Source organism: Sabethes cyaneus, chromosome 3 (assembly GCF_943734655.1).
Source record: "Sabethes cyaneus chromosome 3, idSabCyanKW18_F2, whole genome shotgun sequence".
In the NCBI taxonomy this organism is placed as follows: domain Eukaryota; kingdom Metazoa; phylum Arthropoda; class Insecta; order Diptera; family Culicidae; genus Sabethes; species Sabethes cyaneus.
The window spans coordinates 158,694,712-158,763,992 of record NC_071355.1 but is presented as its reverse complement, the minus strand read 5'-3'; the positions used below and the strand labels follow the sequence as shown (position 1 = coordinate 158,763,992).

Sequence of the window (69,281 nt, the reverse complement as noted above, 5' to 3'; positions counted from 1 at the left end):
AACGATATAATTTCACAACGTATAAATTTCGAAAAAAAATCGGAAAATTTTAACTACTATTCGCCCATTTGTTAATTAAGAACGCATAATCTCTTTATGTTAATCCCCTATATGATTATGCCAGAAACACCAACTAACCAACTAATTTTGGACGCCCAATTCGAAAATCCGTCGTGGCACGATGGCCAAAAACGAGCTCGGAATCGCAATAATTAGAAGCTGATAGTTTGGAATCTTACAAGGTACCTATTTTTATATAAAAAATAAACAATGAACCTATTGGTGATAATTTCAACCTGCGCAGACTTTACGAAGATGCCCATTTTGCCCTATTATCCACAAAATTCATGATAAAAGCTAATTAAATTGTATAAAAACTTATTTGCCGCCCGTGAAATGAACTCAAATAGCTTCCAAATGTTGTCAAAACATCAGAAGAATCAAGCCCCATCCATTCCATACTGTGCGAAATGCAATATAGTCCGTTTTGCCCAATACGCCCCTAAACATATAATAAAACCAAATTAAAGCGATTAAAACTAACTCAAAGGCCGGCGTCTTCTGGAAAAATGTGTATTTTATTATACTGAATAACTTTGGAGAACAGTAGAAAGCAATAAATAAATTGCAGAATTGATTTTTAAGCGTCATTTTTAAATAAATTATTATATCTCGCAATTGGTAAAAATATATAGTTACTATATTAAGCAAAGTTGCCCATTTTAGTATGTTTTACAATTATTCTGAAGAAAAAGTTTTTTTTGGACGTATTCAAAAAAACAAATGTTTGTATCACCCTAATAACGAAAAATCACGCATTTTCTTTGCAATAGCAAATGAACGTGTTTTTGTGGATGTAGGGGAGAATCAGGCAAAATGGGCCTTTCGTGAATTTATCACGGTTTAAATCGGGGTTTAAATCGATGACATTCAACTCTCCTGATACCGTCAAACGGGGTAACTTGCAACAATTCTTAACTATGATTGCAAGTAAAAACTTATCTGCAGTACATTTGAGGATATTTAATTAATATAAAGTTATTAGGTCTAGGATAGAACAATTTCACATATTGAGAAAAAATATGCGATCAATATTGGCTGTTGCAGAATTTTTTAACTAATTTGTTACTAGTAACCCCTCAAACGGGGTAACTTGCAACAATCAATATTTTTTGGATATTAAACGAATTTAATGATTTGTATGAGTTTCTTTGGACTTGAATATGCAAATGATAATCCGACTTGCGATTTTTAATGCTTTTACTATGAATATACGCATAAATGTCCTATGTCACGTTGGTGAAAATAATTTATGAGGGGAACGAGAGTTGTGTAACAATGCATTACACGTCGTATATCCACTATGCAAAATCGCGTCACGAATTGGAGCAGGGGAGTTAAAAATCTTCGATATCTTGGTATCGTAATATTTGAATGTTCATTACGTTACGAGTTACCGTAATTAGACTCTGTCATATTGCTGGTGAGGATATTTTCTTTTTGGCCTCTTCTATGGCCATTTTCAGTATATCCAGAGAAAAACTGGCATATTTCTGACTTACCGAAAGTAGCTTACACTCTTCAGGTGTGCTTTAATATTGTTTGATGCAAAATTAAATGATAACTTGCTTCGTGAAGTTAACGGAACACAGCTGTTTATATCTACCAGCTGTTGCAAGTTACCCCGTTTAAGTACTTGTTTTACGAATAATGTAATAACAAGCAGGATGAACAGAACTAGTCATCATAAATCAATTATTTTGTTTCCCTATTATTCATTTTACTATAAAAAATGTTTGTTAGGCTTCCTTTATTTGAAGTGCTTGTGGGCGACACAAACGTTTTACAGACGAAAAATTGGCGATAAATTTGAAACCATCTTGTATGATTTTTTAAAAATCATCAGAACAGCAGAAAATCAACTAAACAACATCTAAGGCTTCTTTGAACTGTTAACAACAAGATTCAGTGACTGATATAGATTAAAAATTGAAGTAACAGATCAAAAAGGACAATAAATTGGATCGATATAGCGTTGTTGCATGTTACCCCGCTGTTGCAAGTTACCCCGTTTGACGGTATTTTTAAAAATGAATTGGTCCTATTCTAGCTTATTCCTAGACCTTTCCCAAGTAACAATTTCAAGGTTTATTACGTTTCACTAGTGGTTTTCAAATGACCAATTCCATGAAACCGCTGATAAAACTATGAGCACCGCCAGAACTTTCTGCTGATCGCTATAAAACTTCCTTCCGACCAAGTGGCCAACTCTTCAGAAGGTTTTCATAACCTTTATAAGAATCATAAGCTGAAGTAGTTTTATCACGCTCTGCTGAAGCAGCGATAAAACCGATTATGCTTTTCGCTGCTGGATAGCTACCGCTATCTATACCTATAAAAATGGATTTCTGTCTGTCTGTCCCTATGTTCCTTAAAGAATCGAAAACTACTGAACGGATCGGCGTGAAAATTTGCATGAAGAGGTTTTTGGTGCCAGGGAAAGTTCCTATGACGGTTAGAGATCCCTCCCCCCACTAAGAGGGGGCGCTCCATACAAATCTATATCTATAAAAATGGATTTCTGTCTGTCTGCCCGAATGTTCCTTATAGAATTGAAAACTACTGAACCGATCGGTATGAAAATTTGCATATAGGGGGTTTTGGGGCCAGGGAAGGTTCTTATGATGGTTAGAGACCCCTCCCCTACTAAGAGGGGGGGCTCCCATACAAATGAAACACAAATTTTTGCATAACTCGAGAACTAATCAAGCAAATGGAACAAAATTTTACATGTGGGTGTTTTTGGAGACAAGAATTTTTTCTATGGTGAATTGAGACTCCTTCCCACTTTAGGAGGGGGGGGCTCCTATACAAATGAAATACAAATTTCCTCAACTCGAAAACTAATTAATTAAATGGAACCATATTTGACATGTGGGTGTTTAAGCAGGCAATTTTTTATCTATGGTGAATTGAGACCCCTCCCCCCTCCCTTTTAAGAGGAGCTTCCATTTAAATGAAATACAAATTTCCTCATAACTCGAGAACTAATCAAGCAAATTGAACAAAATTTGGCATGTGGGGGGTTTTGGAGGCAGGATTTTTTTAATGATGGTTTGAGACCCCTCATCCCTGTGGTAGGACTCTCATACAAATAAAACAGAAGTTTTTGCGTAACTCAAAAACTAATCGAACTCGAGAAATTTTATACTCTTTCATAAAACATTAATCAATACCAAGACCTCCAAAAACAATCAATATTAACATTAGATATTTCAGCGCGAGACCGCGCCACAGGCCACGAGTGTCTGCCGTCTGAAGCGTCGGTCACTGCGGGGGGCAGCCCCCCGTAGAGATCACCTCTATCTAGGTTTATTTATTTTCCTAGATCTACTAACCTGTATTACTTTCCTGCAGTTTAGTCACCCCTGCGAAATGGTACTTTCTACGAAAAGATTTTCCGTAAAATGGTACATCCCGCGTAAGGTTTTTCGCGAAATGGTATTCTGCGAAACTCTATATTCCGCGTTATGGTCAACCGAGAATTGGTGTTCCGCAAAATGGTATTCGGCGAAATGGTTTGTAATGATGGCGAATATTTAAATACTATCCGCTTTATTTTATCAGGCTAAGCAATGGAGGGAGTTGTTTTCTACTTTACTGTGAGGAAAATTTGTATATTAAAACACCCATGAACTCCCCAGAAACTTGCAAAACTCGAGATTGTGACAAATTTCATCCGAGATTCACGATTTATGTACAACACAGTTTAATTTGTGGCAATACGAAGTTTGTCGGGTCAGCTAGTAATTTAATAAAGCTTTTCGATACAAAGCTCTGCAGAATAGCTAAATCCGTACACCAACTTTGTTGACTTCCAAATATATCCGTGAGTTAAAAGTTAAACAAGTTAAAATTTTACTGTCAGATCATCCTGAACCTGATCGATTTAGTTTGCAGCCACCATAATAAAATATCCCATAGAATAATTAATAAATTTTAGCAGTTTATATTGGTTTTCAAACATGCGCATGAAATTTCATCGTGCATATTGACATGATAGGTGGATAAAATCAACGCGCCATCGAAATTATGCAATTTTCGAAAACTGGTCGTTCTAACAAAATAAATATTTCAATCTTAATTTCTAGCAAAATCCATTTTGTTGCTTCCTGTGACAAGAAAACCGAGTGATAATAACTTTCTTTCTGCAAAACACTTTGTTTAGATACATTTTTCTTTGCGAGCTAAAACAGAACACTAGAATATGGCAATATGGCCTTGCATAAAAAATGATTTCGGTGTTGAACTCTAATATTTTTCACAATAGCAGCAATAAATCTGACTGGTCATGGTGTTACCGTTTTATTAGCTCTATATAACTAATAGATTTTTTGCGGTTTGACAAGGAACCGTAATAAGATCAATTTCGGTTGGTGCGTCATATTGTATTGATACGCCACACGTATGGTAAGTTTATAAGAGACGTGGCGCAGCCAACAAGTTTTAACGTGGTAATATAAGCAACCACAATAAGTTTGCTTTATTAACAGTTTTATTATGGTTTTATAGCTAGCTGCAAGTGTATTTTGACTTGTATCCTCTTGGTATTACGTAATACCATAATAAAGTCAGAGGTAATGATTAATACCGCAATAAAGCCCATATAAAATTTAAGTAAAACCAAGTGGCTTTAGAATTGTTACTTGGGTTGAGTTAGTTTTAATCGTTTTAATTAAATTTTACTCTGTATTTTGTGGTGAATTGGACAAAATGGACTATTCTTGCATTTCGCATAGCATGGAGTAGATGGTATTTGATTCTTCTGACGTTTTGACAATATTTGGAGGCTATTTGAGTTCATTTCACGGGCGGTAAATAAGCTTTTATACGATTTAATTAGCCTTTACCATGAATTTTGGGAAAAACAGGGTGAAATGGGCATCTTTTCGAAGTCTACCCATCGCTTTGTTGCATTTTTTACATAGAAATAGGTATCTCGTAGGACTCTAAACTAGCGGCTTCTAATCTAAAGCGGCGAGTCAAATAACCAGCTACCCATAGTAGCGCACTCGCACTGGGATACAGATTTTGCATCACTTTTTCTTTTCTTCTACATCTTAGCTCTCGATTCTACTCACGGGTCACGGGCGAGAATGCGAGACCTCGCGAGTAATCGGTATCTGCAGCTTGGGCTGCAATAACGAAAGAGAGCGTCAACCGTAGTTGTTAGCTAAATACACACTCGCAAAAACTCGTCGTAGGTACATGAATAAATAAGAGCGAGGTCCGAAAGGGATGCAAGGGATGCGGCGTGTTCGTTAGAATGAGTAGGCATGTGCGAGAATATTAGACCACACGAGCGAGGTCTTCACAACACTGGCAGGAACTAGTGGCCAGAAGTTGTACTATGGAATTTTTACGGCGTACGAAAGATGCATCCTCATGGACGACGAAATGTACATAAAGTTGGTTTATGGGTAGCTTCCTGGACAAAAGTTCTATAAAACCACTGCTTGAGGGGACGCCCTAGCATGTTCAAGTTCGCTTTTGGTGATAAATTCCCAAGAAAACTTGTAATCTGGCAATGTATTTGCAACTGCGAACAAAAACCCAGGTTTTCGTGACTAACAAGACTATGGATCCTAAAATGTACAAGCCTGAGTACCTAAAAGAACGTATTCTTCCGTACATTAAACCTCACAATAAACCTGTTAAATTTGATTGATTTGGAGGGATGCGATATTTTATCTATACCGGGTTTCACTTGATATTACAGGTATCGAAAGCCGCAAAAAGGCCAGCTCTTCATGCATAAATTTTTACGAACTTTTGGCGTCATCTCAAGCCTGTGACGGAACTGTTAGAAAACTGTATATATGGAGGGCTCCGTAGCCGCAAGGTTATCGAGTCTACTTTGACAAGCGAGTGGTCGTGGGTTCGAATCTTAGTAGAATCAAGCCATTCCTTGTCAAGTGACTTTAGCATGGGCTTATTCTCAGGCCCCTCCATATACCCTTCCTTCATGCTGAATTCTATATATTTACCCACTGAAGCCTCCTGACAGTGCAAATGTCCCTCCTATAGTTAAGTGTACTGGTCAGAGGTACGAATGAGTCCTCGCCAGGGACGGCTATAATATGGGATAGTACTGGCAGCGAGTAATAAGTGGGTAAAGCAGATCAAACTTTGAAGGAAGGGTAAACCCAAGTACACACAAGCTCGCATAAAATTTAATAAGCATATCGCTCATTCAATAGCGATTATGGCAAAAAAGAAATGCAGTGCAGGTCATACAGCAAACACCCGGGCGATATCGCAATAGATCAACTATACTGGTCGCAGTGATGAGTCCACACATGAAAAAAAAACTTTATAAATATTTCCGGTTCCAATATCGGTGAATGTCAAAGTATCGATATTTTGGCTGCGACATACTCATTACTCCGCATCGGATCGGTCCTATATTTTGCGATACCAAATATCGATACTTTGGCTTTCGATTCCCATCCCTAGAGCACTTATACTCATGCACACAAACACATACACCTTCGTATACGAATTTACGTATAATACAGGCACATTTCAGCCTCAACGTGTATAACACTGTTCCACATTTCTGTCACATGTGGTGGTCACCTATTTTTGCCGAAACAGCACTTTCTTTGAATCTAAAAAGGAATTTTATGATGAAGAACGTTTTTTAAGTCGAAGTCTTGTTTTTAGGAATTTAAAATTCCGTCAAGCGTCTAGCTCACTGAAACGCTTCTTAAACCGATTTCGACAATAAAAATATCTGGCAAAAATTGAATTTTTAACAACCTTGTGAAGATCGCTCCAATGTTCAACAGTCGTAATCCAACGTACTCGTCAATATACGCACAAGGAACCTAAATGCACAAGCAAACCTAAATTAAACACCAAAATATCTATAAAACGGTAATTTTTTCAGCCGAATAACAATACGCAAATGTCTATATTGTACCAATGTTGATACCGTGATCAGCATTCACTTTCAAATTTAAGACGCATTTCCTTGGACTTAAATGAAAACTCTGTTCTTGACAATACACCTACTTCATGTCACGGACACATTTTTAACGTAATAGTTATTTCAAGCAAAAAACTGCTCATGAATTCCTAAAATTCAATGACAACTGGCTTTCTTAGATTATTCCAGCGCTAGCTCTTTTTTACATTTAATTAAGAAAAAAGTGTGGTCTGAATTAATAATAAATGAACTTATGCAATTTTTATATTATAGGAAACCGTTAAGCTATTGAGTCACGAAATTAACTAACGGTCATTCTAATTCAATTTTTCATTTCTCGTAGTGCGCATCACATGTCGAGGGATTAAAATGGCGGCCGTCTTGGTGGCAGCGACATTATCATCTTCTTCAAATATTATTCCCACTAGCACTTCATCCGGTGACACACAGTTTATATAAGCTTCACCTATCCAGAACAATTAATCCACTCAGAACACTATGTGGCTGATCCTTTGATTTCACCAAGTTATCCTAACAGGAAGCAGATTAAACGTAAGAGTTCCGTGCCCTGCTGGATCTAGCGAATCGAAGACGGATTACAGCTCGAAACCGTACTTCTCGACTCAACCGCGGCCACAAAGGAACTGAATTATATACGATTCGATTAGCTAAATTGTACCTCCGAGGCCTAGCGCAAGATCTGGATTCGAGCGGTAGATCTGAACGGTGGATGCTGACTGATAACGAAACCGGGAGCATTATTTACTGCCCTGCCCTGTCACGGTTTCTGGTGAGTGTTCCACCACGACTGTCCCGGCCCTGCTACCGTATTTGATGAAACATCCTCGCATGAATTATGAGTATATTTTGCCTACCTAATTTGAACCATTACAATGAGCGACTATTTTAAGATGCTTTATTTGACAATGGTTCGTCGTAAATAAATCTGTTACCGTTGGAGGACATTTACGTCAGTGCCAGTAGCCCTCAGTGCGAATTTTTCTGAACCTCTGCTAGGGAAAAAAATCGCAATTTTTGTTTTCAGGACAATTCTTACTCCGCAAGATTTCCCACCGTGTTGCATACATGCAAATAACGCAATTGATCCAGTCTGTGCAATTTCGCATTTGTCAACTGATCTTGCTTATCTGTTTTCTTGTTCTGATCTTCCATTCGTTGGCGCACTATCAGTTCGACTTTATATGTATGTACGTAAGTACACCTTGTGCTACACGTTCGCTTAATCTTCTTTGAATAGCAATACCCACTTTGGTTGGTAGTGAAAGGCGATAAAAATTATTCTTGCTAGTTTACCCAATATCAGTAGGTACAGCTCACTGCCCGAAAATATTCATTTTAGAGACAATATAGAAAGCCGAATGTTAATACGATATTATTATAATTTATGCAAACATACGATCTAACCGCTGATTCTATTATTACTTGCTGCGTTACACCCGCATGAGGAAGAGCGCTAATATTTTTTTATTGCAGACTCTTTAATTTCTAATGTTGATTTTCTAATATACTTTTCAACAAAAATCCGTTTTGGGGGGACAAAGTAATTTTTTTTGCAATCATTTCCAAGTGGTTTTCAACAACAAAATACATATTAAATTTAAATTAAAATCACTGCATGGCATCACATAGTAATAAGAGTTAATGTTTGAAAAGAATGTGAATTTGGAGCTATCGACTATTTAAGGTTCACGAATTTTATTTTTTCGGCTGGACAGTCAAACCGATCGATGTCAAATACATCGAAACGTCAAGCATAGAAGAAATAATGTGTCGTTTTGCTTTGCCGATTGACTGTCCAGCCGAAAAAATAAAATTCGTTGAAAAATATGACAATCGAATTGTTTGCAAACTCCGCTAGTTCACTATTTTTCATAAAACATGAGTGGGTGGCACTAAGACATAGTTTTGTGGCCATGCAAATTTTTTTGTAATTTTTTTTTGTGTTCAGTTGCAAATCAATCCATAGGGTTTGACTGTAAATGAATTCTTAAGTGTAAATTACAAGCCAGGTGTGCAGTATTTGTCCTTTATAAGCGTATAAATGTATTTGAGTAAATAACCGCAATTTTAATTCATACTAAGCATAGTAAACAGCAAGACATCTTTATAACCAAAAAATATAGTTTAAATTTGACTCAAATAGGTATCTCAATACTCGTTGTCTTACTCTTCCCACCTATTGGTTAACAATGAGAAAAAAATACACCTTCACATTTTTGGCTGTAACTAATTTAGCTTATAACCAAAATGACTGAATTTTTTTTCAGAAAACTAGAATGATATACCTTTCAAATGGATTAACCCATTATGACCCGGGTATACCTAAATTTGGACCAAATGAAGTGAAACTCAAAATTGTCATTTGGAATTCAAGGCCAAAATATCGCAGGTTTTATATTTCATACGCTCAGTTTCAAACAAACAAATTACAAAGTTATTTACATATTTCTTATCGAATTTTGTGATACACTTTACATATAAATACCATTTTACATTTCAGGTAATTTTTCATCAGAAAATATAGACTTTTTCATGCGTTTTGGAGGTAAAGTTTTATCGCCATTTTTTCAATTTTTTTCCGTCATTCATCACAACTTTGCACTGTTGAAAATATAGATGAAATGACAAAAATTAACAGATTATCTCACACACACATCAGATTGATGTCTTATCTCTTGTAGTGATATATTAACAATGCCAACTATTGAAATTCAGCAGTAAACAGGTTTTGAAGACGGGGTATGATATATCATACGCTAGGACATAATGGGTTAAAGAGTTTGTAGGTGCCTATCACCAACAAATTTTTAAAATTTTTGGAAAAAAGTGTCTCACTGTAGATGTCTCTCCCCTACACTATATCGTAATTTAATAACTGAAGTTTTTGGAGGGTCTTATAAGAATGCGTAACCTGGAAATTACTGGCTGGTAAACGGCTGAATAATGCGTACCGTCGGAGCCTTGTGCACGTGTAGGCATAAAATACACCCTACAGTGGTCCATAGCCTCTTATTCAGCAACTCCTATTCCTACTTCCTCATGGTACCAGCCGGGATACGAGCAACTTTGGTGGAGATCGGGTAACCAACCCTGGTGGAAGCCAAGGTCGTATGCTGACAGGAAAGGAGGGCTCTTTCGAGCTTCGTTGGCCTCCGGCGAAACAGAGGGTTGGTGTAGCAGGCTTTGCAAGCCGTCACCACGAAAAATACTAAAGCACGGAACGAAGAACAAATATATTCTTACTGGAACAATCGGAATAGACCCACGCGACGAAAAAGGACTATGGATTGGAAACTCGAGACCATAGATGCCATTTTCACAGATTTTTTCACACGCATAAATTTGGGGCCCCATCATTTCCTCCTTTTTTGTGTAACATACATAGTTTATAAAGTACTTTAATGATCAGACACGTTGGTAGAACTAGAACTCACAGGAACTGACATAATTGGTCGGTCCCAAATTTATGCGTGTGAAAAAATCTGTGATTCTGGCATCGGGACGTGGAACTGCCGATCTCTCAACTTCCAAGGGAGCACTCGAGTACTCTCCGACGTATTGAAGAGCCGCAAGTTCGACGTCGTAGCGCTGCAGGAGGTGTGCTGGAAGAGCTCAACGGTACGTACGTTCAGAGAGGGACATACCATCTACCAGAGCTGCGGCAACACACACGAGCTGGGTACAGCTTTCATAGTGATGGGCGAGATGCGGAAACGGGTGATTGGGTGGTGGCCAATCAATCCTCAAATGTGCAGGTTGAGAATCAAGGGCCGATTCTTCAACATAAGCATTATCAACGTGCACAGTCCTCACCTCAGAAGTACCGATGACGACAAGGATGAATTCTACGCGCAGTTGGAGAGTGAATACGACCGCTGCCCAAAACATGATATCAAGATCGTCATCGAGGATTTCAATGCTCAGGTCGGCCAGGAGGAGGAATACAAACCGGTGATTGGAAGGTTCAGTGCACACCAGCGAACCAAAGAAATGGGCCTAAGACTTATCGACTTTGCCGCCTCCAAGAATATGGCCGTACGTAGTACCTTTTTCCAGCACAAAATCCATCACAAGTACACCTGGAGGCAGGGCTGTCATTCGCTCACACTATGCGCCCAATGTTCCAATATTATGCCTTGTCGCACAGAGCGATTCGGCAACACACCTCTACAGCTAATATGCACACAGCGTACGAGCGAAAGCGGAGTGGGAGCGAACGACAGCACTCGGTGAAAATCGCCCAGTGAGTGATCATCCAAACAGCACTTGGTGCTGCCCTTTGCCGCACTCCGTGCGGAATTAACGCAAAAAAAATTGTTTTGTATTTACAAATTTTCTGCCCTTTTAAAAGTGAAAATACACGCTGCACTGAACAACTAATATGGTCTATGTTAAGTTAGTACGGATCAGGCGACGCAACAGTAAAAATGTTTTTTTCAATCACACCACTTCAACTGACCCAGCGCAGGGTGTACAATCCAGCCGCGCAGAGTGCGGCTCTTGGTGTGGTAAAGCCGAGGGGATGCGCTGTGCTATCCCTCGCTATGTATTTGACAGAGGATAACATCGCGCTTCCAAAACTGTCAACGCTTCCAAAAGTGTCAAATTTCAATGGCAGTAACATAGCGAGAAAAAAAAAGCAAAACATCGATTTTCATTGTTCGATGTTGTACTCGCTGCTCTTGTTAATGGCGCATTCCCTTGGGTAAAGCACGCAGCAAATTTATCACACTGCGTTTGCGACTGCCTTTTGTTGGTGCGCGTAAAACACGAAAGAGCGTGTTTAGCAAAAGAGACACTGAAGGGAATTTGTGGGCGAACACACACCGCATGGCGAGTGTTGTGTTGTTTAAGAATGTGTGTCTTTTGGTCTGCGCTGCGGTTTATGCCACCTCTGCCTTGAGGTCACCAAATCAGACAGAATCACAGATCGACCACGTTTTGATCGACAGTTGGCACTTCTCAGACATTATCGACGTCAGATCCTATCGAAGCGCTAACGTTGACTCGGACCACTACCTGGTGATGGTTAAGATGCGCCCAAGACTCTCCGTTGTGAACAACATTCGATACCGACGCCAGCCTCGGTTAGATCTCGCGCGGTTGAAGCAGCCAGACGTCGCCGCAAACTACGCGCATTCACTCGAAGCTGCGCTGCCGGAAGAGGACGAGCTGGACGAAGCCCCTCTTGAGGACTGTTGGAACACTATCAAAACAGCCATCAGCAGTGTAGCGGAGAGCTCCATCGGGCATGTGGCCCGGAATCAGCGGTACGATTGGTTTGACGATGAATGTAGGAGGGTGATGGATGAGGAGAACGCTGCGCGGGCGGCCAAGATACGCAGTGCCACACGTCAGAACGTGGAAAGACACAAACAGAAGAAGATGCAACGAAACCAAATCTTTCGGGAGAAAAAGCGCAACCTGGAAGAGCAGGAATATGCAGAGTTGGAGCGGCTGCATCGTTCTCAGGAAACGCGGAAGTTCTACCAGAAACTGAACGGATCCCGCAAAGGCTTTGTGCCGCGAGCCGAAATGTGTCGGGATAAGACTGGCAGTATTCTGACGGACGATCGTGAGGTGACGGATAGGTGGAAGCAGCACTTCGACGAACACCTGAATGGCGCCCAGGCGGAAAACCATGGCGGCGGGCAAGGCGATTTCGACGGTGCAGCAAACGGGGAAGAGGTGCCAGCCCCAACGATAGGCGAAGTTAAGTAGGCCATCATGCAGTTAAAGAACAACAAGTCAGCTGGAAAAGATGGCATCGGAGCGGAGCTTATTGAAATGGGACCAGAAAAACTGGCCGTTTGTCTGCACCGACTAATTGTTAGAATTTGGGATACGGAACAGCTACCGGAGGAGTGGAAAGATGGGGTTATCTGCCCGATCAAGGGCGACAAGTTGGACTGTGAGAACTATCGAGCGATCACCGTTCTCAATGCCGCTTATAAAGTGCTGTCCCAAATCATTTTCCGCCGTCTATCACCAATTGCGAATAGATTTGTAGGAACTTATCAAGCCGGCTTCGTCGAAGGTCGGTCTACAACGGATCAAATATTTACACTGCGGCAAATCCTCCAAAAGGGCCGTGAATACAGAGTTCCCACGCATCATTTATTCTTTGACTTTAAAGCCGCATATGATACCATCGACCTGAAAGAGCTATGGAAAATCATGGACGAGAACAGCTTCCCCAGGAAGCTCATCAAACTGATTAAATCTACGATGGATGGTACACAGTGCTGTGTTCGGATTTCGGGTGGATTATTAAGTTCATTTGCATCACACAGAGGGCTTCGTCAAGGTGATGGTCTTTCATGCCTGCTGTTCAACATAGCGCTACAAGGTGTTATGAACCGAGCGGATATTAACACGCGGGACACGATATTCAACAAATTTAGTCAATTCGTCTGCTTTGCCGATGGCATGGATATTATCGGCAGAACATCTATAGCGGTGGCTGAACAGTACACCAGACTAAAGCGCGAAGGAGAATAGATTGGGTTAAAGGTAAATACGTCTAAAACAAAGTACATGCTGGCCAGCGGAACCGAGGCCGAACGACACCGCTTGGGCAGTAGTATATTGATCGACGGCGATGATTTTGAGGTAGTCGATGAATTTGTCTACCTTGGCTTACTGGTAACGGCGGACAATGATACCAGCCGTGAGATTCGGAGGCGTATTATCAGCGGAAGTCGTGCTTACTATGGGCTCCACAAGTAATTGCGGTCGAGCAGACTAAGTCCCCGTACAAAGTGCACCCTGTACAAGACGCTTATTAGACCGGTTGTTCTCTACGGGCATGAAACATGGACAATGCTCGAGGAGGACCTGCGAGTGCTCGGAGTTTTCGAACGACGAGTGCTAAGAACGATTTTCGGCGGCGTACATGAGAACGGAGTATGGAGCGGGGGATGAACCATGAACTCGCACAGCTCTATGGCGAACCCAGTATCCAGAAGATGGCTAAAGCTGGACGGATACGATGGGCAGGGCATGTTGCCGAATGCAGAATGCCGGATAACTACCCTGCAAAGATGGTGTTCGCCTCAAATCCGGTAGGAACAAGACGACCAGGAGCGCAGCGAGCAAGATGGTTAGACCAGGTGGAGCGAGATCTGGCGGAGAGTACTCAGTGTCCGAGGAATTGGAGAGCGGTAGCCCTCAACCGAGTTACATGGAGAAACTTTGTTCAACAGACTTTGTCTTAGGACGGCAAGGCACCTAAGTAAGTAAGTAACCCGGAAATTAAATAAAAACCCGATTTAATCCACCTAGTGGTGAAAGGAACCTTTGTTATACCATTTTATATGTCATTTGATATGGGCATTTCTAGCTCAAATATTATTTTTGATTTGTATTTGAATTTGTAATTTTTATAAAACTGACAGAGACAAATTCTACACGCATCACTTTTAACTAAATTCTTATATAAACTGTTTCTTAGGTCCAACCGTTCTCAAGCTATTCAGATGTGAAATCTAAAAATGATCTATTACAGTCAACTCATGCAAAATATCCGATAACCGTGTAATCGACCTTCACGGATCTGAACCAAATTTTGTCAGATTGTTCATTTTTGGTCATAAAGCAAAAGTCTTAAATTTGGTGCCGATTGATACAATTAGTGGTAGTAGATCCTTTTTAAAAAGAAAGACCCGTTTTGTCAAACCTTGTTATTTTCATTTACTTAGTCCTTTCCAATTATTTTATAAAGTTTTTGGTGTATATAGAAGGGGGGAGGGGGGGAGGGGCTTAAACTTTAATCCTGAAAACCAAATCAATTCCTTCTTTTCACATATAGACTTTACGTGCTCTCATCCTCGACCATCACACTTCCTAGATGGCTACAACTGCTCAACTTCCGCAGCTCTCTGGTTTTACTTCATGAGTTCGCCTAGGTTTGATCGATTATGCCAGTGGTGCCCAGGCATAGGCATGGTGCGGGCCAAATCAGATCGCCCATGAATGCCGCGGGCCGCAATAATCTCTGGCCATTCTTATGCAGAACAAAATGTAAAATATGCGACAGCAAAAAACATTTTCTAGGAATCGCCACAAGATTTTCAACCGGAAAGCATTCAGATTCATAACATGCACGAGGCATTATAACGAAACTCAGGGACTCCTATATCACCAAACAATTTCTCATAAGTCTACCATCTTACGCGGGCCGCACGGGTCATCTCGAAGGGCCACATGCGGCCCGCGGGCCGCAGTTTGGCCATCACTGGATTATGCCTTGCCATGTATTTCCAGGATGCCACAAGAAATACGAATGGACACTATTGTAGTGACGATGCCATCTACGTTGAGGCGAACCAACTATCGGTTGAAAGCCCCATTAAAAAGTAAATAAACAAAATAAAAGTGCCATCTACAACGGAAGAATTAGCTAGCATAGTAGAAAGCTACCACAGAGATTGATTTTTTCATATCTCATACCCTGGTTACACCACGAGGAGGTTAACATAGGTTATAGTATATGGGATGGTACTCTACATAATAGAGATTTGAGTTAGATGTTTGAACTTATTTGCCGACTAGGAGGAAGATTGAAATTAATTGATCGTGGGGAAAATAAGTTATAAATTGTATTATTCAAACAGGGAAAAATCCTAAGAATTTCGGGCTGCGCAAAGATTGTCGTAAAATCTATGGAAACGAATTTCTGCAGCGATTTACTTTTTTTAAGGACATTATCATGACTTCCAGTATATTGATGTATTGTGATACCGTCCAGGTGTTTTTCTGTAATCCGCACTTCATTCTACTTTCATTCTCTATTAATTATTCGTACTTGCGTGCTCTATTCATCATGCTCAACACCGTTGGATGCAGTTTTAGATACTTAGTTCCACTACGATGCTTGCTATGATCCTACCGATCGATAGTATGTTTCTCACGGAAATGGTTGCGAACGCTGCACACAGTCGATTTAGCTGATTACAACAACTTCACGATGTTTGAACCGGTCCAAAATAATTTTCGGCTCGCGACTTCCATTAAGTATTATTTTTTCAAAACAAAATTAATCATGACGAACTTTTTAGCACTGAAAGAGGAAAATTCAAAATAAACTACTGTCAAAATATTCCATATCCGGCCACTAATAGAATACAAGTGTATTCTCACTGACTATCTCTGTCTGCAAATATACTCTTTCACGACATCTTTACAATGAAACTGACTCAACCGAATCGAAAATGTTTTTATTGTTTTCTGTTTCGATCAATAAGTTAGTGTTATATATACCATCAAATCGCTATCGCCAAACTGGACAAGCTTGGAATTGGAGGCCCGTTGCAACGATGGTTTAATTCATACCTTTCCGACCGCCACCTAGAAATAAGCATCGACCATTTTACCTTCAGATCTTTCACTACTAACTCTGGAATTCCACAAGGTAACCATCTTAGACCTTTGGTCTTCCTCGTCTATTTCAACGATGTTAACTTCCTGCTTAAATACCCGCGACTCTCTTTTGCTGACGATCTGAAGCTGTATGCTAAAGTTGACAGTCCGTCCGATGCCGCGGTCCTGCAAGAGCAGCTATCGGTTTTTGCGAAATGGTACACAGATAACCGCATGTTGCTTAACTCGGACAACTCGGAAGTAATTACATCCTCCAGGAAATTAAACCCTGTCGTTTTCAACTACATGCTATCAGACGTGCCTTTACGCCCCGAAATCTGTGTCAAGGTCTTGGGAATATTACTCGACTCTAAGCTTGACTTTCAACAGCATATTGCAGTTATTGTCGACAAGGCCTGCTGAACCTGGGATTTATCATTCGGATCGCCAAAAACTTCTACGACATCTACTGTCTCAAAGCTCTCTACTGCGCACTGATCCGGATCAATCTTGAGAGCTGCGCTCCCCTGTGGAGTCCTTATTACCAAAATGGAGTTGACCGAAACGAGTCAGTGCAGCACAGTACGTTTCGCACTTCGAAGATTGCCCTGGAACGACCCCTTACAGCTGCCCTGCTATGAACAAAGCTGAAGACTCATCGATCTTGACCTTTTGAACACTCGTCGCGATGCGATCAGAGCAATGGCTGTCGCTGATCTCGAGAGTGGATTGCCTATGTCTACTCGCGAACCTCAACATATACGCTCAAAGTCGTGTTCTACGTAATAGTCCATTTCTGCGTGTACCGCATCGGCGAACCAACTACAGCACCTTTAGCACAATCACCGGTCTGTAACGCCATTTCAATCGCTTAATGCCTAGCTTCGACTTAAACGTTAGCCTCGCGGTACTGAAAACTCGATTCCTGGCACTAGCACGTGGAACCTAGGTTAAGTGTATCAGTAGGGCCAAAAGTCCTGTTGATATTTTATACAAATAAACAATATTGAATCCAGATGATATTACCATTAACATTTTAAAATTAATGCGGTGTATTTAAATACAAAATCGCTTGAAATTAAATAGAGAAGAAAACTTTGCCAATTAAATTCTACTATTTATATTTATTCGCAACAGTTACGTATTTCGCTTACGACTTGCAGGCTTCATCAGTATCTTTTTCCGAACTCCAAATACTTCAGACAAAATCGCTTGTTTCATGTATGGTCTATTACCCGATCACTATAGTAGAAAGATTTCCGGTATCATATATTGGATTTATGCGATTTTAGCAGTAAGAGTATTGATAAGGCCATTGCAAATCATATTTTAGTTTTTGTCGCCCCCCCCCCCTTGGAAATTGGCTTGCAAAATCGGGGGGCAAAAAATAATTTGTAGGATAAGAATCAAATTTCTTTTTATAAAATCAACTAGCTGACCCGACAAACTTCGTATTGCCACAAATTAACCTGTGTTGTACATAAATCATGAATCTCGGATGATCTTTGTCACAATCTCGAGTTTTGCAAGCCCCCCAGTGGGCGGTGCTTCCGACGACGGGTCACCGGAAACACTCGCGACCGTCTCGTCCTGAATGATCTAGTGTTACTATAGATAGTTTTTGTGGTCTTGTATTGACTAATGTTTTATGGAAGAGTCTCGAATTTCTCGAGTTCGATTAGCTTTTGAGTTTCGCAAAAATTTCTGCTTTATTTGTATGAGAGTCCATATCCCCGTACCACAGGGGTGAGAGGTCTCTAACTATCGTAAAATAAATTCAAAACTCCAAAATCTCCCACATGCCAAATTTGGTTGCATTTGATTGATTAGTTCTCGAGATAAGAGGAAATTTGCATTTCATTTGTATGGAAGCCCACCATCTTAAAGGGGAGATGGGCCATAACTCGCTTTCTAAAGAAAAGAGGGGTCTCAATTCACCATAGAAAAAAATCTTGCGTCCAAAACCACTTACATGTCAAATTTGGTTCCATTTGCTTGATTAATTCTCGAGTTATGAGGAAATTTGTTTTTCATTTGTATATGAGCCCCCCCCCCTCTTAAAGTGGGGAAATCCATAGAAAATATACCATAGAAAATATTCTTGCCTACAAAAACACTCACATGATAAATTTGGTTCCATTTGCTTGATTAGTTCTAGAGTTATGAAGAAATTTGTATTTCGTTTGTATGAGAGCCCCCCTCTTAAAAAGGTAAGGGGTCCTAATTCATCATAGAAAAAATGGTTGCCTCCAAAAACACCCACATGCCAAATATGGTTCCATTTGCTTGATTAGTTCTCGAATTATGAGGAAATTTGTATTTCATTTGTGTAGAAGCACCCCCTCTTAAAGTTGGGAGGGGTCCTAATTCACCATAGAAAATATTTTTGCCTCCAGAAACCTCCACATGCCAAATTTGGTTCCATTTGCTTGATTAGTTCTCGAGTTATGAGGAAATTTGAATATCATTTTTATAGGAGCCCCCCCTCCTAAAGTGGGTAGGGGTCCCAATTTATCATAGAAAAAAATTTTGTCTCCAAAAACACCCACGTGCCAAATTTGGTTCCATTTGCTTGATTAGTTCTCGAGTTATGAGGAAATTTGGATTTCGCTTGTATAGGAGCCCCCCCTCTTAAAGTTGGGAGGGGTCCTAATTCACCATAGAAAATATTCTTGCCCTCGAAAACTTTCACATGCCAAATTTGGTTTCATTTGCTTGATTAGCTCTCGAGTTATGAGGAAATTTGTATTTCATTTGTATAGGAGCCCCCCCTCCTAAAGTGAGGAGGAGTCCCAGTTCATCATAGAAAAAATTTTTGTCTCCAAAAACACCCACGTGTCAAATTTGGTTCCATTTGCTTGATTAGTTCTCGAGTTATGAGGAAATTTGTATTTCGTTTGTATAGGAACCCCCCCCCCCCTTTTAAAGTGGGGAGGGGTCCTTATTTACCATAGAAAATATTCTTGCCCTCGAAAACTTTCACATGCCAAATTTTATTGCATTTGCTTGATTAGTTCTTCAGTTATGAGGAAATTTGTATTTCATGTGTATAGAATCCCCCCTCCTAAAACGGGGAGGGGTCCCAATTCATCATAGAAAAAATTTTTGTCTCCAAAAACACCCAAATGCCAAATTTGGTTCCATTTGCTTAATTACTTATGTTATGAGTCGAGTTATGAGGAAAATTGTGTTTCTTTGATACAGGAGACCCCCCTCTTAAAGTGGGGAGGGGTCCTAATTTCCTATAGAAAATATTCTTGCCCTCGAAAACTTTCACATGCCAAATTTGGTTTCATTTGCTTGATTAGTTCTCGAGTTATGAGGAAATTTGTATTTCGTTTGTATAGGAGCCCCCCCCCCCTCTTAAAGTGGGGAGGGGTCCTTATTCACCATAGAAAATATTCTTGCCCTCGAAAACTTTCACATGCCAAATTTTATTCCATTTGCTTGATTAGTTCTTCAGTTATGAGGAAATTTGTATTTCATGTGTATAGGATCCCCCCTCCTAAAACGGGGAGAGGTCCCAATTCATCATAGAAAAAAATTTTGTCTCCAAAAACACCCAAATGCCAAATTTGGTTCCATTTGCTTAATTACTTATGTTATGAGTCGAGTTATGAGGAAAATTGTGTTTCTTTGATACAGGAGACCCCCCTCTTAAAGTGAGGAGGGGTCCTAATTTCCTATAGAAAATATTCTTGCCCTCGAAAACCTTCACATGCCAAATTTGATTCCACTTGCTTGATTAGTTCTCGAGTTATGAGGAAATTTGTATGGAAGCCCCCCCTTTTAAAGAGGAGAGGAGTTATAATTCCCCTTATAAAGAGGGGAGGGGTCTCAATTTACCATAGAATAAATTCTTGTCACCGAAAACACCCACATGCCAAATTTTGTTCTATTTGCTTGATTAGTTGTCGAGTTAATCAGAAATTTGTGTTTCATTTGTATGGGAGCCCCCCCTCTTAGTGGGGGGAGGGGTTTCTAACCATCACTAAAACCTTTCCTGGCCCCAGAAAACCTCTACATGCATATTTTCATGCCGATTGGTTCAGCAGTTTTCGATTCTATAAGGAACATACGGACAGACAGACAGATAGACAGAAATCCTTCTTTATAGGTATAGATTGTCTGTGGGCTCTACAGTCTGAAAAACTCAAAATATGAGTCTCCGAGTTGAATTAACGCTTCTAGCACGAAACAGAAATGCAAATTCGAACAATGGAATTTCCGAAAATCGTCCAAAAAAATTTTCCTTCGTTTTTGTCTTTTTTCGTATATTTTTGCATAGCAAATAACAACGTATATATTATAAACAAGAATAGATTCGGTTTTCACGTTTAAAACTTAAGTAAAAATTCTTAAAATCCATGTTTTTTTTGCGCGATTAAAAAATTCACTTTGTTTTTTTTCGCCCCCCCCCCTTTAGTGGCCGAACACCGGAAAGACAAAAACTTTATAAAATATTTGTAATGGCCTAAGTTTTATTTTTTTATATAGAATACAGTTACATATAACGCAATGATGTACGTGCATTTGCGAGAAGAATCTTTTGTGAATGGGACACCAGACAAACTGTTGCTTTCTAAGAGATGGCGCTGTTCTAGTGGTAGTAAAATCAAAATTTCTCAGTTACCTATGCTTACCTACTTAAAAAGCAATCACTCAGGTGATAATTTTGTAGGTAGATAAGCATAGATAACACATATTGTTTGTGGTACAGTTTCTCTGTTACGCTTAATTTTCATAACTTTTAAACATTTTTGCGACATTTCAATCAATGATTAATTTCCATAACTATTAAATATTTTTGCGACATTTCAATCCGAAGAAATTAAATTTCATGACGTGGACGTGATAAATAATATAAATAATGATAAAAAATTTGTTGGTTTATTTGTAAAACGTTACATTGCGATTAGTGCTAAACACAAAAAAAAATGAAATGCGCGAGTAAATCGCGCTGAATAAATTTATTGTCGCGCAAAATTAAATTGTTTTCAATATGCACAATATGCGTTACCATTTAACGACATCTGTTGTATTCAACAGGCAAACATTAATGGTTTCAACTGTACGCTCACGCTTGGCGCATAATGAACCACTAGTGCCAGCTTTTGATTATTATCAGAAACTAAAGACAGTTAAACAACACGCTCAACTAGAGATTGGGAGCTGTGAGTTCGACTCTCACCTTCGCTAAGTCTATATTTTTGGCCTAATATAAAGAATTTTCAGTTTGCCTGAATCTTCATTTCTCGCATTAAGCATTTATTCTTCCCCAACAGAAAACTAAAGACAGTGTCCCATTCCAAAGTAATAGAATTAAACGGAATAGAACAATTAATTGAATATGCATCAGTTTTGTGCGAAAATCAAGCAAAAACAATTTTTTCATCTAATTGTAAAGCTGTAATGAACGATAATTAATAAACAGTATTACTTAACAGTATTAATAAACGCATTTTACAACGTACATACAACGGACATTTCAAACAAACTGCAATAATACAGCGCAGGTCCATTTTCGTGCACCTTAGGCATACCCCTCGTCTGAAGTGCACGAAAGCGAATGACAGGTAACATCGAACAAAGGCCACAGTTGATCATATGTCTACCTTGCTTTCTGCCCACCGATTTGACAGATATACGTCAACGGTATCGGTAACTGCGTTGTTTTCGGCTTTCTGGAAAAGTTTTGATCGGCGTGCATAATCTTGATAACAAATCAACAGTTTTAAAGTGATTATAAATGCAATAAAAAGTGAACGCGAACGGTAAATATTGTGCTTTTGGGTGAGGATTAAAACTTGGATAGCAGTCATGATGATGGAAAACTTAGATCACGTATATTGCAATACCGCGTCCACCGATGTCAGCGGTAAAGATTCTCCGGAACAAATCAGTCTTTTCAAAGAGGTGAAGCAATTGCAATCGATTCTGTTGCTCCACCTGGATCTGATTCAGGAGCAAAGTGATCAGATTCTTGCCAAAGATAAGCTGATAATAAAACTGAAGGACGAAAATGAGCTTCTCAAGCATCAGCTAGAACTGGTTAACAAACGATTGCAGCAAATGAAGCACAAGGAACTTGTTTCGCTTACCATTCCAGTTAGAAATGTCCCTGTTGATAAAGTGTATGACTTTAACCATCGCGTAATTCCACGCATCGCAACAGAACCAACGCCTAATGATAATATTTTGGAAGTGTCCAGCACCGTAACAAACATAAAGAAGGAAGTGATATCACACGAGTATGATAATTTTGACGCAATTTGTCACGATTTCGGAGGAGAGCTTGAGTCCGATATTAAAATTGAAAACAATGAAATTGAGGAGGAAATTTTTCTCAATTACTCAAAGTCGGACGATGAATCGGGGCCTTCTAACGACGGACCAGTGACAGAAATCGACTCGGCGACAGAAGAGCGTCCTCCCAGCAGCAGTACACCGATTAGTTACGGCGTCAGCATTGCATCGTTTGAAAACATAACCAATACTCTCGAATCCACTAGTGTCAACAGCAACAGCAATAACAACAACAACAGTGGTAACGTAAATAGTCAAGTGCAAGCTGCTGCACAGCCATCAGCAAAAGATGTTACAATCAGCAGCGATGAGAAAACTAACAGCTATAACTTGATTTGCTCTTCGGGAAATTCTTCCGATGGAAGTTTAATGAAAAAATCTTGCCGAACATCATATATGATTACACAAAAGCCGTATATAACGTGCAATTGGAAGGACGAAGCAATTACTAATGAATTAGAGCGGTTACTGGAGAATGAAGCAGCTGAGCTGGAAATTCCCTGCTGGACAATTGTTGAAGAAAACTACGGCAGTAATATCGAACAAACCTCGGAAAATATAAGTGACGAAGCATACATGAAGCGTCATTCAAAATTTGAATTAGACGAAAGACGCCGCAAGAAGTGGGACGTTCAACGAATTCGAGAGCAAAAAACTATCGAACGGCTTAAGAAAAGGCACTTAAAAACGGACGCGGACAGTGAGCAGAAAAACATTGGATCATTCTACCCGTCAATCGAAACCGTTAAATACATTCACATTACCGAAGAGCTCCCCGTGCAAGCGTTTGGTGAACCAATTCCGATGCTTTCGCCCAGTACCTTCAGCCTACCCTGGATGACGAGAGGCTTGGATACGACCGAAAGTGTAACGCCGTCAGAGTTTGGTCCCGGGCCGCTGTTTAGTGCTTCGACAATTTCTTCTCCTGTGCTGACTACAGCAGCATCAACCTCATCAGCACCGGCAACACTCAGTACCACCACCACGCAGGACAGCAAAACTAAGTTTCAGCACCGCCTGGCACCGAATCTACACACACAGAAGCAACGGTTTACTAAACGTATAAAGAAGGAAACTTAAGCGGTTCGGATTATTTGAGAGGTCAAGTGCTTTAACAAGGATCTACTTGCAGTGATTAAGAGCTGATATGATTAAGGTGAAACCAATAAGAACGTTTGATTTTCTAATAGGATTAGGGATAAAACAGTGTACAGATTGTGTCGTAATAAAAGAAGCATGTCCAGTTCGAATGTTGTTCTTTCTGGTGGAACTTCGAAACTCACAACTGAACATCTAATGTGCGCGAGTTTGTTTGATTGACCGTTGATATTTTTCAAAATTGGATTTGCGTCGCAGTATTTAACCTGCATCTCACATTTTAAGTTCATTTTTTAGATTTGGTTTGGGTCCATGCTACTGTCGTTGTCGTGTCGTGTTTTCGCTGTCACTCTCAATTTTATTTTGTTTCTATTGCAACGGCAGCTCCATTGTAATCAGAGTCAAAACCAGCTCAATTTTATGTAGGCTTTCATGAAGTTTACTTTATATTTTTCACATAAAAAGTTAATATTTACATTTATTTATTTACTAGAAAGCAACAACATCAAACAAAATACCGTAGCCGAACAAACGAAATCAAACGTTCCCCGTTACAAATTTGGAATATCGTTTCTTCCCAGCGTTGCGACAGTTACTCGCAATGGCTTTCACCTGTCGCCAGGATAGGTTTTCGTCAACAGCCTGACTATCGTTGGCTAAGATGCGGCGCCATGAGCCTCTGGGTCTGCCGCTTCTTTGTTGTCCTTGCAGGTTTCACTCAAATGCTTCTCTGCAGATCTGGTACGCTCCGCCCCTCAAGCTGGGCTCGATCCACTTCCACCTACGCTCACAAAATTCTGTTGTTATCGGTCATTGTTGACATCGACGATAGAGTTCCTCGTTGGTTATCCAGTTGTCAGGCCACCAGACACGAAAGATATATATATCGCAAACGGCGATAAATAAATACCTGCCGCTTTTGCGTTGCCTCCACCGTGATGCAAATTTAACGTTTGAGTTGAAAATTTTAGTCGGGGAATTTAATCTGGTTTTGAGCGCCATCTGTTTCGAAAACGTGTAAGAGCACCTCTGGACTCCGGAGACTCGAGACACCCAAATTGGTAAGATAATCGGCCAGCATATGATTAAATTTGCCGCTACCAGACAATAGCGTCGATCTTCTACTGGATTCGATAGAGAATTATCTTACAAACTACTTTAAGAGTAATACAGAGCAACGTGATGCCACGCCAGTTACCATATTCAGTTAGGTCTCATTTTTCAAGGACTTTGACCAATATGGTAGGTAACCATATACCAGAAATCATATTCAAATAAAAGTAGAAAATATATGTCTTTCCAATAAAACCAAATTCATAGCAATTAACACCATATACCTACGTTTTATTCCAATTTAATTTGCTACAGTTCTATAGAAAACCACCCTTAATCATCATACAGGGGAAGGTGGTATAATGTGCCCCTTGATAATAAATCGATATATCTTTATCGTGCTTCACAAAATTAACGCTGCAACTACAAGTTGTGTTAGTATTTGTATTGAAAATCAATTACAATTACAGTAATGACCCGATTTTGTCACCCCCATGATTAATTTATGGGTGACAAAAACGGGACAGTGACAAAATCGGGTATTTTTTCAATTTTTATTTTTTTGCAGATAACTTAGAACGAACTACATATATTTCATTCTGATCACTTTTAGGACATTTCGCACTTACATCTACCTCTCTGTGGACATTTGTCACCTGTTCACAGCAGCCCCACAGGTATGAAAACACGCGTTTTTTAATTTCACCGAAATGGTTGATTATACTGGTTAACTATGTTCATAGAAATTTCATAGCGTAAAAAGCTCTTTCTTATGGTGTGAAAGATTCTTTGATGAACTCCCCTAAAAGTAAGATAGAAAATTTATTTTTCAAGCAGTAAGAGATAGAGCAAAACAATGTTCTACAACATTTTTGAGAAGATTATTAAAAAGAACTTTGCCAAAGAAAGTGACCTTCTAGCTATTATAGTTGTGGAGATAAGAAACAACTTTTGTGAAAACTCCATGATAATCGACACAGTTCTTTTCACAGTGTTTTAACACATTTGACATGTTTCAAAATGATTTTCAAACCAAGTTTTTGATAAATCAAAAGCGTGACAAAATCGGGTAAAAAACGTGACAAAATCGGGTCAAAAACGTGACAAAATAGGGGGTGACAAAATCGGGTTACCACTGTATTGGTTTCAAGTAGAATTATCGAATAAAAATACTATGAATTATTTAATAACAGCGTCTAAACTCTGTGTTACTCGTTTTCGTGAGGTAATTTGCCCCACCAGCAGTATAATGCGTTCCATGCGGTAATTTGAGGATTTCTACCATTCTTATACATAAAAGTGTCCCAAAATATCATTATGTCATAAAACACGGGAGCTCATCCCCCAAACGATAGCTTAGGGTGTCACAACAAAACTTTTATATGGCGTCAACAATGGTTGACGCTCAAAAAATCAAAAAAATATTTTTAGATATGTTAAGGTAGGTGAAATAATTTTTTTTATTTAAAAAAGACTATTTTTTTAAAAAGTTATGGTGGCATGTCTGGAGTCATATTTGGTTACAGAAATGTATTGAATTCGGCAAAATTTGGAATTTTCGAAATTTCATTTAAATAAACATTGAAACAGGGTATCGAACAGTGTCTCAGAGCAATGTAGCTATGTAATGTAACTAAAATCAGGTCCCTGACAGGAAGTCATGCACTCAAAATAATTTTCACGACGAAATTACGTGAAAAGTTATGTGATTATTTTCCATCTAACTTTTCCCGTACTATTTACGTGAATTTAACGTAGTTTGCATTAGTATGCGTGCATTTACGTGGAAATCAGATAGATGTTAATGTATTTTCCAATAATGTTCAACTGAAAGTCACGTAACTCCCTGTAGAGAAATTTATGTGATTTTTCACGTGGAAAGAACGCGTGGATTATTTTGCGTGTGCTTTCGTAGCAATGGGTTGTATTCTCAGTCACCTCTCTGCTCGACTGCTGCACTGCTCGATTGCTCAACTGATTGACTAAACTGCTCGACTGGACTGGTCAATTAGACTACTCGATTTGATTGCTCGACTGTACTGCTTAACTGAACTACTCGACTGAACTGTTCGATGCGACTGCTCGATTCAACTGCTTGATTGGACAGATCGACTTGACTGTTCGACACATTTGCTTGACTTACTACTCGACCCGACTGCTCGACTTAACTGCACGATTGAACTGCTCGACTGGACTGTTCGATTCTACTGCTCGACTGGACTGCTTGACTGGACAGCATGATTCATCTGCTCGACTCAACTGTTAGATTCGACGCTCGACTCAACTGCTCGATTAAACTGAGCGATTTAACTGCTCGACTCGACCACTCTGTTGAACAGCTCGACTCGGCTGCTCGACTGGACTGCTTGACTGAACAAATTGATTTTCCAACAATAAATTGATTTAACTACTCGACTAGGCTGCTCGATTTGAATGCCCGACTTGACTGTTCGACTCGACTGCTCGACCCAACTGTTTAACTCGTTTGCTTGATTAGACTGCTCGACTCGCCTGCTCAACTCGATTGCTTGTCGCGATATCATATGGTCGGTGTTAAATCAGACCGGACCAAGTCGCTAAATTTAAAAAAATGTGGTAATGGTAGCAAACGATCAAGGATTTTCTAAGCAACTTTTTACTTTAATCAGACTACATAAATGTTGCAAACAGTCAGAGTTAGAAGATGATTTCGAACGCAGCAAACTTTGAATGCGTTTTCCTCGAAGTCAGAAATTTGCCGCTCGGTTCTGTCTGACTTAACACCGACCATATGAATCGATTTGCGGCAGACGATAGACGGTTCAGAGCCACTCACACAAAAAACCATATTGCCCGCCTATAGAATCAGCACAGTGGAGATAATGTTTTTATTCAGTAGAATAAAATCCAATACGACCATAAAAACTATTTGTTTCAGTTTCCGATTGGCTCTATTATGTACAACATCTTAGAGCTATATTATGCAATATAAGAACTCAAAGAACTAATACAAAGATCTTCGCAAACACTGGCTAATGAAATGTATCCGCAGTTTTCTGAATTCTTAACAGGTATTTATATTTTCCGGATCGTAAGATTTGGGCTCAACTAGTACCAATATATTTGCCTAATATATTAATATATGATAATAACGGGTGACAACTAAAATTTTGAAATTTTTCCGAGTCCCCTTTTTTGAGAAGTTAGGACACGTGCTTTATGGTACCCCAGCCTGGGCACGTCCGCATTAAATTGACGTATGCTTTAAAAAATTGTACTGATTTTTCATGCGATTACTTTGTCACCTGGTGATGAATCCACCTATACATCGCCAATCATAGCAACTTTGTAGAGATTTTCCAGCGTTATCATTCGATTTGCAGCAGTCATAGTGAAAACAATCAAGCAACCATGAAGTATTTTGTGGTTTCATTACTAAACGAGACTGACATTAGCTGATGCTCGTATTGTAGGGTTCAGTGGGGAGCAAAGAGGAGAGGATCCGGGAGTTTGGAATATGATATTGTTGATATTATTCCTACTGCAAACAGTTTCAGCGAGGACCACAGCTAGTGTCAAAAATCGTCAATTTATCGTGTGGAATACTTCATGCTCGATGTTTTGTTCGTGCTACACCCCGGAACGTAGAAGATGAACATCGTGAGGCACTTCATCTTCACCGGATATAGCCGATCCAACATAAACAACAACCTCTCTCTTCTGAAGAAAGGCGAAAACGTCGAACGAAAGTCGGGATTTGGCTACCCGATGGTGCTGTGTGACCATAAAATACAGCAGAAACTGAGTAAGAAGATAGAGAGCAAGGTGGCCCGGGTTCTACCCCGTGCGCCAGGAGGTCGGAGCGATCGACCAAACGGTGAAACTGTTCCTAGCCAAAACTGGACATTTTTTGTAGAAGCGTTAGTCGAGGCCGGCCATGTCTAAATAGCAAGCAATTACTCAAAGGGAGCTGCTGAAGGTGATAGTTAAAAACATCTACTCGACGAAGCGGTACGTCATGGTCCTAATGGATGACGAGACCTACTTCACGTTGGACAGCACCGACTGACAGGAGACCGGGTGTCAAATATATCTCCCACACCAAGTTCCCAAAGATGGTCCTTCTGTGGCTGTGGTAAACAACGAGAAGGGAATGCTCAACCCACTGTTCTTTCGAGGCTTGTGTTAAACGAGGAGATGGGGGGCCTTGTAGCCGCAAGGTTACCGAGTCTGCTTTGACAAGCGAATGGTCGTGGGTTCGAATCTTAGTAGAATCAGGCCATTCGATGTCGAAGTGACTTTAGCATGGGTTTATTCTCTGGCCCCTCTTCACCCTTCCTTCATGCTGAGTTCTACATTATCCCGAAGACGCTTCTTATGGTTAGTATACTGGTATGAGGACCTAATGAGGTAATGGTTTTGAATCTCAGGAGGACTCACCAGTGCTAACTATTACGAGGCGAAACAGGTTTGGTATAGTAGGACATGCATCGAAGCATGGGTAAAACCCTCAACATATAAGCACGAATAAAAAAAATATAAGCTTATCGTTTACTCAATAACGATAAAGCACAGAAATGCAGTGCAGAATACAGCATACACCCGGGCAACATTACAATAGATCAATAATGTTGTGGTCAAAGTGATAAGCCCATACAAAAAAAACGAGGGGATATACCATACGAAGTGCCAGCCGGGAGTTTCTAATCTTTTGGACGTGCCTGGCCTTGGTCTACTGGAGGAGATGAGCCGACTGAAGACTAACGCTGAACCTAAGATTACCAACCTTCCCGTCGTCCCCTCCTGCAAGCTGCGACCGATAGTAAATTTTTGAAGGAACCTCAAACGGAAGAACTACTCTAATATTTATTTTCGGAGAACGCAACTGGTCGCCGAGGCCACGAAAGAACTGAAGAACACTATCTATCTATCTATCTATCTATCTTTTCCTATCTGGTCAACTGCCGTAAGGCCGCCCGACTTCGAAGCATTTTTGTACAGGGTGTTCAATAAGTTCGAATACACTTTAAAAATGTGTTTATTGAGGACCTTTATGACATATTTGGTGGAAGGCCCCCCCTTTGTGCTTTAAAGAATCACACGCGGCACGCACCTGGTCCATGGGCATCTCGACCCAGATCTTGGAAATGAGCTTCTTAAATTGGTCTATAGTGCTCACTTTATGTTCGCACTGCTTGGCCAGCATGTAAGTCCTGTTGACAGACGTAATGATCTTTCCCGTAGAAGTCACGAAGTGCCGGGGCCTCAACCTTCTCCAGAACCTCGGTCTTATAGTACGTGGCGTTGATTTCCACGTTTTTCTCGATAAACACCAGTGAAAGCTTCCCACGCTTGGATACGGCCCCCCAAACTTTCACTGGCGTGGCGCTCTAGAACCGCAGGATGGTTATGTGGGACGGAGAGATGCTGGCCAACGTTGGCGCCCACAGCCGATCATTTTGGACATTGAGCGGCTATTGCAAGATGGAGAGTTTTTCATCAGAAAACACGAACCCCTGACCAGCGTGCCGCGAAAGTATCAGTTTTGCTCTGTCCAGCCTTTTCTTCGTTGTAGCCTCCGTTACCCCGTGAACCTTGCGTTTCTTGTACGGCTTGCATCCCAGGTCCTTCGTCATGATGGTGTAGACAGTCCCGATTGACACACCCAGGTCAACAGCGGTCTTCCGGATCGAGCGGTTCATTTTTCGACGAACCCGCTCCTTCACCACCTTGATGGCTGCTGGCGTCCTCGCCGAACGCGGCCGCCCGGAGAGCTAGAGGTCCTTGGCCGAGCCCGTCTCCCGCTACCGACGGATGGTGAATAACTGACTTCCGCTTCACCCCGTGGGATTTCAACCGCCGAAATATATCGCCGGATCGCTCACCTCTCGCAAATAACTTTACTACGACGTTGCGGTACTCCTTCATCGCGCGCAGTAAGTAGAATAAAATCACAACGCATGCAGGGTAGGTGACGGTCAGTTTAGTAAGCGACGTTTTCTATAACCAAAAATAAATAGTCGCGCAGCAAAAATAGTCGTTTCCATGCGTTTTTGTTAGTGACAAAAAAAGCCCGATTATTTATTTGGAAGCCGTAAAAATGTTCCGAATTCAATGTTTTGGAACCTGGGATGCTATTAGATGAATGGATGGGTGGATTGTTTATTGCCATTTTACCATTTGTTCAAAATCGGATGTTAGACGCCATTTTGAAATCCAAGATGGCGGACTATTATTTAGCATGCTATATCGAAGTTCCCCTGTATTTACGAAACCAGGTGTTCAAAAAATAAGACGCAATTGACATGAAATAATAATTATTGCAAGGGTTTCCATGCAAAATGCAAAATAGTCCGACATTTTGGATTTCAAAATGGCGTCTAACATCGATTTTCGATTTCTAGCCGTCAACCGCATTCCAAAAAAGTATATATTGCAAGGGTTTTCATGAAAAATGCTTAATAATGGTCCGCCATCTTGGATTTCGAAATGGCGTCTAAAATCGATTTTCGACTTCTAGCCGTCAATCGCATTCCAAAAAAGTACATATTGCAAGGGTTTTCATGTAAAATACTTCCAAAATGCAAAATAGTCCGCCATCTTGGATTTCAAAATGGCGTCTAACATCGATTTTCGACTTATAGCCGTCGACCGCATTCCAAAAAAAGTATATATTGCAAGGGTTTTTAAGCAAAATGCTTAATAGTCGGCCATCTTGGATTTCAAAATGGCGTCTAACATCGATTTTCGATTTCTAGCCGTCAACCGCATTCCAAAAAAGTATATATTGCAAGGGTTTTCATGCAAAATGCTTAATAATGGTCCGCCATCTTGGATTTCGAAATGGCGTCTAACATCGATTTTCGATTTCTAGCCGTCAATCGCATTCCAAAAAAGTATATATTGCAAGGGTTTTCATGCAAAATGCTTAATAATAGTCCGCCATCTTGGATTTCAAAATGGCGTCTAACATCGATTTTCGATTTCTAGCCGTCAACCGCATTCCAAAAAAGTATATATTGCAAGGGTTTTCATGCAAAATGCTTAATTATAGTCCGCCATCTTGGATTTCGAAATGGCGTCTAACATCGATTTTAGCCTTCTAGCCGTCTATCGCATTCCAAAAAAGTACATATTGCAAGGGTTTTCATGTAAAATACTTCCAAAATGCAAAATAGTCCGCCATCTTGGATTTCAAAATGGCGTCTAACATCGATTTTCGACTTCTAGCCGTCAACCGCATTCCAAAAAAGTATGGGGTTATCACCCCATACTAAAAATATACATATTTACTAAAATAAATCGTTGGCAAAAAATTGTCCGACAATAAATTATTTTTCTTAGTCATTAACCATACTACGCGCGAAGTTGACTAAATTCTGCAGGTTTTGATCATTGACGGTCGACTAACCGACTTATCAAGAGAAAGTACGGTCAGAATATTTTTCGTCACTGCTTTGATAGAAGGTGACTATTTTTCTCCAGAAATAGTCAGTCGGTTTTTTGTCGTTGATGGAGACGGCAGTAATTTGATTTTCGTCGCTGACTATGGTGTTTTGACGGTGATGCTAGACAGCCCTGATAAAGACATATTAAGCATGTGTGATATTTGCAATCATCAGTGGACATCGCTAGTTCCGAGGTATCAACAACTTTTACTTCTCTTTTCGCTTCCTTAGCTCATAATACACATAAATTAAACATCAAGTCAATAGTAAACTATGGGATCGTGGTTACAATTTACTAAAAACAAAAATCCAGCACAACAGAAGCGGATCTATTCGGTGTACTTAGCGTTACATTCCTTTAGCATTGTTGATTCACCCGAATTGATGTTACCACACTGGAAACTCCGAAACCGTTTGTGTTTTCGTGTCTTTTTCTTCTATATGTCTATATATATTCGATTTATTTGTTCAAGAAACAATGTTAACACAAAATAACTATCCACTAACCGGTGTAGACTACTCTCATAACAACTTCTATAAATCTGCATAACTAACTGAATTGTGCATAGAAAAACAAATGTCTTCGCCTGTATGAAAATATCCTTTCACATAATCGCCTAAGCCTAGTGTATGAATTCTAATGCTCACATTGTAGTTTGCGCGTTGGAGGGAATGATGTGGTAGTGCACACGAGTGACTACGAGAAAAGTCGAAAGAGAACTTTCTATAAAACATCTGAGAGGATTATTCCCGGAGGGGACGCATTATTGGAGACGCCCGAAAAAGGGTTGGCTTGGTTTTGATTGTTTCGTTTTCAACGTGTCCTCAATCGAAGGGTGTGCGCGTTAGAAACAGTGTGTGTGTGTGTCAGTATGTGTATTTGTGTATATACTAACTGTTCTACTCTTCCGTTTAAAAAAAACTAACTACCAAGAAGAAAATTGTTCCAATGTCAGTATAAAATCAGTATTTCTCTTTGATCGTCCCTAGTTGGTAAACGCATTCTCGAAAATCGATTATGGCTAAAAATCTATCTCCTTTGAATGGACTTCAGTTGGTTTGCTTAGGAGTTGTTCTCGCTACACTCTACATGTTGTTGAGTATGTGTGAGTGTGTTTGTGTTTGAGTATGGCTTAAAATTACGCTAAACTTTGGGCACATCGAAGTAACAAAAGTGATACAGCAAAAGACGATATCACAACAGTCAACTGGAGTAGTGGTCTGGCAGCTCCACCGCACTGAGCCACCCGTTCTTCCTGTTCGGAAAGATAGAAAAGCACAGGATTAAGGACAATATAGGAGAATGATAATTAAGATTTGTAAATTAGATGAGAAAATCTGATTCTTATAATTGAAAATATAGTTACTAGAGCTGAAAGTGAATAGTTATAAGATATCCTGAATCGGAAATTTAGAAGAAAAAAACAGAGAATTGAAAATATAGAATTCGGTGTAGTAAGTAGAATTTGCTAAACTGCGCAATGAATTGTGAATCGAGATATAAGAATATAGAAAATATAACTCAGAATTATGAAAACAAAGTTACGAGTACCAACATGAGAAATGCATCGGAGCACACTATTGTCTATTGTGATAATGGAACAATTCTAAATTTCTAGTCTATTAAAAGTTTTTCGCATGTCTGGATGCAAAATAAATATCTTTACGATAGACTTACGAATCGAGAATGGCGAATTGCAGACTGTAATCAAACAATAATAAATGTGAAGAATCGTATAACTATGATCAACAAAATAATGTTGGTCAACTACTTTTTCTGATAATAATACTAATAATAATAGATTTGCTGCTTGAAAAGAGTTCACGTGAATGGACAAAATGTAGTGTAATGTGAAATTGAATTTTGTCGGCAACTAAACGAACTACTCACATCAGGATGCTCCGTATAGCATTCCTCCAGGCGTCGGCGGGGCAAGAAATTCAGCCTTGTTTTCACGCAAGGCAATCCCTCGGTGTCATTGTGGTGGATCACCTGTGGAGAAGCCGAAAGGACTATGTGGTCCGAGGGATACTCACTTTCCACGATGATCATCAGTAGATTGGATCGTGGTATTCGTTTCGCAAAGTATGGTCGATGCAACAATCTGAAACAGTTTACTTTTGATAGAAAACATAAAAAAAATAAAAGTATTCAAAATAACTCACTCTGTTGGATTTGGAGGCTGCGACTCATAGAAGAATCCATCACCCTTGATGAACTTATCCTGCTGCATGACATATAGATTCGACTTTTTATCACAAGCTTCGTACACAGTTTCCATTCTTATTATTTTCGGTTGATTCCAGTATGCTTCATCCTCATCAATTATCAACTTTTTGGGTTTCTTTGGACGATTTATATCGGTATAATCAGTATCCTCGTATTCCACTGGAAGATATGGTCAATTATTAAACCGCATTATAACTACTGTAAATATTTACCTCCTGCATCATAATAATCCGCACTTGGAATTCCATGAACCCAAAAGTCAAACTTGGTTAGCAGGACAAAAAATTCAGCTATAAGCCACTTGATTCCGAGCGTGATCAGTTTCAGAGGCTATAGAACGTACAGTTTATAAAAAATACAGCCTGGCAGGCTAAGCTATCTACACTTTACTTACATGCATCAGCGAAAAGGCATCATTTGGGGCAACAATTTCGTGGTCACAAAGCCCTTGCAGATCGAATACGGAAATCATAACGAAAATCTCTTTATCGACCATCGATTGCATGATGGCACCTTCAATTTCTCCGAAGAACCTTCCGGTGTCGTTGGAAGATTCCGAAAGAATAACATAACCATTGTTATCTATCACATAGCAATCTCTTGTCTCGGAGCTGCACGTTTCAATACATCCTTCACACTAGAATGGCCGATAAAATCATTAAAATCGTACATCGAAAATCGAATAGCTAACGCAACTCACCGTGGTCTTCGAGGTGATCTCCATAAACCGCTCGTACATTAGTTCGTGCGAAAACTGAAAACCCGTTACACAACCCGGAGCTTCCAAACCACCATCCCTAGGAAAAATACCCATCGAAGCGGTCACCTTCAGTTCCGAACCTTCTGGATCATCCATCGCATGCGGCACTGAGTAAACGAAGCTCTTCGGGTCAATCTTGTGCTGCAAAATGGCACTCCTATACCAAGTTTCGTCAATCGTTTTCTTGTGGTAATCTCCAAATTCATGATCCGTTTCCACCTCCACCTCGCCAAAGATAAACTGCCACCTAGTTAAACCACTCATCGTTGCCACGAAGCGCAACGTGGCGTTGTACATCTCAATGATCTTTCTTTCGTTCTTATTCTCAAACTCCCAGTTCCGATAGCTTTCATTGGTCACTTTGGCATCGAATACCAACAGCTGAACTAGCTCTTTGTTACAATAGTAAGCATCATCGTCCAGAGTCTTTCGGCCACAATTCGCTGCAACGAAAAAAGAGGGAGTAGAGACATAAGTTAGGGGATATTTGTGGTTGACTTACGCTCGTCAGCACCATCTTTCTGAATGTCTTCCGGCTCGGGTTCATACTGCTGCGACCACTTCCAGTTTGGTTCGTACAGTCGAACCAAAAAGTGTCTCAGCTCATCTTCCGGCGTTTTGAACTCGTGCCCCTCCAGGTAATGATACTTGCAATAAACCCTGAAATATATTTTAGTTTAATTAACACCCTGGATTGAGCTTACCAGCTTACCATTCCGGGTGAACTTTCCAATTATCACCAACAAGAAAGTCCGAAATGTTGATTCCCATGTGCTGATTTCGTTTGATTTCATCTCCCACCTTTATCCAAGTATTTCCGTAGTCGTGGGGCAGGACCAGACCCAGCGAAAATGGAGTATTTTCTAGGGGAGCATAGTAGTAGTCTTGATATTCCAACGAAACACGCCGCATCTTATCGTAATGGAAACGAACCGGAACATTCAGCATCTTGCCGAACTTCGAGAAAACCAGCTGCTCTCGAATGGCTTCCATTGTGGGATTGGGCTCACGGCCAGTCAAAGTTTCATCCGACGCTTCCAGGATGTCGTTCAATACCTGCTCGATCTCAATTAAATCTATGCTGTTGTAATTTTCCTTAAGCCGTCCCTTTGAAACTGGTCGAAGGTCGGGGTGCATCAGAACGTACCCGTTGTTACTGACAATGAACGAGTAACCATTAACTCCCAGCTTGAAAGAAGACCATCACGAGTTAAATGAAAATCGTTCACGCCAACCTCACTAAATTTACCTTGTAGGGTAAGGAAAGTTCATCAAGATCCTCAACGGGAATGTCGGTTCCCGCAACTCCGAGTAACTGTGCCGTGGGTGTATTGTTCCGCTGGTTTGCTTTACGGTCAAACGCAGGAGCACCTACAGCAATCATCAACCGCGGAGGTTCATCATCATCCGCTTCTGACTCCAGATTCTCCTAAAATTTTCGAAAAACGATTAAGTTACAGAACACTCCACTATATTCAACCAAGCTAACCGCCGTATCCGTGAACGCATGTGTCCACGTGGGTGGGTGTTCAACGCCCTGCAACACCAGGGGTGTTGCTATCACAGTAACGTACTTCAGTACTTCTTCCTGCACTTCATCCAATGACTGAATGTGGGAATAGTGTCCCCGATTCAAGCAAGCCATCCACTGGATCTCGCGAACCTTTGTTACCTCACGACCCAGCAAGTAGGTAAATACGCGTACCGGAATCTTGGTACCATTCTCAAACCAGTTGTATCGTTCGAAAATGTCAGTTATGTTATTGGGAACACCATCCGTGATGAGCATAATGGCCTGGTTGCACCCACTTACCGATTCATTACACCGTCGTAACTCACGATACTGCAAAAAGAAAATTATAATGATGAGTACCAAGCAACTCACGCCAAAAAGAGTATTCTTACATGTTGCAACAGCTCGAAGGCTTTCACAAAGGCCTTGCCCACATTGGCGTACCCTTCCGGGTGCAAATCACGAACGTACTCGTTCAAAAACCGAATGTTTTCCGGAGTTGCTTGCACGAGTATATCCTGTAAACGAACAACAATTCTTTATCAAAAACATCTTACCACAAACGAAACGAACTACTCACAGAAAAGCAAGGAATTAGCGGTTCCACATCGTTAGAATACTTATAAATGTTAATAAAATCGTTATTGGAAAACGTATCTAATACACTTTTAACGGTTAATTGAGCTATATAGTTCCGGTACCCGGTCATCGAGCCGGAATTGTCCAGCAGAATCACAATATCCTTGGAGCAGGTGGCCGTTTCAATGTACCACGAGCGCTTCCTGCAGTCGAATGTGTCCACCTGCTCGCGGTCCCACTCCAGTGCCGGATAGTGGCGCAAGATACCCGTGTAGGACCCGAAATACTGCCACGACAGTGCCGGGTCCGAATTGTAGTTCTGCACGAAAACATCGTCCAGCGCTTCGGACCACTGCAGGGCTTCCAAAACCCACGGATAGCGATCGTACACGTTCTGCGGCACATGCACCGAGCTGTACGACGTATTGACCGAGATGTTGAAGAAGTGAGTATCCGAGTTGAGGGACATATTTCGGTACATCCAGGTGTTTTCCTCCAGCGTGGATGGTATTTCGGGCTCCGGTCGTCCATCAATCTATAGATGGAAAAATTGCTTTAGCAAAATTTAGGTTGAATTCAAAACCGAAACTTACAATCGAGTATTTGCTAGAGTAGTACGTAAAATTTTCCGAAAGTGATATATTGAAATCAAACTGTTCGGACAATTCCTCGGCTAAGTTTATAATACACTTGATGGCATCCATTTTGCGGATTAACATGCGACCAACGTTTTCCACAATAGATTGAATCAAACTGGTGCCATCCTTATGTTCAACCCGAGCGTTGAAAGCTTTATATCTCTGAAATCAAAAACAGTGGCATGGCTTTATTGCACATCTACATAAAACCCAATGCAATATATGAAACTTACAGCAGTAATTTCACTGGCTTTCGTCATCGTTTGAGCTAAATCCCACAGTTCTTCGCCAAAGTTGTCTCCCCACTTCTCCATACTGGAAATAAAAGTGTAAATGTAAGATGTAAGATTATCGGATTAAGCGTAACAAATTGTAAGGAAATATTTCAAGTTAAAAATCAATTACGTGTGATCGGATCGATAGTTGTTATCATAAAAATCTTCAACCTTTAGTCCAATGTGTATATTCCGAAGAACATCTTTCATTGTGTACCAAAAACGTTAAAATCGATTCAAAAATCAGTTGTTCAAAACTTATTAAATTTTGAAGAAACAAAGGTTGGAACCGAAGTCCATTTTTGGAAACACCCTAACTTAGAAAGGTTCACCCAAGCTATTGTCCTTGGTTTGGTCTTGGTCTTGGTCCTGATCCTGGTCTTGGTCTTGGTCTTGGTCTTGGTCTCGGTCTCGGTCTTGGTCTTGGTCTTGGTCTTGGTCTTGGTCTTGGTCTTGGTCTTGGTCTTGGTCTTGGTCTTGGTCTTGGTCTTGGTCTTGGTCTTGGTCTTGGTCTTGGTCTTGGTCTTGGTCTTGGTCTTGGTCTTGGTCTTGGTCTTGGTCTTGGTCTTGGTCTTGGTCTTGGTCTTGGTCTTGGTCTTGGTCTTGGTCTTGGTCTTGGTCTTGGTCTTGGTCTTGGTCTTGGTCTTGGTCTTGGTCTTGGTCTTGGTCTTGGTCTTGGTCTTGGTCTTGGTCTTGGTCTTGGTCTTGGTCTTGGTCTTGGTCTTGGTCTTGGTCTTGGTCTTGGTCTTGGTCTTGGTCTTGGTCTTGGTCTTGGTCTTGGTCTTGGTCTTGGTCTTGGTCTTGGTCTTGGTCTTGGTCTTGGTCTTGGTCTTGGTCTTGGTCTTGGTCTTGGTCTTGGTCTTGGTCTTGGTCTTGGTCTTGGTCTTGGTCTTGGTCTTGGTCTTGGTCTTGGTCTTGGTCTTGGTCTTGGTCTTGGTCTTGGTCTTGGTCTTGGTCTTGGTCTTGGTCTTGGTCTTGGTCTTGGTCTTGGTCTTGGTCTTGGTCTTGGTCTTGGTCTTGGTCTTGGTCTTGGTCTTGGTCTTGGTCTTGGTCTTGGTCTTGGTCTTGGTCTTGGTCTTGGTCTTGATCTTGGTCTTGGTCTTGGTCTTGGTCTTGGTCTTGGTCTTGGTCTTGGTCTTGGTCTTGGTCTTGGTCTTGGTCTTGGTCTTGGTCTTGGTCTTGGTCTTGGTCTTGGTCTTGGTCTTGGTCTTGGTCTTGGTCTTGGTCTTGGTCTTGGTCTTGGTCTTGGTCTTGGTCTTGGTCTTGGTCTTGGTCTTGGTCTTGGTCTTGGTCTTGGTCTTGGTCTTGGTCTTGGTCTTGGTCTTGGTCTTGGTCTTGGTCTTGGTCTTGGTCTTGGTCTTGGTCTTGGTCTTGGTCTTGGTCTTGGTCTTGGTCTTGGTCTTGGTCTTGGTCTTGGTCTTGGTCTTGGTCTTGGTCTTGGTCTTGGTCTTGGTCTTGTACTTTTACTTGTTTTTGTTTTTGTTGTTGTTCTTGCTTTTGATCTTATCGTTACTCATTTTCATTTTCATCTTTATTTTTTTTAATTATTTTTAAAGTTATGGTCACCCTCCCTTGCGAATTGGATTTAAAAATCAGGGGACAAAAAAAAATTTGTTATTTATGAATCAAAATCTTATGTATAAATTTTATTGGCCAATATGTCTAAAGAACACGTAAAATAATATAAAAAATATTTAAAGAAAAAAATCTTTCGTTTTTTCTCCTTTTCGGTAGATTTTCGTATGAAAAATAATAAAACATGTTTATGAAAAAGCAACAATAAGGCCATTACAAATATTTTATAAAGTTTTTGTCCTTCCGGTGTTCGGACACTGAAGGGGGTGGCGAAAAAAAACAAAGTGAATTTTTTAATCGAGCAAAAAAACATGGATTTTAAGAATTTTTATTTAAGATTTAAACGTGAAAACCGAATTTATTCTTGCTTATAATATATACGTTATTATTTTCTACGCAAAAACATACGAAAAAAGACAAAAACGAAGGAAAATTTTTTTGGACGATTTTCGGAAATTCCATTGTTCGAATTTCCATTTCTGTTTCGTGCTAGAAGCGGTAATTCAACTCGGAGACTCATTTTTCGAGTTTTTCAGATTGTAGAGCCCACAGATTTTATAAAAAGAAATTTGACTCATATCCTACAAATAATTTTGTTGCCCCCCGATTTTTCAAGCCAATTTCCAAGGTGACAAAAACTTTAAATATGATTTGCAATGGTCTAATTTTGGTTTTCATGATTAAAATTAAGTAAAAAAAAACTGGAGAGAAAAATAGGGAAAAAGATTGAAAAAAAGGAAAACAAGAGACAGGAAAGAAAAATTCAAATGGAAAAAATGAAGGAAATAAGAAAGAAAATAGACAGAAAAGGAAGAAAACGGGATAGGAAAGGAGAAGAAGAAAGAGAGAAAATTCGAAAGCATTCGAAATGATGGAACGGGAACAAAAAAGGAAGAAAAAGGAAAAAAATTAAATAAAACATTAAAAGAAAAAAGGATGTGGGACCGAAAAAGTCGAAACGGAAATGACAGAAAATGACAAAAGAGACAGAAAAAGAGGGAAAACAGGCATGAAAACTGAAAGAAAAACTTTGTTACAGTATAACAAATGTAAAAAGAAACAAAAAAAACGGAACAGAGGAAAATCAGGACTCAGGAAAATGCGAAAAATGGGAAAGGAAAATAAGAAAAAGGAACGGAGAAAGAGAAAAATAGTAAGCAGAAAAAAGGTAACGAAAGGAAACGTAGAAAAACGAAAGAAAAAAGACGAAAAACGGAACTGAACAGAACAGCGAAAAATAAGAAGTAAATAAAGCCTGAACAGGGCGAATAACGGGACAGGAAAAGAAAAAGAACGAAACAGAGAAATAGGAAATAAAAGGAGAGAAACGAGAGCGAAAGACGGAAACCCAGACAAGAAAGGGAATACGGAGCTGAAAACAAAAGAGACTTGGTCAGAGAGAAAAAAATAAGACTGAGACGAGGAAATCCGGAAAAAGGGTTCAAACGCGATATGACAGGTGAAAGATAGAACAAAACACGAAAAAAATGGGACAGATAAAGAATAACAGAAAGGTAGAGCACTTAAGCATAGTAAAGACTTAAGAAAACGCTGAACCAAAAGAGAAAAAGGTAAAAAGACGATAAACGGGAGTTAAAAAGGAAATCCGGAGCGGAAATGGAAAAAAAGAGCAAAAAACAGAATAAACGTGATGGAAAACATGGAAAAATGGGGTGTCAACAAGACAGAGACGAGGGGGTCAATCCCGGCGTAGTGGTTAGCATTCACGCCTCTCACGCCGAGGACCCGGCTCAAATCCCAACTCCGTAGAGGTCACGAATAACCTAAGCTGTTAAAGTGACTAAAATAAAAAAAGACAGAGACGAAAAACGACAGACGAAGACGGAAAACAAGAAGGAAAGGAGATAAAAAAGGAAAAATGAAAACGATAAATGGGAAAACCAAAAGGGAAAAAGACGGAAAAACTGGAACAGAATTGGGAAATAAGAAAAACGAATAAAAAATATGAAGCAAAGTTTGACAGAAAATATAAAAAAATGGAACAAAAAACGCAGAAAAAACAGAAGAATGAAACAAGAAACACGGGAAAGATAAAAGGAAAATGAAAGAAAGAGACGGAAACGGAAGGAAAGTGAGAGCCAAAACCAAGAAAATGGTACAGAAAAGAAAAAAACGGAACAAAATGTGGAAAACGGCATTGGAAAAAAGTTGAAACGTGTGAGAGAATAAGACGAAAAATGTCAACTCTAATTTCAAGTAAAACTTCCCCGATAAAAAAGAAAAACAAGAGTAATTTATATCCTTTAATTCTAATACTGTTGCTAAAACTACTAAGACGCTCAAATAAACATTAGTTAACTTAAAACTTCGCGTCTAATTTCGTTCATTGAACTAGCCCTGTAATTATCCTGTACTATAACAGCTGGCCGCGAAGTCTGTAGATAAACAAGGGTCAAGTCGCAGAAAGACATTTAAGACCAAGACTTTCAATTCCAACTTTAAGACAAATTTAAACCGTGATTTCAAGTCCAATTTCAAGTAGCTACTGGTGGAACTCTAATTTATAGTCTAATTTTAAATGTAATTCCATGTCTAATCACAAGTCCAATTTAAATCTAATTTATGTCATCTTTCAATTCCAATTTCAAGTTCAAAATTTTAAATTCTGTTTTAAGTCATTCCATACGTAATTCCGATTTCATACATAATTTCAAGTGAAACTTTCTGTCCAAATTACTCTAGATTAATTTCCCATTTCAGCCCAATTTTCAGTTCAACATTAAGTCAAGCTTCAAGCCCAAATTAAAATATAATTTAAAGCCCTAGTCAAGTCCGATTTCATTTCTTAATTCTAGTCAAATTCCAAATCTAATTTCTAGTCCAATTCCAGCTTTGATTTCAATTCCAGTTACACCCGAGAGTAGGGTTGCCAAGTCTGAAAATTACAAAAACCGGCCGGTTGGTCCTGCTTTCAAAAAATGCGCGGGGGTGGGGGAGGGGTGTGAGCAGCATATTTGCATATTTTTAGAGAGGATTTGCCTGGAACGTGTAATGTGTGTTAACATTAGATAGCGAACGGTAGGACATCACAGTCGAAACCACAACGAATGGATTATTGAAGATAGATAGTTTCAGAGTGACAACTGCTTGCCACTGGTGCTAGTGGACAATTACCGCCTGAAGTAAAGTATTATCACTGCAAAACTGGCTATCTTCAATAATCCACTGCTCAGGATTGCTTATAAATTTATTAGAAAATTTTACAAATCAGGCAAAAATACAAATCCGGCTTCATATGTCGGAAAACCGGCCTTTTTGCCGGATTGACCGGCCACCGGCTTTGCAAGTGAAAAACCGGTCGGGCCGGCTAAAAACCGGCCACTTGGCAACCCTACCCGAGAGTCAGGGTTATAAGGGTTATAGTTATAAGTCGACTTTTAGTTGTATTTTCATCCTACTTTGTATTCGGCATTCCAAACCAGGATACCAAGCAGGACAAAATGTTGAGAATTGGACATCGATTAACGAAATACATTCTTGTTTTACCGACATTTACCTCTAATTGGAAAATCGCGTGTATTCCACTATTCAATGTTCTTCTACAGAGATCAACAAACCGAAGAGCAAAACAAAAATAATACCTTCTGCAGACGCATCCACAGCTGAATGCTAAGTTCTAATCCAAAATGTTTACAAACAGCCCCCCGGGGTCGCACATGCGCCTTCCCGTTCCACGCATCCATGTTTGCGTTCTAGTATACATATCGTAAACATGCTTTCTAAACTACGCATTTGTTTGAAAACAAAACTGGAAGCCGGCCACTGCTCATATCTCACGGTACCGGTAGACGCAACATGTGTTTGTTGTGAACCGGGACAAAAGCAGCTCAGCTGCGAGTAGGAAAATTCTCACAGCAGCTGAAAATAGCACTGACGTTTCGTTAAGTTTTCCCTCCTTGAGATGGTAAATTTTCCTCAGTTGACAGCTGTCAAAATGTTTACGAAATAGGATTTTCGTGGAAAAAGCAGTCTTAGAGCATTTATTTGCTAGAATTTATCACATAATTCCAACAGATTACTTACATTTCAGTCTGTACCGTTGCATTTGCGCTTTGGTCCGGTAATTTCATCCATAAAAGGAATATGGCGATGCTGAGCACCAGCACCTTTCGGGCGCTCATATTTCCAACCGTAGTAGTTGCGTGCGCCCGAAATTCCTACACTTTTGCTACTGATATTAGCTGCTGTACATGCTTGTGTTCGAAAAATGAAAAGATATCCTGCCGGAAAATGGCACGAAACGCGCGAACGATTACTTTCCGCTGGCTTCCAAGTGCACCATAGAACCGTTCGAGTGGCTAAAGGAAGGATGAAAATTTTCACCTATGATAACGAACTGTGCCTTCCGTACACGGCCGCGGTTTGTTCGAGACTGACCGTGCTGGCAGGATGAGATCAACTATTTTCGGAAGCAGATGTGGTGAGATTTTCCCCCCGTGACCCTCCCGGGATGCATTGTGTTGGTTCAGTTTTTCGTCGAGTCGTGCTTGTTTGTTCGTTAAGCGTGCGTTTTTGACGAAGGGTATGGGAGTTTTTTAGTTTTGTTGACAGTGTGAATGTAAAACAGAAACAGATATTTTTTCGTTATAGTCGCTATCGATTCCATTGGTTTCATGCTAATTTTTGTAGTTTTCAGGCTTTGCTTGACTGAGGCGTCACAGCCTAATAAGCAAAGTCGAATCACAAAGAGCAAGATCATCCGGCATTAGACCCATCATTGAAAAACCGAAAACACAAATTGAATCAATTGCAGAAACGGATTGTGGCAGAAACGGAACTGCCATTTATAATGTATTCCCATACCGGACAGGAGGATTCCATGGTGTATAATTCATAAGTTCGGAGCAATGACGTTATACAAAATAGAGTAAATTACTTTTTCGAATACTTTACTAGGACTGAAAAAGTGTGGATGTACTAAAATAGTGGAAAACCAAATTGTAACATCCGGAGTTATGAATTAGAAGTAACAGGAAAAAAATAACAGCGGCAATTGGTAACACAACAGAAACTTTACTGCCCTTTCTAAAAATTGGACGCAAGCCGTCTGTTTCAGGCCCATTGGTTGAGTCTAGATCTTCAAGGGCTTTCTGAAGATAGTCAGCAAAAAACCGTATAAGCGTAAGTTTGATTTTTTTGGAACAGTATGTCTTCGAAGCTCCATTGTAGGGAGAAGCACGTGGACGAAGACTAAGGAGTTTTTACGCAAAAGTCTATAGCTTCAGAAGCAGAAATCCTTCAATGCCGGTTATGTGTAATGATAAGGACGGTAATTTGTGCCTTCTGTCTTTTGTGTCTTTTATCGGCGGTACCGAATTGATTTGTTTATGAAGGTCGTTCCACGACGGATCACATGTTTGACTTCCGGTAAATCCCAGATAAGTTCTGAGAGTACACCTCATCATCTATTCGTGGATTTCAAGGCGGCGTACGATAGCATCAAACGAAATAAACCGTGGCAGAAAATGTATGAAAATTTGAATACTCGAACCCGTTCCCGGCCCGAACCAAAAAAATTTGTTTTTTGATACCTAAAACCGACCCGTACTCGTCGGGTTTCACAGGCAAGCTTGGTTTTACAATGGTTTGCCGAGGCGCATTCGAAAGTTCTAAGAGTGAATCATAGAGAACTAGGCGCATTTATTTAACCGAACCGATATTGTCGTAGCTGAATAGAGCCGAGTGACTCGTGTTGCAATCATCTCCGTTCATCTCGATTTTGGGCCATTCGTCGCTAATTCCCCAGGCGTCTCAGGAGTCATAAGTCGCATTCGACCTGATCAAGCCATCTTGCGCGGTTGAAGAGAATCGCTTTCGTCGCACTCACTGTCTTCAGACATCCTGAAGACATGTCCGATCCACCGTAGTCTACCAATTTTCACTAGATTTATGTTGGAAATCTTTTCAAGAAGTGGGGGTTCCCCTAGTAATCCGCCTAGGCGTCCCAATGATCTACAATCACACAATTTTTAGCAATATGATCGTGTTTGTAGCATGTGCTGTTACGTGTAAAGACACTTATGATGCGATGCGAGAGCTGATGATGGGTTAGGTCCAGAGATAGGTTTCTGCTGGAGGTACATAGTTTAACTTTCGATTCAAACCAATCACCCCATCCGCAAGCAGCAATTTATGTTTTATTTCGTTTCGCTAGTGGTTTTCATAATTAATTTTATAAAACCGCTAATTACTAGAACCTTCCAATAATGAACGCTATAAAGCTGCCTTCTGATCAAGCGGCCTACTCTTCAGATGAAGAGTCAGATCACGTAGCTGTACTACGCTCTGCTGAAAGCAATAAACCAATTATGCTTTTCGCTGCTTGATGGTAAGCGCCATATTTTAATGAAGCTTTTTGCTTAGTTCGACTAAGCTTATCCCAGTATAATGTTGCTTAAACTTGTTGCGCAAAAGCTAAATCAGCTTTAGTAACTTAAAGAAAATATATGTCCGTGTGAAGAAAAGTTAAAGTTTTATTTCAGATCAACCTGATCGATAGATATCCGATGGAATGAATAATAAATTTTCAGCGGTTTCCGTAGTTGTGCAGCATATGCGCATTAAATTTTATCGTACATATTGGTATGATAGGTGGTGTAAATCAACGCGCCATCGAAATTCTGCAATTTTAGAAAATTTGTTGTTAAAAAAATATATTTAATGAGTCAATATCAATTTCTGGCAAAATCATTCTCGTTGCTTCCTGTGACACGCGACATGAAAACCGATTGATGATAACTGTACTTCTGCACGTCAGACTTTGTTTCGATGAATTTTTGTTTGCGAGACAAAAAAAACTACTTAGAATATGGCAATATCGCATAAGAAATGTTTTCGGTATTGAACTGCTACTTATACTATGTTTATATGAGATATGGTGCAGCCAACCAGTTTTACCATGGTAATAAATCATAGCAACCATAATAAATTTGATTTATTAACAGTTTTATTATGGTTTTATAGCTACTCGATCAGGAGGAGCTAACAAAATTATAACAAGTTATGTTACCAATGGACTAGTTTGTTGCCAACTTTTCTAACAACGGTTGTTATAAATAAGATAAATAATAACAACCGTTGTTCTAAATGAGCGACGGTTAGTGGTTAAAATAACAAAAATTCTAACTAAATTTATTCTAGTCCATATCTGATTCTGAACAGGCCTTGATATGGCTTCCAGACATTTCAAAAATTAGACTGTAAATAAAAATATTTTAACAAATACAATAAATGTTATGCGACGAAATTCATTTACTTTTTAAATAATCCTATTAATTGGACTAATTTTTTTGCAAATAACATATTTTGTTATAAGGATGATATTTAGCGTGTTTAGTGGGGAAACCCATATTACTCATTTGTATCTAAATGAGTTACAACTATCAGAATCTGTTACAAATTTAATTTTTTTTTGTTATTGCTTCTTGATCAATTTGTTACCAATTTGTAACAGATTATGTTATAAATATCAAAATGTGTTATAAAACTGATATAACCTTGTTATGGCCTCCTGATCGGGTAGCTATAAGTAGTTTTTAACTGTTATCATCTTGGTATAGCGCAATATCATAATGAAGCCAGTGGTTATTATTAATACCGCAATAAAAGTTTTACGAAATTCAAATAAAATAAAGCGGTTTTTGGCCAAGTTTCACTTGTTTCAGGGTAGCTGTGTATGAAATGGGGAAGGCAAATGAGGAGCGTCCAATATAGCTCTAGCTATCCCAAGCCCCTACCTAGCGCCTCCTCGTGCCACGGGAGGTGCGATACTGGGTGGTTCCCGGCTGCCTGATCTCAAAATCGAGATTTTGGGTAGACGGCGGAGCCACACGACCTTGTTAATAGGTAAGCATAAAATAAGTTACTTTAAATAGTTTTTTCGTTTTAGCTTATGAAGCATCTATTGCTATATAGTGAAAACTTTGGCCAATACGAGTGTTAATACTACATATGGATATTGGAAACCATAAAAAAAAATAATTAATTATTAGAAGCATTTATGGAAACTAAAAGGACGCAAATCTAGCCCATTCGAAGGACTGCTGGTGAGATTGTTCTATTTTTACCCATGTATACCACATTTGATAAATAAACTAGAATCGGGAAGAGGGAGGGACCATCAGAGCACTTGTTTGAAGCGGTGGGCCTAAGGAGAGTGAAACAGTCAACTTTCTAGGGTTAATCTTGGCCCGATTAACAACACATCGTGGATAATGAGCGGGCTCTTCTCCCCACCTGCTGGAGTCATTCTGCATTAAGACGGATTGACTCAGGCGACTTAGCCCTTGGAAGGAGATTCTCTAAATCCCTGGTACGTGTAAGTGATGTTGCTTATCGACCAATTCCCTTTTGGCCCTTCATACAAGATTTGGGAAGCATGACCAATCGTTGAATATGTTCAACTCTTTTTGACATGATAGGCTCATTGCTATGAACGGATGTTCTGCTAAGGCAGGTGGTAGTACCATATATTCATTCATATATTCAAGTTTCACTTTTTTCAGGGTAGCTTTTTTTTGAGATCTACATCCAGTGCAACTTCAAATAAATTTCAGCAATGACGAAGCTTCTCTTACCACTTCCAGTCTTGTTTCGCCTTCCATGGTCATAGTTTTCATCGATGTACCACCTCAAGTCGGGTATTTAAAATCACCAATTGACAAAATTATATCCGTCCTTCAGAGATTATCTGCAGTACATTGTAATGCTCTTATGTGAACCAAGTATTGAGCGATATAAATAGCAACTGCGTAAACCACGCAACACTGCAGCTCAATGCGGACTACAATTTTTTCGAGTTCACTATAATTTTCATTTGTAAGAGAACTGGATTCATACTACAAAAAGTCATTAATTTCAATCAGCAATCCATCATTTATTTTTTATTTATTTATTTATATTTGTAATTCATCTAACTAATGTCTATATGAAGTCTAATTACTATAAAAGATCAGAGGCTTTTATCTTTTGCAAAAATTTATGCGAAGGCTCACCGAGCTCAAATAACTCTTCTACTTTCAAAAAGTTTCTAATACATGCGGTAATTGGTTCATTATATCCAAAAACAGTACTATGGAATGGTACTTGTAGTAGACCAATAGAACGTAGAGTCCATTGTGAAGCACGAAAATCCAGTAGTGACAAAATCCTGGGAGAATAGATTTCACCATGGATGACTTTAGCTACGAATACAGCCTGCTGGGTTCTTCGTCGGTAGTCTAATGAGCCTAATCAATCTAATCAAGTAAACGGCACCGATCTGAGTATGGTGGGAGGTTCTCAGGATTGCGCCAAGGTAGATGTCGCAAGGCAAGCCGGATGAATTTTCTTTGCACTCGTTCGATGCGCAGGATCCACGTTAATTACATACTGAGGACACCAAACTATACTACCATTTGCAAGCAGCGGTCGAACCAGGGGTGACATTGCGATTCTCGTTTCGAGTGATTTTGGTTCGTTTCGACCACGTTAAATGAATGGGCGAAACGAACCAAAACATCTCGAAACGAGAATCGCAATGTCACCCCAGAGCACAATATAACGATTTTAGGCAATGAGAATCGTTAAAGTTCCGACCAATTTTCAAAATAAAGCCGAGCTGACGCATTGCCTTCGAAATTATCGATTCACGGTGCTGGTCGAATGTTAGTTTAGTATCAAGTAACACATAAAGGTCGCTAACGTGGTCTACTCTGCGCAGCTCACACCCCTCAATCTGATAGTTGAATACAATCGGGTTTTTAATGCGGTAGAAACTTATCACTTCACATTTTTCCACACTTAGTGTGAGCCAGTTTCGTTTACACCAATCAACAAATGTATCAAGTAACGCTTGCAGGCGGCAACAATCGTCAGTTTTTCCAGCAGGTAGAAACAGTTTCAAGTCGTCAGCGTACACAAGTCTGCATCCGATATCCAATAGCAACGTGACGCCGTGGAAAAACAGTGAAAAAAGCAGTGGTCCCAGATTACTACCTTGCGGAACACCTGAGGTATTGGTTGCGCAGAGATGCACGAGCCAAGCTTCACGCGCAATACCCTGTCACGCAAGTACGAGCTGAGCCATTGCACTAGTTGTTGAGATGCACCGAGTCGAAAAAGTTTATGCAATAATATTGTATGGTCAATTCGATCAAAAGCTGCTTTCAAGTCCGTGTAGATTACGTCCACTTGCTTCTTATTCTCTATTTGCGAAATACAGGTAGAGGTAAACTCCATTAAATTCGTACAAACGGAGCGGCCAGGCATGAAGCCATGCTGAGCTGGAGAGATGTAGTTTTTTGTACGAGACAACATCATACTGCTAACAATTATTTCGAACAATTTTGACGCGGCAGACAAATTTGTAATTCCGCGATAGTTCCTAACATTCCGGCGGTCGCCTTTTTTATACACTAGGAACATAAACGACTCCTTCCAAATATTCGGGAATGTAGCTTGTTCGAATGATTTGTTAAAAATAATGCGTAAAGGAACGACCAACGGTACAATACAGCGATTCAAGACTACAGCTGGAATGCCATCCGGCCCCGCAGAGAAAGAACGCTTCAGTTTTTTTTGCAGCGGTTATTATCATGTCGGTAATAATCTCAAACACATTCAAGTCGACCAAATCAGCTGGAACGTATGAAGTAGCGGTTTGTCATCTCGATCAGAGGCTGTTTTATTGGCGAACACAGATGAGAAGAAGTTTGCAAACAGCTCACAAGAACCAGAAACGGTAGTGGATACGATTTCGTCAAGGCATCGTCAGGGATATACCGAAGCCTACCGACCCTTGACCGTAGTCTGAAGATATTTTATTACTGTCAGTGACAGTCCTAATCCACAATTCCGCGCAAACAAGCACAAGCACGCGCAAACAACCACATAACTGTAAACACGCTCGAGCGATTCTAGTCCGCAAACTCCTTAGGTTCTGGTAGTACACAGAAGGTATGCGATCAAATACAGACGCCCCTATGCTAGTATATACCAAAACAAAGACCTAGTTCTACGTCAAAACGGAGATTGTTTCGAAAACTACTTTATTCGCTAATGTCGAATTTGTTTATTCAATCCGGATTGGAACTGGATGAACTTTTTGTGTTCATTGTTCCTATCTGACAAATAAAATTCATCCAGTTTCAACCCGGATTGAATAAACAAATTCGACATAATAAATGAATATTAGTTAACAAAGTTATAAATGGATATAACTGCTCTCAGATCGAGCAGTTCGTTCTGGTTGATGGCTGGTCCTTTTGGGGACCAACCGTCAGATCGGACCACTATCTAGTAGTAAGCAAGATTTGCGCCTGGTTTTCCAACGTGTTCAAATCGAGATCAACGAGGAGAATACGACTGAATATTCGGCGGTTATCAGTGGAAGGAGCTGCTGCCGAGTACTCTTGGAAAACGAGCGGTGGAAGCACATCCACGAAGCAAGCAGTGCTACAGCGCGGGAAATGTTGGCTACTACTACTGCAGCCACTTCCTATAAATGGTTCGACGCAGAGTGTCTACGAGTGATTGGCGTTGTAAAATTGTATTTCAATATATTGTTGCAGTCCATTAAGTTGTAGAACCTAAAGGTATGGACTGAGGAGCAACTGCCCACTAACTGATTGGAAAGTCTCAATTGCCCTATTTACAAAGAAGCCTTTGACAAGAATGCAGCGATTATCGAGGTATTATTCTCCTCAATTCTGCAGGCCAAATTCTCTCTTGCATCCTGTTTCATAGACTGAGGACGTTGCATGAAACCTTTGTTGGAGAATACCAGTCCGGTTTTCGAGAGGGACGCTCCACGATAGACTAAATGTTCACCTTGCGACAGATCCTAGATAAATTCCGGAAATTCAATATAAACACCATTTGTTTATAGACTGTAAGGCGGTGTACGATCCTGTTAACTGAAATAAGCGGTAGCGGATTATGCTTGACCATAGTTTTCCAACAAAACTGATTAACCAGATGGTTCAAAATCAAGCGTCAGAACAGCGGGTGAGACATCGAACTTGTTTGTGATGCTAGATGTTGTGAAGCAAAGTGTCGGGCTATCGAATTTGCTTTGCAACATTCAGGGATGGTTCGATCACTTTGACTCAATTTTGATTCATTTGACAGTACCGTCTTAACGGGGTCAAATATGACAAAGTTATATATGAGACATTTGTAGAACAGGTTATTATCTATAATTTGGCTGAATAAAGTTTTGCTGTATCTTTTGTAGTTACGGCGCTACAATGCTAGTATCTTATTAGTGACTAAATGAACGTTCATTTAGTCACTGATGAGTTACTAGCGTTGTAGCACCGTAATTACAAATGATACAGCAAAACTTTGTTCAGAAAAGTTGTAGATTAGAACTAGTTCTACAAATGTCCCATACATAACATTGTCATATCTGGACCTGCTGAGACGGTACTGTCAAATGAATCAAAATTGAGTCAAAGTGATCGAACCATCCCTGGCAACATTGCACTGGAATAAGAGACCAGCAAAAACAATATTCAGCAGAAAACTCGACGAAGGCCGCCGGCTTTGAGGCAAACCCCGTATCCGTTGGATGAGCGCTGTTGACACGAGGATGCTAAAACAGCGGGTGTTAAGAGCTATTAGAGAGTGGCAGCCCAAGACGGGGAAGCTTGGAGACGACTCTTAAATTCGGCCCAGAAACGATAGGTGGATTTTTGCCGAAATAGTAAGTAAGAAAATTACTTAACAAACAAATAGATACATATGGATTTGAAAATATTATGCATAATTTTACGTTATAACAAACAATCTTATTTGTCTCAATAGCTAATGAGTATGAAAATTAAATCGAAATATTTTATAGAAATGAGGTACTCCAAGGAACCCAAATTCAAACAGCAAGTTTTATGTTTAAACGAAGTTACTAATGTCTCATCAATGAGCGTCGTAAGAATCTAAATACAAAAAAAAACTTTTACAGCAATTCTAATACTAATCCGCACATACTTTTTACTGCGAATTAAAACCAACATGCCAAATGAAATTAAAATTTAACATGCTGTTCTCTACTCTTAACAGCGTTCAACAATAAAACCATAAATACCAACTTTAGCAATTGATTGAAACGTTGCCTGATTCACCGAACCGTAAAGTTGCCAAATGTCAATTACACCGGTACAAAACTCAGCGAATAGATAGACAATAAAATGCACATCGAACCAGAAACGGCCTATCATCTATTCGCTGAATTGAAAAGTTCCAAATTCTTTCCTTTATCGAGTGGATCGACTAACGAAAACGATGCCATCTAGCTGGTCCGTCCTGCTGGACGAACCACGGTAGCTTGCACGAGTCCATCTCCATCCGAAACTACGAAACTAACAGAGTGATATGCCACATACACCCATGCTGCACATTCACCGCAGCTGCCAATCACTCTGTCGCTTGCAATAAATGCTCGGTCACGTGACTTTTCTGCTCTGCCAGGCGTGATGCTCTCCCTGCTTGAATCGCAGCATCTGCTGCGTTCGGCCTTTGGTGGGATGAATTTCCCTGCTCGTCACATTTCGTTTTACTGCGTGGGAAATTATTTCCACTTCCCCGCTTTTACGATATGCTTTGGCAAAAAAAAAACAAATGCTTTGAATCTATGGATCAACACAATACGTCTATCAACAAACTACAAAATTGAAATAGTTGTCATTTTAGTGGTCATTCGTTTGGGATTGAAATTTGTAATCACACGTAAGCCATAAACTTAAGTGGAATACAGAAAATTGAGCATAGTAACTTGAATCATAAATCACCAACAGCAGCGTCACGCTTTCAGCTAATGATCGTACTTCATGCTTAGTGCCACCAATAAAATAACTGCTTCGTTTTGTTCCGCTAGGTAAGCGTGAAACCGTTGCAAATATTCGATTAGCTAATTACACCTTCATAAAGCATTACCGATTCACAGGTAAACCGGTGCTTTCTGGTTCATGGCTGTCTGACAAATAAAAATAATTAAATTGGTTTGAAAATTTCGTTTACTATAAATCTCCATGATATATCTTCAGGATGGCTTAGAAGAACTACCAAAATTGCAAGATTCACAGAAGTAAACAGATAACCTGAATATCAAACACATATTAGTTTCAGTTTGGATGTCGCCATCGCAAGACACATCTAGGAAGAAAGTTATTCACTATCAGAAATTCTTCTACTGAACGTACTTGTTTTCATAATTCTGAAATAGAGAACTTCTTGAAAAACTCGACGAAATTTTCAGAAAAAAATCTTTCTCACCTGTAGCGTTACTCTGAGTGTTTCAACATTCAACTGTCACGATAAAAAATTCAATGCGAAAGGCAGAACGCTTGGTCATCCAGTGCAAAACATCTAAATCCGGGACTATCCCGCGAAAACCAGGACGTCTGGTCAGCCTATTATAATCTGAGAAGATATGACTTTTTAGCTCAGGCTCTTCTAGCACGCGTAGCACCAGCTGCACTGCCGCTCTGCAATCCGGCAACAGCAACTTTTGAGGTTTGAAACTTTCAAAACTTGTTTTATATGAGATAGGTTTCCGGCTATATAACCAGAAGACGTATAATTATCTGTCGCCCCTTGCGACACTTGCTGCTATAATTTCCTTTTCCAACAATAGCACTGCATAACTGGCTGCTCGAACCACAAAAAGGATTCCCTTTTAAAATTCACCATCTTTTCACTTCTAAGCTATGCTGACCATGTACCGCTCGTTCTCGGTCTGGTGGAAATTATTGCACGCGGACATCCACTGTTATAACACCTGGTTCACAATTAAGTAACTTTAGTTTGACGTCATTCCGAAGGTATGTTCATTGTTATGGAAGGGAAAGAGGTATTAAAACCAGATTATAAAAAATATAATATACTAAAGCAAAATTACGATAATTATTTTGCTATGCTTGACGAATAAAGAAGACTTTCTCTCACTAGGATATCAAATATTTTCTTTTTGTTCTCTTTCCAAAGCAAAACCGTTCAAGATAACTTTTAATCAAACGGCGGATTATTTGAATTGAAAGTCCATCGGTGAAATGAGTAATTCAAAGTCAGAAAACAATATGATGATGCATCATCAAATGATGGTTTGCTTGAACGATTTTGAAATAAGTACTTTTATTAAAAACTGCTAGATATTTAGTAGCTGTTTGAAATTTCCTTGTGAAAGAATGTGGATTTAAGACTTATCTTTGAAGGTTAGCACCATATTGGAACCTTTTTCTCACATATTTTTTTGGATTTAACAATAAAAATTTAAATATGTTTTCATAAAAAACATATACTGTACTAATTGCTTGGCTCATGAGATATGAATTTTTGAAGCAGGTAAAGAAAAATTTAATTTTTCGGTCATAACCCAGAAACAATCATAAATGCTACCGTAGAATTTTTATCGCTGAAAGATTATAATTAAAAAAACAAGAAAAGAATATTTTGTAATTTTTCTACGAGGCGCAATATGGTTTATACTTTTCCAAGAGTTTTTCATCAGCTGCTGCTTTAAGAAAATAAAACAAGATGAAACTTACGGCAGTAGCATAACCTCGCTGTTTCCACAAAAGCAGAGTCATTATCATCATTCATTTGCTGCTCGACTTCCAAGCTGTTTTGTTCAGCATTTCTCTTTGATCTAAGCTTGGATCCAGCAAATCATAACCCGACTTAGGTATTGTCGTTTGGAAAATTAGTATGCAAGCTTCACCTTCGATTCTGTTTTTCGTTTGCTGTATCATGCTACAAACAGATGACACATTTACACACGGACTAGCTACTGTGAATTGTGAACTTTATTTTTATTAAAGCCTGATCAAGTAATGGCTTTTAATATTTTTATTTTATTATTTTTATTCAATACTCCGTCCATCCTAATGCAGAGCATGATGAACAAAATTGCTTAAAATTCTCCAAAATTGTTCGGTTGTAGGCTGCCGCTCTCAAATTTTACGGATACCGAGTACTCACCATCAGATCTCATTCTACCCGGTCAAATCATCATGTTGCGCTTTTAGTCGTCTTGTTTCTACCGGATTTGAAGCAAATACCATGTTCGCAGTGTAGTTGTCCGGCATTTTTGCAACAAGCCATGCCCATCGTATCCGTATATGTACTAGGAACGTCACATGGTTCATCGTCCGCCTTCATACTCCGTTCTGCTATAAGTCGCCAAAGATCATTCTTAGCGTTCATCTCTCGAAAACTCCTGGCAACAACCGGTCTTATGAGCGTTTTGTATGGCTTATACTTTATACGTTTAACCGCAATTGCTTTTGAAGTCCATAGTGAGCAAAACCCGACTTCCGGTGATAATACGCCTCCGGTGATCTCGAACTCATCGCCATCGATACACTATACACTATCGCGACAAGCGACAGCACATATTTCGTTTTGGACGTATTTACCCAAGTAACAATTCTAAAGCCACTTGGTTTTACTTGAATTTTATAAAGGTTTTATTGCGGCAATAATCATTACTTTGGGTTTATTGTGGTATTGTGCAATACCAAGAGGATACGAGTCCAAACACACTTATAGCTAGCTAGAAAACCATAATAAAACTGCTAATAAAGCAAATTTATTGTGGTTGCTTATATTACCACGTTAAAACTTGTTGGCTGCACCACGTCTTTTATAAACTTACCATAAGTGTGGCGTGGCAATACAAAATGGCGAACCAATCAAAATTGATCTTATCGTGGTTACTTGTCAAACCACAATAAATCTGTTAGTTTTATAGAGCTAATGAAATGGTAACACCCTGACCAAACACCAAAAGAACACCAAAGTTCAACACCAAAATTATTTTTTTATGCGAAGCCATATTGTCATATTGTAGTATTTTGTTTTAGCTCGCAAACAACAGTTCATCAAAGCAAAGTGTTTTGCAGAAAGAAAGTTATTATCAATCGGTTTTCCTGTCAGAGGAAGCAACTAAAATGATTTTGCTAGAAATTGAGATTGACTAACTGAATGTTTTCAATTTGTTAAAACAACCAGTTTTCGAAAATTGCAAAATTTCAGTGGCGCGCTGATTATATCGACCTATCATATTTACCAATATGCACGATGAAATTAAAAGTGCACATGCAGCAAATCAAAGAAATTACTTAAAATTTGATGAATATTGCGACATTTGCCCCTATTTAGACTACCTCGATTTACACGATTATCACAGTCGAATCTCGCACACGATTTCGCTCAAGGAAAATGAAGTAAAAAAAGGGCAAGAAGGAAAAAGAAGTCAAACTTATAAGATGATTAAACTAAAAGCCACTCTAGTGTCAGATTAACAATGCAAAATGCGGTTTGTTTCAATAAATGATTATCACAGTAGTCTAAATAGGCATAAAAGGGGCAATATTCTATGGGATATTTTATTCTGGTCTTATATAGCAGATAGCTATAATCATTCTGAGCAAACTGATGCAGTTTATTTTGACCTAACAGCGGCATTCGATAGTATTAACCACGAGATTGCCATAGCCAAACTGGAAAAGCTAGGATTCGGCGGCAGAGTTATCAGTTGGTTGCGTTCGTATCTCACTGGCCGTCGGCTAGCAGTGAAAATTGGTGATAATTATTCTGAAGAATTTTCTGCTGCATCTGGAATTCCCCAAGGCAGCCACCTAGGACCGTTGATATTCCTTCTCTACATCAATGATTTGAATTTTAAACTCGAAGTTCCCCGAATGTCCTTCGCCGACGATTTGAAAATCTTCTATCGTATCAGCTCTATCGCCGACGCCCACGTGCTTCAGCAACCGTTAGACAACTTTGCAGACTGGTGTTGCACAAACCGTATGAAAGTTAATCCGAGTAAATGTGCCGCGATTACATTCTCAAGAAAAAAAGAACCTATCTCTTTCGACTACAAGCTTTTAGATACTAGCATTGGAAGGACTAACTGCATCAAAGATCTAGGCGTGCTATTAGATAGCAAACTATCGTTCCAGCAGCATATTTCATATGTAATCGGGAAATCATCTCGTTGCTTGGGATTCATAATGAGAGTGTCTAGGAATTTTACGGACATTTACAGCCTGAAATCTCTCTACTGTTCACTCGTTCGTTCAGTTCTTGAATATTGCTCGGTAATTTGGAACCCTCATTACCTCAATGGAGTACACAGGATCGAAGCTGTCCAACGAAGATTTGTTCGATATGCTCTTCGGCGGTTACCCTGGAATAATCCACTCCAGCTACCAAGTTACGAAAGTCGTGCACAACTTATGGGACTTGACTCACTGCAAGTGAGGCGTGAGCTTTCACGTGCTATGCTGATTGCCGATCTGCTAACCAATCACATCGATTGCCCTTCGCTTCTCGGCGAATTAAATATCAACGTCCGCTCTCGAGCTCTTCGTGATAGTGCCTTTTTCAGATTGCCTGTTCGACGTACTAATTACGGAACCCACGGTGCTGTCATCGGTCTGCAGCGAACCTTTAATAGAGTTTCTTCTGGATTCGACTACCACATTCCACGTTCTAGAATTAAAGTGAATATTTTAAGTATACTTAAGCATCATTAGGACCATCTGGGTCTGTTGATTGGTAACAAATAAACAATAAACAATAAACAATATAAACCAAATCGTTCAGAATAATCTGTCAGTAAAATTTTAACTTTTCTGATCACGGTTATATTTTCAAGTTGACAACTTATTTAGCTTTTGCCAGAAAAGCGAAAAGCGAAAAGCTTTTTTTAAATTATGGCGATGGCTTTCAAGCAGCGAAAGCTTAACCGGTTTTATTGCTGCTTTCAGCAGAGCCTGACATGGCTACTTGAACTTATAACCTGATTCTTGTAGCGGTTATGAAAGCATTCTGAGGAGTGGGCCACTTGGTCAGAAAGCAGTTTTATAGCAGTCAGCAGAAAGTTCTGATAGAGCTCATAGTTTTATTAGCGGTTTTATGAAATTGGTCATGAAAACCACTATACGAATGTAATAAAACTTGGAATTGTTACTTGGGTACGGACATACGAGCTGGCATAATGGACAATCACTTTGAAGAAACCCTCCATGAGAATCGTATAAACTCAACAATTTACCCGAAATTCACCCACAGCCATCCATCGCAGATTTAATCAGTCTGACCAGTTTCGTGGGGAAGCCATTCCCGTTCATGATTTTCCATAACTTCTCACGGTCTACGGTATCATATGAAGCTTTGGAATCAATAACGAAGACCGAATATCCATCGCTTCTCAATCGTACTAGTCTACGAGTTCAACCACGACCTCCGTAGCAGAATGTTCCTCCAAGTACCATTTCGAAAGACAAATTACAAAGCAAATGAATCCAATATCGGTAGTCCACCAGTTTTCAGCCTGGTATCAGTTCGGCCATACCACATCTACTACAGTGGCGGTAAAAAAGCAGAACATGGAGTCGATTTCGTAGTGTTGGGAAAACAAAAGCAACGAGTTATCCGGTGGAGGCCCGTAGATGACTGTATATGCGTGCTGAGGATTAAGGGCAAATTCTTCAACTACAGCCTAATCAACTTATACGCACCGACAAATGATAAATTCGATGATGCTAAGGACGAGTTTTACGACAGGCTTGAGAGGACCTGTGGAGAGTGCCCAAAAAACACGACGTGAAAATCATCATCGGAGATGCAAATGCGCAGAACGGGAGGTAGGAATTCTTCCGTCCAGTCATTGGAAGACATAGCCTTCATCTGTCGACCAATGATAACGGTCTGCGGCTCATAAATTTTGCCGCAGCCAGAGAAATGGCCATTTGTAGCACCTACTTTCCATGTTTGAATATTCGGAAACACACCTGGAGGCATCCAAATGGAGATTCTAGCTCTCAGATCGATCATGTCGTAATTGACGGTCGACACTTTTCGGATGTTATCGATGTACGGTCTTTTCGGGGACCAAATATCGACTCTGACCGTAGTGAGTAAGATTCGCGCAAGGCTGTCGAACACGACGATAGCTCGCACTGAGAGGACGCTGCGCTTCAACATCCAGCGGTTAACGGTAGACGGCGTAGTAGTGGAGTACGCCAGGAAGCTTGACCAACGAGTCGCAGAACAGCAGGTAGAAGGAGAAGATATAAATGGGCTGTGGGGGAACATCCATGGTACCATCGAAACAGTTGCGAGAGAGGTGATAGGCACGACGCGTGGAAGACAGCGTAACAGCTTTTTTGGTGCCGATTGCCAGAGAGTGACAGATGAAAAGAACCAGGTCAGGCAACGTGTCAAAACAGAGAGAGGTACAGAGAGACTAGAGCTGCGGATAAAGAATCCATCGTCTAAAAAAACACGAGTACGAGGAGCACGTGCTCGCCGACGCAGAGGAGCGAATCGCCAGCAACGACACACGGAGTTTCTATAAAACGGCGAAATGCAGGAATTTTGCCATGTGATGTTGCCTCTGATGTGCAATGCTAGTGCTGGCAATTTGCTTACCGACAAAACGGTGGTAGCAGCCAGGTGTAAGGAGCACTTTCAAACACTGTTGAATGGAGAGGTAAACGCGGAGATCAGCAGGGACACGATAAGAATTGTAAGCGATGGTCAAGCTGTGGAGCCACCAACACAGGAGGAGGTTAAAAAGGCAGTCAGTGAGCTGAAAAACGGTAAGGCTGCTGGGAAGGATGGTATCCCGACTGAACTTCTAAAAGCAGGGAGCGAACGGCTGTACGAAACAATCCTTCGGATCATTGTCAGGTTTTGGGAGGAAGAACAAATGCCGAAGGAATGGTTGGACGGTCTCATTTGCCCAATTTTCAAAAAGGGACATCGACTGGAGTGTAAAAACTATGGAGGAATTACATTGCTCAATTCTGCCTACAAGGTGCTTTCCCGTATCCTGTTCTGCAGACTGAGACCATTAGCGGAGTCCTTCGTCGGCAGGTACCAAGCTGGTTTTCGTAAGGGTCGCTCCACGACGGATCAGATGTTTACCCTGCGTCAGTTGCTAGACAAGTTCCGGGAGTACAACTTGCAGACACACCATCTGGTTGTGGACTTTAAAGCGGCGTACGATTCAGTTAAACGAAATAAACTGTGGCAGATAATGCTAGAACATGGTTTTTCGACGAAACTAGTTACGCTGATTCGTGCGCCACTGGACGGATCCAAATCATGCGTTAGAATAACGAGCGAGACCTCAGCTGCTTTCGTGACGTAGGATGGACTGAAGCAAGGGGATGCACTCTCTAACCTGCTACTCAACATTGCCTTGGAAGGTGCATTATGAAGAGGACAAACGTGGAAAGGAATGGAATTATCATCATGAAATCTCACATGCTTCTTGGTTTTGCGGATGACGTCGATATCATCGGAATCAACCGTAGAGCAGTGGAAGTGGCCCTTTAAAAGGGAAGCGACGAGATTGGAACTTACCATTAACACCGCCAAAACGAAGTACATGGTTGCTGGTAGGTAACGTGGGAGCCCAAGTGGTGTTGGTGCTGAGGTGGAGTTAGATGGGGAACGATATGAAATAGTGGAGGAATTTATATACCTTGGTACACTCGTGAAATGTGACAACGATGTAAGCCGCGAAGTGAAACGACGAGTTGCAGCCGCGAATCGGGCTTTCTACGGATTACGTAGCCAGCTGAAGTCCCGTAGTTTGCAAATTCGCACAAAACTGGCGCTCTACAGAACACTAATCCTCTCGGTGGCCCTTTACAGACACGAATTATGAACGCTAAAGGATCGACGAGTGCTTGGGGTTTTTGAGCGTAAAATTCTGCGATCTATACATGGTGGCAAAATGGAAAATGGAGTGTGACGCAGACGCATGAATCACGAGCTGTATCAAATATACAAATATGCTGATATAGGGTAGTTTGCCAATTGTTGCTCACCACCCAATTGTTGCCCACTTCTCGGTTTTTGAATAATATCTGAGAATATCTATATTATCGCAGCACTCCAAACAATCAAAACACAAATATATTTCATTACCTTCAAATATGTGTAAACATGATTGTTAGCAAACAAATATTTGGAATAGTAAAATTACCTCATAAAGACCAACTCTTAGTAGAGCCAAAATACGTCGAATGCTTACAGTGTGAATTAAGAAATCACTCATCAAATTTAAGCTTATAGATCTCAACAAAAAGCAAATTTACCTCATATTACTTCGTATGCTTTTCAAAATACCCACATTCATAATGTTTGATTAATTAAATAACTAAATGTTACTATTTTTGTGTTCTAATGCATAGTGGTTAATAATTGGAAAATAATTAGGATTTTGTCTATTTCTTGTACACCATCCGCAAATGCCGCTAAGCCAGGCCCTACTCTTACTTGATCCAACTCTTATTAAAAATTTACCACTATTTGGATGTCGCATTAAAACAATACCAATAATTTTCGATTTCTCTGGAGACTAAATCAGCAAAAGGCTAATGGTATTACCAGCGTGTAACAATTTTCGTGAATAGAAAATAATGTTCGCATCCGTAATCCACAATCGATTAACGGAAAAATGTGTGCGGAAGTTTATTATGAGCAATTCTTGAGAAATGAACATAATAACGCAAAACAATGCTTCAGCTTCTATTAAACAGAGAAAAAAGTTATGTTGTGGCTAAAAGAACTTAAAAGTCGAGGTTTTTCTTATACGCTCGAATGTAAAAAATCGAAAAACTTTGCATTTGAAAAAACTAAATCCCAGCCAAAAACGTATACTGCATTTAATTTTGCAAAAAGGAAAGATATCGCAAAACAAAATTATATTAATTAATTTTAATTAATACCTATATTAATTCATTGCAATAATTTTTACCTGTTCTTGTAAACCATGGTTCGGTGAAAATTGAATTACGTTCAAACACGTGACAAAATGGTAACGGTACGGTACTTATAATTGGTAAATCTGTTTTTAAGGAGTTATTCTTCATGTGTCAGTTTTCTGTACTTGGTATTTCTCCTAATTCCATATTTTATTTGCCGTGCAACAATTGGAATTAAGGTGTGCAATATTAGGCAAAGGACATTAATCAAGTGGGCAACAATTGGGTCTGTATGCTGTAGAACAAAACCTCAAATTGCATAATATGTGCAATATTCCAGGCTATGAAAACATACCAAATGTTTTAGTGAAAGGTCATTTTGTTTATAGGACAAATTTCGATTTTAGTAACGAAATAGTTTCCCCGAGAGATAAGATAAACTGAACGTTCCTGCCTTAGGTGTGCAACAATTGGCAAATTACCCTAATGAAGGTAGTACAATGTGGCAGGCTGCGGTGGGCTGGACACGTGGCCAGAATGCCCAACGAAAGAGTAGCCAAAACTATTTTCAGCAGAGAATCAGGAAGAAGCTGTAGACTCCGAGGCAGACCCAGCACCCGGTGGGTGTGTGCTGTCGAAGACGATGCACGTTCAGCTGGTGTTCGTGGGGATTGGAGAACGGCAGCCCAGGACCGACGGTACTGGAGGACCATAATTCGTTCGGCGCAGGATCGGTAACGGACCGTTGCCACTAAAGTAAAGTAGTATCAGTTCGGTTTGATCTACCTTGTGATCACAATACGTTTTGGTCAGCTATAATTGGGCCCTGTGAAACATTGTCTTTTTTGAGGCAGAATAAACGTCAGTCTTCCATGCTTGCATGTATGAGAGACGTTTATTCTGTGTTCAGTAGCCTGAAGTTGGTGTCTCCGAATAGTAGTGTTATTTTATAAAATGTATTGTTTTTTTTTGTTGAATTATGTATTGGTTGCATGTTAGGGATTAGTTTGAACTTAGTTATTAATAGGAAGTGCCCTTGCCTTCCCAGTGCCAGTGCTCGCCGTCATACCCGTTTAGTCGTCCGTAGCAGTTCCTGCCATCGGAGTCCTGTAATGTTCCAGTCGTCGAGATCCCCGGTTCCGGTATGACAACCACCGTTCTTCCCGACCGCAACGATATCGAAAATTAATAAAAGTGTTCGAACAAGTTAATAAAAGTGTTCGAACAAGTAAGCTTTTTGCATGTCATATTGCTCCCCCAGCGTGGAAATGTATGGTCTGCCTAATTTAGCTGTTTTGTGTGTCATCAAAATTAGATGAAATCAAAATCTCTTAGGTTAGCTTGTTCACTACTTAACGTTTGAAAGGTTACTTCGCACACACAGTGACCAGAGACGTACAAAGGGTTGAAAATGTGTCCAAGAAAGATCTCCTGGAGACCCTGTGACACGACCCTGTAAAAGCTGGTGAGTTAATTGTGGCCCCACCACCACCAAGTTTTCCGTAACAATTTTTATCGTACAAAATGATCAATGTTACGTTGCTTTACGGTATGGTAACGTTTAATAAAATTCGTAAAAAGGGCTACCCATTATTTATCCCCCTGACACACTCTACACTTCGAAATCCTGTTTCGCAAACTTGCCAAAGTCCGTCGTGTATTGCGGTAACTGGTTACCACTAATGGTATGTATCTTTCACCCTTCGTTCTAAACTTTCGCTGGAGCGACTAGAGAATCGGTTTGCTCTGTACTAATTGAAATAATCACAAAAAGCACATTGAGATAAAAGGTTTACGGATATTGGAAGAACACAAACAGAACAAAATACTCAAGGCGAAAGTAAACCATGCCACTCACTGGCGTAAGCTCGAAAGCTGGACCTAAATCCTGCATCGTGGTGTGCCTAATCCGTTTGTTTTTTCTTTACCCAGCCGATATCGAGTGCCTGCTTCTGGTTCAGGTTCAGGAGTGGAAAATACGAGAGCAAACGGCACGCTCAGCGAAAATTTTCTGTCGGCTCTACTCTCCCTAAGTTACGATTTCCATTCGGAACCTATACGAGAGCTGGTATGATGCCAGCAGCGCAGCACTGGTGAAACGGCCCGTCACTGTCATTGAAATCAATACGAAGCGAGAGCGAGCCTCGGATGAGTGCCGCCTGGAAGTCCTGGCCCTAAATCAGGGATGTTCAGTTTTGTTAGTCTAATTAACCCAATTTAACCCAATGACGCCATGTGACAACATTTGCTGCAGCGTACTTTTCCAGCCATAAAATAAAAACAAATCGATATTGTTTATAATTTGCCGACAATTTTTCAAATTGGCAGAAAGTATCCCACTGTGTATTTGAGCTTTGTACGTTGATGCAGTAGCATCTCGGAGTTGAAAATTGAACTGAATTTATGAAAGAATGGGCTTATTTAAGTTAAAACGGAGGTTTGATGTTGATTTGTATTGATTTACCAGTATATAACACATGCCGCAATGTTGCAATGTTTTGCTTTTTATTTTTTCAGATTTAGTTTAGAAAACCAATAAGAAATATCTGAATATTATCACAGACATTGGAAAAGAGTTAAAACTTCTATTAAGATGGAATAGAGTAACTATATGATTTATAATAAGCCTCCCAGTTGGATTCGAGGTATAGCGCTGGTTTAAGAAGCCAGTCGTCAAATATTCGAATCTCGACTGGGAGAGGCAGTTAGAGTCAATAGGATCGTAGCAACTGGTCCCGCAATTGTCCTGCACTCTAACAGCTGGCTGCGGATTCTGTCGTATAAAAAAACATAAGGTCAAGTTTCGATAGCGGAATGTAGCACCTAGGCTTTGATTTGCTTTGCTTATGATTTACAATAAATCGTTTTAAGAAACCACTTATGTAGTACGACTGTCTATGAAGGTTTCAATCAACTGGGTACTCATATTTTTTTAACCTATGAAGATCAGGACAACATTCTACCCATTTTCTTACTAAAAGTGGAGGTGATTATAATGTCCAAGCCCATCAACCTCTTTCGTGCACGTTTACGGATAACCACATCAGAAATGAGTTCTTAAAAAACTCCTCTTTTCATGGTTATCAACATGCTTACCAGCGCAGTAAATCTACGGAAACCGGACTCCACTACCAAATGACCCTGTTTGACAAGTCGCTCAAATGAACAACATACGGCACTATGTGCTTTTCCTGATATCAAAGGCGCTTTGATAGCACGTTCTTCGCTCTCCTTAAGGGACGTTGAAAATTGGTATTTATCTGCCCACGTGGTAACTAAACGATCACTTATTAATCTCCTGCAACATGCGTTACATATAATGTGTTTGATGCAGATCACAACACGGTGAACAATAGAGTGCTCGTTCTTCCAACCCGTATCATTTGTGTCTTTACAGACAAGCAGTCGTCCGCTTCAAACAGACTGTTTCAAACAGTCGTCTCTATTCAACTCGACCTTAGACAACTCATTTCCAATTTCTCAGTCGCTCGAGCCGATCGGCTGTTCCCCAGTCGTCTCAGCAGTCACAAATCACTTTCGACGTTGTCGAGCCAATTTACACGTCGAGCTCCCATGTTTCAGATGCCGGTGGGGTTGTTGAAGAGAACTGTTCTCATTGCACTCTCGTTCGGCATTCTTACGATGTGTCTAGCCCACCGTAGCCTACTGACTTTTGCCAAATGTACGATGAGAAACTTTCTAAATATTGTCTGTAGCTCGTGATTCACACGCCTCCGTTTTCACTTTGTACACCGCCAAATATTGTCCGCAGTACCTTCCACTCGAACGCGGCAAGGGCACGTATGTCCTACATGAGCAGCGTCACGGCTTCAAATCCATAAGGAACTACCGGTCTAATAAGGGTTTTGTACATTGTCAGCTTCGAACGACGGCTTATACTTCTTGATCGTAGCGTTTTGCGAAGGGCAGAGTAGGCCCGATTTCCCGCTTGAATACGCCGCTGGATATCCTCACTATTGTTGTTGGCCGCAGTCACCAGCGATAAATACAGGAACTGATCTAGCACTTCTAGTTTAGTCGCCGTCGATGGTTACCGTCCGTGGGAGGCACGCGGTTATTAGCTTTGAGCCTCTTCCTTTCGTGTATTTAGTTTACGACGCATGTATTTTTAGCCCAATGCTCCTAAACTTCATTTTCAGTCTGGCGTGGATTGCTACCACCGTCGTAAAGTACTTGGCTATGATATCAAAGTCATCTGTAAAGGTTGGGAATTGGCTACCTCTCGTTTCTATGCCCGCTCGTTGAAGCACCCCCTCAAGAGCGATGATGAACAGCATGAGGATAAACCGTCACCTTGTCTCAACCCTCGCCGCGTCTCAAAGGAACTCGAAAGTGTTCCCAAGATGCACACGAAACACATCGCTCGATCCAATGTAACTCTGATCAGTTGAGTTAGTTTATCCGGATAACCGTGTTCGTGTTCATCATCATCATCATCATCATCATCATCATCATCATCATCATCATCATCATCATCATCATCATCATCATCATCATCATCATCATCATCATCATCATCATCATCATCATCATCATCATCATCATCATCATCATCATCATCATCATCATCATCATCATCATCATCATCATCATCATCATCATCATCATCATCATCATCATCATCATCATCATCATCATCATCATCATCATCATCATCATCATCATCATCATCATCATCATCATCATCATCATCATCATCATCATCATCATCATCATCATCATCATCATCATCATCATCATCATCATCATCATCATCATCATCATAACCTACCTAGTCTCGTACGACTGTATCGTGTACTGCTTTGAAATCAGAAAGATGTGATGCGTGGGCACGTTGTACTTCCGACATTTCAGCAAGATCTTTCGAATGGTAAAAGTTTGGCCCACTGTTGCGCGAGCCCCCATAAGACCCGCCAGGTAATTCTCTGCGAAACCTGTGCTATGCTATTAGTGACAGCTGGCGTAACAGGATCTGGGAAAGTACTTTGTAAGTGGTGTTTACCAGCGTTATGCCGCGATTTTTGTAGTTGGAACAAACCACTCTTTCCATCTATTAATCCGGTAGTTTCTTCTTAGAAATAACCCAGTGTAGAGCCGTTGCCAGCGTTTTTAGACCATGTTTATAAAGCTCTGCCGGTAGACGGTCCATACCAGCGGCTTTGTTGGTTTTCAGCAGCCCGATTTCTCGTTTGTATTCTTCAGGGGCTGGCACATTACTATCTTCTATGGACACATATTCTCATCGATGGCCTTTCCCGAACATTACCAGCATACATTCCCTACCTGGTACTTAAAACTGTCGACGAAAATACCATCTTCCTCGGTTGAATATTCGGCAATTAGCCAAGTTGTTGAGAACTACCTTTCTTTGTACAGCTACAAAAGCCACTTTACAAAAAAGAAAAGGTTAGAAACCAAGGGCACCTCATTGAATACTTTCTAGGACTTGGAAGGAGAAGGAACTACCGGTAGCGAATGGAAGGTGTGCTTTGTCCCATCTACAAACAAGGAAATCGGCTCGATTGCTGAAACTACCGCGACATTACGCTGATCAACGTCGTCTACAAGGTGCTCTTCAAGATTGTGTTATGCCGACTATCTCCTAGGAAGATAGGATAGGAAGAGATTTCATACCGCAGTACCAGGCAGGTTCCAGGAGGACCCGTGCTACTGCGGACTAAATTTTCACATTCCAGCAATTCCTCCAGAAATGTCAGAAGCACAACGTACCAACACATCATGTTTTCGAGGATTTTACGGCAGCATATGATACAGTCGAGCGCCACCAGCTAAGGCAGTTTCAAGTGTATGGTAAGAAGAAGCCTCAGGTAAAACTACGTTCGTTTTCCACGGACAGTGATTCTTTACGGCGATGGGCTTGAAATGGTCGATGAGTTCATATATTTGGGATCTTTGGTTAACAAACTGACTATGTACAAAACGCTAATCAGACCAGTAGTCCTTTTCGGACGTGAAACTGCTAACTTTGCTTACGGAAAATATGCATGCACTTGCCATATTTGAATGTAAGGTGGATTATTTTTGGTGATGTACAAACGGAAAGTGGAGTGTAGACGTATGAACCATGAACTACAGTCTCTACCTGCTGGAAAGATTCCCATCGCACAGTTGGTGAATATTGGGAAACTACGGTTAGTCGGCCGCGTCGCAAAGATGCCAGACTAACTGTTACTAACCTCACAGGAACTCATTGGACACATTCCAGCGTTACGGGATACTATCCCTACTATCCAGATCGGTTCCTGTTTCATCAAATCCCTGGCATTGTAGTGGAAAATTAAGTACTCTTTAAACAACTGTTTATCAAGGTATTTGCCAACAAATTGGTGGAACAAGATGCGATTCACACGGCGATTCATATATGTCTCGTAACGCTGTAATGTGTCATTGTAGCATGCATACAAGAAAGCATTTGGATTTACAACAAGCACAAGGTAGCACAATTAAATTAGATATCCCCTCAGTCCATTTGAAAATATCTTTAATTTCCCTCCACCATCTTTGAAATCAGTCCTCGGGCACAATCCAGATGTACTGATTAGCATTCACATTTCTGACGCCGATGATCCGACGTCAAATCCCAGCCCAGCAGTAGTCACGTGGTATGGCTTGTACCTACTGTAACCTAAACGAATGCGAAGGGGGGTAAGGTAAGGTTCTCCTTTAGGGGGATGGTGTGATGTACA

The 69,281-nt window shown here is 40.2% G+C and overlaps 2 protein-coding genes across 2 annotated transcripts; one reads left to right on the top strand and one right to left on the bottom strand.

Moving 5' to 3' along the window:
• Positions 1–22,070: 22,070 nt before the first annotated feature.
• On the top strand, positions 22,071–23,907 carry LOC128743032 (protein male-specific lethal-1). The gene has a single exon (XM_053839538.1). It carries the CDS (start codon positions 22,193–22,195, stop codon positions 23,756–23,758), a length of 1,566 nt encoding a protein of 521 aa, XP_053695513.1. The 5' UTR covers positions 22,071–22,192; the 3' UTR covers positions 23,759–23,907.
• A 9,488-nt stretch (positions 23,908–33,395) lies between these two features.
• LOC128740326 (voltage-dependent calcium channel subunit alpha-2/delta-3) lies at positions 33,396–43,968 on the bottom strand. The gene is made up of 15 exons (XM_053835864.1): positions 43,871–43,968; positions 38,210–38,291; positions 37,932–38,138; positions 37,340–37,873; positions 37,152–37,277; positions 36,736–37,089; positions 36,496–36,675; positions 35,959–36,434; positions 35,749–35,906; positions 35,187–35,689; positions 34,881–35,123; positions 34,699–34,816; positions 34,423–34,645; positions 34,148–34,361; positions 33,396–33,512 (listed from the first exon to the last, which is right to left on the bottom strand). The coding sequence occupies exons 1-15, from the start codon at positions 43,966–43,968 to the stop codon at positions 33,396–33,398; spliced, it is 3,633 nt and encodes a 1,210-aa protein (XP_053691839.1).
• Positions 43,969–69,281: the final 25,313 nt, after the last annotated feature.

Excerpts from the sequence above, each read along its gene's own strand:
- LOC128740326 (XM_053835864.1), bottom strand. The coding sequence starts at position 43,968 with ATGAGCGCCCGAAAGGTGCTGGTGCTCAGCATCGCCATATTCCTTTTA. Across the intron at positions 34,817-34,880 it reads ATGCCTTTTCGCTGATGCAT|CCTCTGAAACTGATCACGCT; the intron begins GTAAGTAAAGTG and ends TACGTTCTATAG. Across the intron at positions 33,513-34,147 it reads GCTATACGGAGCATCCTGAT|GAAGAACGGGTGGCTCAGTG; the intron begins GTGAGTAGTTCG and ends CTTTCCGAACAG.
- LOC128743032 (XM_053839538.1), top strand. The coding sequence starts at position 22,193 with ATGATGATGGAAAACTTAGATCACGTATATTGCAATACCGCGTCCACC.